General features: G+C 46.2%; 1 protein-coding gene and 1 long non-coding RNA gene across 2 annotated transcripts in view; both read right to left on the reverse strand.

The window, feature by feature from the left end:
* Positions 1–10,992: 10,992 nt before the first annotated feature.
* On the reverse strand, positions 10,993–35,872 carry LOC135530233 (semaphorin-3D-like). Its single transcript, XM_064958595.1, has 10 exons — positions 35,867–35,872; positions 35,679–35,798; positions 34,605–34,698; positions 33,375–33,503; positions 32,827–32,969; positions 26,686–26,800; positions 26,289–26,358; positions 25,066–25,210; positions 22,672–22,894; positions 10,993–11,127 (listed from the first exon to the last, which is right to left on the reverse strand). Exons 1-10 carry the CDS (start codon positions 35,870–35,872, stop codon positions 10,994–10,996), a joined length of 1,179 nt encoding a protein of 392 aa, XP_064814667.1. The 3' UTR covers position 10,993.
* A 6,487-nt stretch (positions 35,873–42,359) lies between these two features.
* The window catches only part of LOC135528130 (uncharacterized), a 214,066-nt gene continuing 184,336 nt past the window's right edge, over positions 42,360–72,089 (reverse strand). Inside the window, exons 3-4 of the long non-coding RNA XR_010453508.1 lie at positions 43,913–44,073; positions 42,360–42,419 (exon numbers count right to left, since the gene is read on the reverse strand). This is a non-coding gene — a long non-coding RNA (uncharacterized LOC135528130). The remainder of the gene's footprint in view (positions 42,420–43,912; positions 44,074–72,089) is intronic.

Raw genomic sequence — 72,089 nt, forward strand, 5'->3', positions numbered from 1 at the left:
CCTCCCCTCTCCTCCCCTCTCCTCTCTCTTCTCCTCCCTCCCTCTCCTCTCCTCTCTTCTCCTCTCCCCTCCTCCTCTCTCTCCTTCTCCCCCCTCTCCTCTCCCTCTTCTCCTCCCCTCTCCTCTCTCTTCTCCCTTCTCCTCTCTCTTCTCCTCCCCTCTCTCTCTCTCTTCTCCTCCCCTCTCCTCTCTCTTCTCCTCCCCCTCTCCCTCTCTTCTCCTCCCCTCTCCTCTCTCTTCTCCTCCCCTCTCCTCTCTCTTCTCCTCCCCTCTCCTCTCTCTTCTCCTACCCTCCCTCTCTCTTCTCCTCCCCTCTCCTCTTCTCTCTTCTCCTCCCTCTCCTCTCTTCTCCTCCCCTCTCCTCTCTCTTCCCTCTCCTCTCCTCTCTTCTCCTCCCCCTCCTCTCTCTCTCCCTCCCCTCTCTCCTCTCTCTTCTCCCCTCCCCTCCTCCTCTCTTCTCCTCCCCTCCTCCCCTCCTCCCCTCTCCTCTTCTCTCCTCCCTCTCCTCTCTTCTCCTCCCCTCTCCTCTCTCTTCTCCTCCCCCCTCTCCTCTCTTCTCCTCCCCTCCTCTCTCTTCTCCTCCCTCTCCTCTCTCCTTCTCCTCCCCTCTCCTCCCCTCTCCTCTCTCTCTTCTCCTCCCCTCTCCTCTCTCTTCTCCTCCCCTCTCCTCTCTTCTCCCCCTCCCCTCTCCTCTCTCTTCTCCTCCCCTCTCTCTCCTCTCTTCTCCTCCCCTCTCCTCTCTCTTCTCCTCCCTCTCCTCTCTTCTCCCTCCCCTCTCCTCTCTCTTCTCCCCTCCCCTCTCCTCTCTCTCTCTCCCCTCTCCTCTCTCTTCTCCTCCCCTCTCCTCCCCTCTCCCTCTCTTCTCCTCCCCTCTCCTCTCTCTCTCCTCCCCCTCTCCTCTCTCTTCTCCTCCCTCTCCTCTCTCTCTCCTCCCCTCTCCTCTCTCTTCTCCTCCCCTCTCCTCTCTTCTCCTCCCTCTCCTCTCTTCTCCTCCCCTCTCCTCTCTCTTCTCCTCCTCTCCTTCTCTTCTCCTCCCCTCTCCTCTCTCTTCTCCTCCCCCCTCTCCTCTCTCTTCTCCTCCCCTCTCCCTCTCTTCTCCTCCCCCTCTCCTCCTCTTCTCCTCCTCCTCTCCTCTCTTCTCCTTCTCCTCCCTCTCCTCTCTCTTCTCTCCCCCTCCTCTCTCCTCTCCTCTCCTCTCCTCTCTCTTCTCCTCCCCCTCTCCTCTCTCTTCGCCTCCCCTCCCTCTCTCTTCTTCTCCTCCCTCTCCTCCCTCTCCTCTCTCTTCTCCTACCCCTCCTCTCTCTTCTCCTCCCCTCTCCTCTCTCTTCTCCTCCCCTTTCTTCTCTCTTCTCCTCCCCTCTCCTCCCCTCTCTCTCTCTTCTCCTCCCTCTCCTCCCCTCTCTTCTCCTCCCCTCCTCTCTCTTCTCCTACCCTCTCCTCTCTCTTCTCCTCCCCTCTCCTCTCTTCTCCTCCCCTCTCCTCTCTCTTCTCCTACCCCTCTCCTCTCTCTTCTCCTACCCTCTCTCTCTCTCTCTTCTCCTCCCTCTCCTCTCTCTTCTCCTCCCCTCTCCTCCTCCTCTCCTCCCCTCTCCTCTCTCTTCGCCTCCCCTCTCCTCTCTCTTCGCCTCCCCTTTCTTCTCTCTTCTCCTCCCCTCCTCTCTCTTCTCCTACCCTCTCCTCTCTCTTCTCCTCCCCTCTCCTCTCTCTTCTCCTCCCCTCTCTTCTCTCTCTTCTCCTCCCTCTCCCCTCTCTCTTCTTCTCCTCCCCCTCTCCCTCTCTTCTCCTCCCCTCTCTTCTCTCTTCTCCTCTACCCTCTCCTCTCTTCTCCTACCCTCTCCTCTCTCTTCTCCTCCCCTCTCCTCTCTCTTCTCCTCCCCTCTCCTCTCTCTTCTCCTCCCCTCTCCTCTCTCTTCTCCTCCCCTCTCCTCTCTCTTCACCTCCCCTCTCCCTCTCTCTTCTCCTCCCTCTCCTCTCTCGCCTCCTCCCCTCTCCTCTCTCTTCTCCTCTCCTCTCTCTTCTCCCTCCCTCTCCCCCTCTCTCTTCTCCTCCCCTCTCCTCTCTCTTCTCCTCCCCTCCTCCTCTCTTCTCCTCCCCTCTCCCTCTCTCTTCTCCTCCCCCTCTCCTCTCTTCTCCTCCCCTCTCCCTCTCTCTTCTCCTCTCCCTCTCTTCTCCTCTCTTCTCCTCCCCTCTCCTCTCTCTTCTCCTCCCCTCTCTTCTCTCTTCTCCTCCCCTCTCCTCTCTCTTCTCCCCTCTCTCTCCTCTTCTCCTACCCTCTCCTCTCTCTTCCTCCCCCTCCCCTCTCTCTCTCTTCTCCTCCCCTCTCCTCCCCTCTCTTCTCCTCCCCTCTCCTCTCTCTTCTCCTACCCTCTCCTCTCTCTTCTCCTCCCCTCTCTTCTCTCTTCTCCTCCCCTCTCCTCTCTCTTCTCCTCCCCTCTCCTCTCTCTTCTCCTCCCCCTCTCCTCTCTCTTCTCCTCCCCTCTTCCTCCTCTCCCTTCTCCTCCCCTCCCCTCTCTCTTCTCCCTCTCCTCTCTCTTCTCCTCCCCTCTCTTTCTCTCTTCTCCTCCCCTCTCCTCTCTTCTCCTCTCCTCTCTCTTCTCCTCCCCTCTCCTCTCTCTTCGCCTCTCCCTCTCTCTCTCTCTTCGCCTCCCCTTTCCTCTCTCTTCTCCTCCCCTCTCCTCTCTTCTTCTCCTCCCTTCTCCTCTCACTTCTCCTCCCCTCTCCTCTCTCTTCTCCTCCCCCTCTCCTCTCTCTTCTCCTCCTTTTTCCTCTCTCTTCTCCTCCCCTCTCTCCTCTCTCACTTCTCCCTCCTTTTCCCTCTCTCCTCCTACCCTCTCCCTCTCTTCTCCCCCCCTCTCTCTCTCTTCTCCTCCCCTCTCCTCTCTCTTCGCCTCCCCTCCTCTCTCTTCTCCTACCCTCTCCTCTCTCTTCTCCTCCCCTCTCCTCTCTCTTCTCCTCCCCTCTCCTCTATCTTCTCCTACCCTCTCCTCTCTCTCTTCTCCCTCCCCTCTCCTCTCTCTTCTCCTCCCCTCTCCCTCTCTCTTCTCCTCCCCTCTCCTCTCTCTTCTCCTCCCTCTCCTCTCTCTTCTCCTCCCCTCTCCTCTCTCTTCTCCTCCCCTCTCCTCTCTCTTCTCCTCCCCTCTCCTCTCTCTTCGCCTCCCCTCTCCTCTCTCTTCGCCTCCCCTTTCTTCTCTCTTCGCCTCCCCTCTCCTCTCTCTTCTCCTACCCTCTCCTCTCTCTTCTCCTCCCCTCTCCTCTCTCTTCTCCTCCCCTTTCTTCTCTCTTCTCCTCCCCTCTCCTCTCCCTCTCTTCTCTCTCTCTTCTCCTCCCCTCTCCTCTCTCTTCTCCTCCCCTCTCCTCTCTCTTCTCCTACACTCTCCTCTCTCTTCTCCTACCCTCTCCTCTCTTCTCCTCCCCTCTCCTCTCTCTTCTCCTACCCTCTCCTCTCTCTTCTCCTACCCTCTCCTCTCTCTTCTCCTCCCCTCTCCTCTCTCTTCTCCTCCCCTCTCCTCTCTCGTCTCCTCCCCTCTCCTCTCTCTTCGCCTCCCCTCTCCTCTCTCTTCGCCTCCCCTTTCTTCTCTCTTCTCCTCCCCTCTCCTCTCTCTTCTCCTACCCTCTCCTCTCTCTTCTCCTCCCCTCTCCTCTCTCTTCTCCTCCCCTCTCCTCTCTCTTCTCCTCCCCTCTCCTCTCTCTTCTCCTCCCCTCTCCTCTCTCTTCTCCTCCCCTCTCTTCTCTCTTCTCCTCCCCTCTCCTCTCTCTTCTCCTCTCCTCTCTCTTCTCCTCCCCTCTCCTCTCTCTTCTCCTCCCCTCTCCTCTCTCTTCTCCTCCCCCTCTCCTCTCTCTTCTCCTCTCTCCCTCCCTCTCCCTCTCTCTTCCTCCCCCTCCTCCTCTCTCTTCTCCTCCCCTCTCCTCTCTCTTCTCCTCCCCTCTCCTCTCTCTTCTCCTCCCCTCTCCTCTCTCTTCTCCCTCCCCTCTCCTCTCCTTCTCCTCTCTCCTCTCTTCTCCTCCCTCTCCTCTCTCTTCTCCTCCCCCTCTCCTCTCTCTTCTCCTCCCCTCTCCTCTCTCTTCTCCTCCCTCTCCTCTTCTCCTCCCCTCTCCTCTCTCTCTTCTCCTCCCTCTCCCTCTCTTCTCCCTCCCCCTCTCCTCTCTCTTCTCCTCCCCTCTCCTCTCTCTTCTCCTCTCCTCTCCTCTTCTCCTCCCCTCTCCTCTCTCTTCTTCTCCCCCTCTCCCTCTCTCTTCTCCTCCCCCTCTCTCTCTTCTCCTCCCCTCCTCCCTCTCTCTTCTCCTCCCCTCTCCTCTCTCTTCTCCTACCCTCTCCTCTCTCTTCTCCTCCCCTCTCTTCTCTCTTCTCCTCCCCTCTCCTCTCTCTTCTCCTCCCCTCTCCTCTCTATTCTCCTCCCTCTCCTCTCTCTTCTCCTCCCCTCTCCTCTCCCTTCTCCTCCCCTCTCCTCTCTCTTCTCCTCTCCTCTCTCTTCTCCTCCCCTCTCTTCTCTCTTCTCCTCCCCTCTCCTCTCTCTTCTCCTCTCCTCTCTCTTCTCCTCCCCTCTCCTCTCTCTTCGCCTCCCCTCTCCTCTCTTCGCCTCCCCTTTCCTCTCTCTTCTCCTCCCCTCTCCTCTCACTTCTCCTCCCTTCTCCTCTCACTTCTCCTCCCCTCTCCTCTCTCTTCTCCTCCCCTCTCCTCTCTCTTCTCCTCCTTTTTCCTCTCTCTTCTCCTCCCCTCTCCTCTCACTTCTCCTCCTTTTCCCTCTCTCCTCCTACCCTCTCTCTCTCTTCTCCCTCCCCTCTCCTCTCTCTCTTCTCCTCCCCTCTCCTCTCTCTTCGCCTCCCCTCTCCTCTCTCTTCGCCTCCCCTCTCCTCTCTCTTCTCCTCCCCTCTCCTCCCCTCTCTTCTCTCTTCTCCTCCCCTCTCCTCTCTCTTCTCCTCCCCTCTCTCTCTCTCTTCTCCTCCCCTCTCTCTCTCTTCTCCTCCCCTCTCCTCTCTCTTCTCCTCCCCCTCTCCTCTCACTTCTCCTCCTTTCCCTCTCTCCTCCTACCCTCTCCTCTCTCTTCTCCTCCCCCTCTCCTCTCTCTTCTCCTCCCCTCTCCTCTCTCTTCTCCTCCCCTCTCCTCTCTCTTCTCCTCCCCTCTCCTCTCTTCTCCTCCCCTCTCCTCTCTCTTCTCCTCCCCTCTCCTCTCTCTTCTCCTCCCCTCTCCTCTCACTTCTCCTCCTTTTCCCTCTCTCCTCCTACCCTCTCCTCTCTCTTCTCCTCCCCTCTCCTCTCTCTTCTCCTCCCCTTTCTTCTCTCTCTTCTCCTCCCCTTTCTTCTCTCTTCTCCTCCCCTCTCCTCCCCTCTCTTCTCTCTTCTCCTCCCCTCTCCTCCTCTCTCTTCTCCTCCCCTCTCCCTCTCTCTTCTCCTACCCTCTCCCTCTCTCTTCTCCTCCCCTCTCCTCTCTCTCTTCTCCTCCCCTCTCCTCTCTCTTCTCCTACCCTCTCCTCTCTTCTCCTCCCCTCTCCCTCTCTTCTCCTCCCCCTCTCCTCTCTCTTCGCCTCCCCTTTCCTCTCTCTTCTCCTCCCCTCTCCTCTCACTTCTCCTCCCTTCTCCTCTCACTTCTCCTCCCTCTCCTCTCTCTTCTCCTCCCCTCTCCCTCTCTTCTCCTCCTTTTCCTCTCTTCTCCTCTCCCTCTCCTCTCACTTCTCCTCCTTTTCCCTCTCTCCTCCTACCCTCTCCTCTCTCTTCTCCCTCCCCTCTCCTCTCTTCTTCTCCCCTCCCCTCTCCTCTCTCTTCTCCTCCCCTCTCCTCTCTCTTCTCCTCCCTCTCCTCTCTCTTCGCCTCCCCTCTCTCTCTCTCTTCGCCTCCCCTTTCTTCTCTCTTCTCCTCCCCTCTCCTCTCTCTTCTCCTACCCTCACCTCTCTCTCTCCTCCCCTCTCTCTCTCTTCTCCTCCCCTCTCCTCTCTCTTCTCCTCCCCTCTCTCCTCTCTCTTCTCCTCCCCCTCTCCTCTCTCTTCTCCTCCCCTCTCTTCTCTCTTCTCCTCCCCTCTCCTCTCTCTTCTCCTCTCCTCTCTCTTCTCCTACCCTCTCCTCTCTCTTCTCCTCCCCTCTCCTCTCTCTTCTCCTCCCCTCTCCTCTCTCTTCTCCTCCCCTCTCCTCTCTCTTCTCCTCCCCTCTCCTCTCTCTTCTCCTCCCCTCTCCTCTCTCTTCTCCTCCCCTCTCCACTCTCTTCTCCTCCCCTCTCCTCTCTTTTCTCCTCCCCTCTCCTCTCTCCTCTCCTCTCCTCTCTCTTCTCCTCCCCTCTCCTCTCTCTTCTCCTCCCCTCTCCTCTCTCTTCTCCTCCCCTCTCCTCTCTCTTCTCCTCCCCTCTCCTCTCTCTTCTCCTCCCCTCTCTTCTCTCTTCTCCTCCCCTCTCCTCTCTCTTCTCCTCTCCTCTCTCTTCTCCTACCCTCTCCTCTCTCTTCTCCTCCCCTCTCCTCTCTCTTCTCCTCCCCTCTCCTCTCTCTTCTCCTCCCCTCTCCTCTCTCTTCTCCTACCCTCTCCTCTCTTCTCCTTCCTCTCTCTCTCTCTTCTCCTCCCCTCTCTCTCTCTCTTCTCCTCCCCTCTCCTCTCTCTCTTCTCCTCCCCTCTCCTCTCTCTTCTCCTCCCTCTCCTCTCCCTTCTCCTCCCCCTCCCCCTCTCTTCTCCTCTCCTCTCTCTTCTCCTCCCCTCTCTTCTCTCTTCTCCTCCCCTCTCCTCTCTCTTCTCCTCTCCTCTCTCTTCTCCTCCCCTCTCCTCTCTCTTCTCCTCCCCTCTCCTCTCTCTTCTCCTCCCCTCTCCTCTCTCTTCTCCTCCCCTCTCCACTCTCTTCTCCTCCCCTCTCCCTCTCTTTTCTCCTCCCCTCTCCTCTCTCTTCTCCTCTCCCTCTCTCTTCTCCTCCCTCTCCTCTCTCTTCTCCTCCCCTCTCCTCTCTCTTCTCCTCCCCTCTCCTCTCTCTTCTCCTCCCCTCTCCTCTCTCTTCTCCTCCCTCTCTTCTCTCTTCTCCTCCCCTCTCCTCTCTCTTCTCCTCTCCTCTCTCTTCTCCTACCCTCTCCCTCTCTTCTCCTCCCCTCTCCTCTCTCTTCTCCTCCCCTCTCCTCTCTCTTCTCCTCCCCTCTCCTCTCTCTTCTCCTACCCTCTCCTCTCTCTTCTCCTTCCCTCTCTTCTCTCTTCTCCTCCCCTCTCCTCTCTCTTCTCCTCCCCTCCTCTCTCCTCTCCTCCCCTCTCCTCTCTCTTCTCCTCCCCTCTCCTCTCTCTTCTCCTCCCCTCTCCACTCTCTTCTCCTCCCCTCTCCTCTCTTTTCTCCTCCCCTCTCCTCTCTCTTCTCCTCTCTCTCTCTCCTCCCTCTCCTCTCCTCTCTTCTCCTCCCTCTCCTCTCTCTTCTCCTCCCCCTCTCCTCTCTCTTCTCCTCCCCTCTCCTCTCTCTTCTCCTCCCCTCTCTTCTCTCTTCTCCTCCCCTCTCCTCTCTCTTCTCTCCTCTCCTCTCTCTTCTCCTACCCTCTCCTCTCTCTCCTCCTCCCTCTCCTCTCTCTTCTCCTCCCTCTCTCTCTCTTCTCCTCCCCTCTCCTCTCTCTTCTCCTACCCTCTCCTCTCTCTTCTCCTTCCCTCTCTTCTCTCTTCTCCTCCCCTCTCCTCTCTCTTCTCCTCCCCTCTCCTCTCTCTTCTCCTCCCCTCTCCTCTCTCTTCTCCTCCCCTCTCCTCTCCCTTCTCCTCCCCTCCCCTCTCTCTTCTCCTCTCCTCTCTCTTCTCCTCCCCTCTCTTCTCTCTTCTCCTCCCCTCTCCTCTCTCTTCTCCTCTACTCTCTCTTCTCCTCCCCTCTCCTCTCTCTTCGCCTCCCCTCTCCTCTCTCTTCGCCTCCCCTTTCCTCTCTCTTCTCCTCCCCTCTCCTCTCACTTCTCCTCCCTTCTCCTCTCACTTCTCCTCCCCTCTCCTCTCTCTTCTCCTCCCCTCTCCTCTCTCTTCTCCTCCTTTTTCCTCTCTCTTCTCCTCCCCTCTCCTCTCACTTCTCCTCCTTTTCCCTCTCTCCTCCTACCCTCTCCTCTCTCTTCTCCTCCCCTCTCCTCTCTCTTCTCCTCCCCTCTCCTCTCTCTTCGCCTCCCCTCTCCTCTCTCTTCTCCTACCCTCTCCTCTCTCTTCTCCTCCCCTCTCCTCTATCTTCTCCTACCCTCTCCCTCTCTCTTCTCCTCCCCCTCTCCCTCTCTTCTCCTCCCCTCTCCTCTCTCTTCTCCTCCCCTCTCCTCTCTCTTCTCCTACCCTCTCCTCTCTTCTCCTCCCTCTCCTCTCTCTTCTCCTCCCCCTCTCCCTCTCTCTTCTCCTCCCCTCTCCTCCTCTCTCTTCGCCTCCCCTCTCCTCTCTCTTCGCCTCCCCTTTCTTCTCTCTTCGCCTCCCCTCTCCTCTCTCTTCTCCTACCCTCTCCTCTCTCTTCTCCTCCCCTCTCCTCTCTCTTCTCCTCCCCTTTCTTCTCTCTTCTCCTCCCTCTCCTCCCCTCTCTTCTCTCTTCTCCTCCCCTCTCCTCTCTCTTCTCCTCCCCTCTCCTCTCTCTTCTCCTACCCTCTCCTCTCTCTTCTCCTACCCTCTCCTCTCTCTTCTCCTCCCCTCTCCTCTCTCTTCTCCTACCCTCTCCTCTCTCTTCTCCTACCCTCTCCTCTCTCTTCTCCTCCCCTCTCCTCTCTCTTCTCCTCCCCTCTCCTCTCTCTTCTCCTCCCCTCTCCTCTCTCTTCGCCTCCCCTCTCCTCTCTCTTCGCCTCCCCTTTCTTCTCTCTTCTCCTCCCCTCTCCTCTCTCTTCTCCTACCCTCTCCCCTCTCTTCTCCTCTCCCTCTCCCTCTCTCTTCTCCTCCCCTCTCCTCTCTCTTCTCCTCCCCTCTCCTCTCTCTTCTCCTCCCCTCTCTTCTCTCTTCTCCTCCCCTCTCCTCTCTCTTCTCCTCTCCTCTCTCTTCTCCTACCCTCTCCTCCTCTCTCTTCTCCCTCCTCCTCCCTCTCCTCCCCTCTCCCTCTCTCTTCTCTCCCCTCTCCTCTCCTCTCTCCCCTCTCCCTCTCTTCTCCTCCCTCTCCTCTCTCTTCTCCTCCCCTCTCCTCTCTCTTCTCCTCCCCCTCTCCTCTCTTCTTCCCCCTCCTCTCTTCTCCTCTCTCTCTCTTCTCCTCCCTCTCCTCTCTCTTCTCCTCCCCTCTCCTCTCTCTTCTCCTCCCTCTCTCCTCTCTCTTCTCCTCCCTCTCCTCTCTCTTCTCCTCCCCCTCTCCTCTCTCTTCTCCTCCCCTCTCCTCTCTCTTCTCCTCCCCCTCTCCTCTCTCTTCTCCTCCCCTCTCCTCTCTCTTCTCCTCCCCCTCTCCTCTCTCTTCTCCTCCCCTCTCCTCTCTTCTCCTCCCCTCTCCTCTCTCTTCTCCTCCCCTCTCCCCTCTCTTCTCCTCCCCTCTCTTCTCTCTTCTCCTCCCCTCTCCTCTCTCTTCTCCTCCCCTCTCCCCTCTCTTCTCCTCCCCTCTCCTCTCTCTTCTCCTCCCCTCTCTCTTCCGTCTGTCTGTCTGTCTATGTAGGAAGCATCTGTATCTGTTTTTCCTCTTAGGGGGTTAGTTGGTTAATTACATTGTAGTTAATTAGTTGGTTAGTTCGTTAGGTAAAGTATGTGATTGCCCCAATGGAAACAACAGCTAGTGCTGATGTCAGAAACACCTAGCTCACATTACATGGCAGACAGACAGGTCAACAGATGGTATGGCAGACAGACAGGTCAACAGATGGTATGGCAGACAGACAGGTCAACAGATGGTATGGCAGACAGGCAGGTCAACAGATGGTATGGCAGACAGACAGGTCAACAGATGGTATGGCAGAGAGACAGGTCAACATATGGTATGGCAGACAGGCGGGTATACAGATGGTAAGGCAGACAGGCAGGTCAACAGATGGTATGGCAGACAGGCGGGTCAACAGATGGTATGGCAGACAGGCAGGTCAACAGATGGTATGGCAGACAGGCGGGTATACAGATGGTAAGGCAGACAGACGGGTCAACAGATGGTATGGCAGACAGACAGGTCAACAGTTGGTATGGCAGACAGACAGGTCAACAGATGGTATGGCAGACAGACAGGTCAACAGATGGTATGGCAGACAGGCAGGTCAACAGTTGGTATGGCAGACAGGCAGGTATACAGATGGTAAGGCAGACAGGCGGGTCAACAGATGGTATGGCAGACAGACAGGTATACAGATGGTAAGGCAGACAGGCAGGTCAACAGTTGGTATGGCAGACAGACAGGTATACAGATGGTATGGCATACAGGCGGGTCAACAGATGGTATGGCAGACAGACGGGTATACAGATGGTATGGCAGACAGACAGGTCAACAGTTGGTATGGCAGACAGACGGGTATACAGATGGTATGGCAGACAGACAGGTCAACAGTTGGTATGGCATACAGACAGGTCAACAGATGGTATGGCAGACAGGCGGGTATACAGATGGTAAGGCAGACAGGCAGGTCAACAGATGGTATGGCAGACAGGCGGGTCAACAGTTGGTATGGCAGACAGGCAGGTATACAGATGGTAAGGCAGACAGACGGGTATACAGATGGTAAGGCAGACAGACGGGTATACAGATGGTAAGGCAGACAGGCGGGTCAACAGATGGTAAGGCAGACAGGCGGGTCAACAGATGGTATGGCAGACAGACAGGTATACAGATGGTAAGGCAGACAGGCAGGTATACAGATGGTAAGGCAGACAGGCAGGTATACAGATGGTAAGGCAGACAGACGGGTCAACAGATGGTATGGCAGACAGACGGGTCAACAGATGGTATGGCAGACAGGCGGGTCAACAGATGGTATGGCAGACAGACAGGTCAACAGATGGTATGGCAGACAGGCATTTCCAAGAGAGACCTGGTCTAATTTTCAGATCAGTGAAGTATATAGGCCGTTGGGTATAAACGTTTCTACACTGGGCCCCATTCAGATGAAGTTCTCTTTGCTCCTGAAGCTAAAACTCTTGACTCGGTAGTAGGACACTTTAAGAGAAGACGTAATGGTGAAGCTGAAGCAGGCTCCTTCTCACCTGAAACACAGTCAGCTGCTCCAGGATGATCTCCTCAGGTTCCCTGTTCTCTTTAGGAATAGACACCACTTTCAGCACCTGGCCATCATCTAATGAGCAGGGAGAAATAGAGAGAGGGGGAGGGGGAATGGAGAGAGGGGAGGGGGTAATAGAGAGAGGGGGAGGGGGGGAATGGAGAGAGGGGAGGGGGAATGGAGAGAGAGGGGAGGGGGAAAGAGAGAGGGAGGGGGAATGGAGAGAGGGAAGGGGGTAATAGAGAGAGGGGGAGGGGGAATGGACAGAGGGGGAGGGGGAATAGAGAGAGGGGAGGGGGGGGGGAATGGAGAGAGGGGAGGGGGAATGGAGAGAGGGGAGGGGGGGAAAGAGAGAGGGGAGGGGGAATAGAGAGAGGGGAGGGGGTAATAGAGAGAGGGTATGGGGAATAGAGAGAGTGGAGGGGGAATGGAGAGAGGGGGAGGGGGGGAATGGAGAGAGGGAGGGGGAATGGAGAGAGGGAAGGGGGTAATAGAGAGAGGGGGAGGGGGGAATGGACAGAGGGGAGGGGGAATAGAGAGAGGGGAGGGGGGAATGGAGAGAGGGGAGGGGGGGAATGGAGAGAGGGGGGGGGGAAAGAGAGAGGGGAGGGGGAATAGAGAGAGGGGAGGGGGTAATAGAGAGAGGGTATGGGGAATAGAGAGAGTGGAGGGGGAATGGAGAGAGGGGAGGGGGAATGGAGAGAGGGGGAGGGGGAATGGAGAGAGGGGAGGGGGAATGGAGAGAGGGGAGGGGGAATGGAGAGAGGGGAGGGGGAATGGAGAGAGGGGAGGGGGAATAGAGAGAGGGGGAGGGGGTAATAGAGAGAGGGTATGGGGAATAGAGAGAGTGGAGGGGGAATGTAGAGAGGGGAGGGGGAATGGAGAGAGGGGAGGGGGGAAGAGAGAGGGGGAGGGGGGAATGGAGAGAGGGGGAGGGGGAATGGAGAGAGGGGGAGGGGGAATGGAGAGGGGAGGGGGGAATGGAGAGAGGGGGAGGGGGAATGAGAGAGGGGAGGGGGAATGGAGAGGGGGAGGGGGAATGAGAGAGGGGGGGGGGAATGGAGAGAGGGGAGGGGGAATGGAGAGAGGGGGAGGGGGGAATGGGGAGGGGGAATGGAGAGAGGGGAGGGGGGAATGGAGAGAGGGGGAATGGAGAGAGGGGAGGGGGAATGGAGAGAGGGGAGGGGGAATGGAGAGAGGGGAGGGGGGGGAATGGAGAGAGGGGAGGGGGAATGGAGAGAGGGGAGGGGGAAATAGAGAGAGGGGAGGGGGGGAAAGAGAGAGGAGAGGGGGTAATAGAGAGTTAACGAGTGATATATTCCCACATAGGTAATAACAATCGATTGCAGTTGATGTCTCTAATATACAGCTGGTGATCTTAACGGAACAGTGAGTTAAAAGTCCCAAGGTCACACCAACCAACCACCCTTCCTGGCTGTGTGCTTCATGCATTGATCGATTGATGCTGTGGTGTCATTGTTACATACTGGCTTTGTATTTGCATTTCGTTCCTGCCAAGGCAGCAAATACTCTTCCTGGTGTCCAACAAAATTAAGGAAGTTTATGATAATTTTTAAAACATTACAATACATTCACAACAGATTTCACAACACATTAAGTGTTGTGCCCTCAGGCCACTACTCTGCTACCACATATCTACAAAACAACATCCATGTGTGTATAGTGTGTTTGTATTCATGTTTCTCTTGCCTATGTTTGCGTTGCTTCACAGTCCCCTCCTTTGCATGCATGTGTGTGTGTGTGTGTGTGTGTGTGTGTGTATGTGTGTGTGTGTGTGTGTGTGTGTATGTGTGTGTGCGTGTGTGTGTATGTGTGTGTATGTGCGTGCGTGCGTGTGTGTGTTCTTCTTATTATCAAGAAGAGTCAACCCTTCCAGTCGTGTGTGTGTGTGTGTGTGTGTGTGTGTGTGTGTGTGTGTGTGTGTGTGTGTGTGTGTGTGTGTGTGTGGTGTGTGTACTGTACACTCACACACACAAACGCAAGGACGAGGGAGCAAGCACAAACACTCACCACACAAACGTGCGCTTGCTCCCTCGTCCATGCGTTTGTGTGTGTGAGTGTGTGTGTGGTGAGTGTTTGTGCATGCTCCCTTGTCCATGCTTGCGTTTGTGTGTGTGAGTGCGCTTGCCCCTTGAACTCTACCCTTTTGAAGTGAATCATTTTAAGACCGACACCCCTCGGCAAACACATTTCTCTCTACTCTGTGCTGAGGACATAGCTATCTGCTCTTAGAGGTGACCAAGCCTGGGTGAAGGGGCCTGGCAGTGTCAGGGTATTATATATATACAGTTGAAGTCAGAAGTTTACATACACTTAGATTGGAGTCATTAAAACTTGTTTTTCAACCACTCCACAAATTCGGACATTTCACATTCTTAAAATAAAGTGGTGATCTTAACTGACCTAAAACAGGGAATTTTTACTAGGATTAAAATGTCATGAATTGTGAAACACTGAGTTTAAATGTACGTAAATAAAGTGTATGTAAACTTCTGACTTCAACTGTATATACACTTAGGTTGGAGTCATTAAAACTTGTTTTTCAACCACTCCACAAATGTCTTGTTAACAAACTATAGTTTTGGCAAGTCGGTTCTTTGTGCAGGACACAATGTCAGGATTTGGCCAGGGTTGTTCCGGTTTTTGGTCACTAGATGCCCCCATTGTGCTTTTTGACCTTTTGCTTTCCCTTGATCCCCATTATTATTTGCACCTGTGCCTCGTTTTCCCCTGATTGTATTTAAACCCTTAGTTTCCCTCAGTTCTTTGCTCTGTGTTTGTATGTTAGCACCCAGCCCTAGTATTCTGTGTACTCTTGTTGATCCCGGTGGACGCTCTTGTGGAATTCTGTTTTTTGTTCTTGTTTATTTATTTTTGAGTATCTTTTGAGGCTTTTTATGCTATACCTACCACCTTGTGGATTTACCTTTTTGTCTTGGAGGATTACCTTGTGGATTACCTTGTTCTTGTGGAATTCCTTTTGAGCTTGTGGAGTTACATGTTTTCCTGAAGGACTTCACTTTTTACTTTATTAAATACACCGTCTCAAGTACTGCTGTGTCTGCCTCATCTTCTGGGTTCTGCTGACTATTCGTGGCTCAGTTGGTTAAGTGACTGTTTCTCACTCCGGAGACCCAGGTTTGTAACCGGGTCCTGACACACAAGTCATTTTTCCAACAATTGTTTACAGACAGATTATTTCACTTATAATTCACTGTATCACATGATGTCAAGCTAAGAGGCACTGAGTTTGAAGGTTGGCCTTGAAATACATCCACAGGTACACCTCCAATCGACTCAAATGATGTCAATTAGCCTATCAGAAGCTTCTAAAGCCATGACATCATTTTCTGGAATTTTCCAAGCTGTTTAAAGGCACAACTTAGTGAATGCAAACTTCTGCCTCACAGGAATTGTGATACAGTGAATTATAAGTGAAATAATCTGTAAACAATTGTTGGAAAAATGATTTGTGTCGTGCACAAAGTAGATGTCCTAACCGACTTGACAGAACGACGAGTTTGTTAACAATAAATGTGTGGAGTGGTTAAAAAAAAAGAGTTTTAATGACTCCAACCTATGTGTATGTAAACTTCCGGCTTAAACTGCAGACAGACTGTGTGTGTGTGTGTGTGTGTGTGTGTGTGTGTGTGTGTGTGTGAGAGAGACAGTAGAACAGCTACTCGTACCCCTCAGGGTGCCTCTATATATCCTTATTAAATTTCCCTACTGACATAAGAGCTGTTTAATAGGCTTCTCAATAGATTCCTTCAACTATTACACAGCAGGGTCTGTTTAAGAGGTTTTTCATTAGATTCCTCTTACTTCTTATTACCAGTGGCTCTGGCTGATCCAGGGTTACCCAGTAACAGGGATACCCAGTAACAGGGATACCCAGTAACAGGGATACCCAGTAACAGGGATACCCAGTAACAGGGATACCCAGTAACAGGGTTACCCAGTAACAGGGTTACCCAGTAACAGGGATACCCAGTAACAGGGTTACCCAGTAACAGGGTTACCCAGTAACAGGGATACCTAGTAACAGGGATACCCAGTAACAGGGTTAACCAGTAACAGGGATACCCAGTAACAGGGATACCCAGTAACAGGGATACCTAGTAACAGGGTTACCCAGTAAAAGGGATACCCAATAACAGGGATACCCAGTAACAGGGATACCCAGTAACAGGGATACCCAGTAACAGGGATACCCAGTAACAGGGATACCCAGTAACAGGGATACCCAGTAACAGGGATACCCAGTAACAGGGATACCTAGTAACAGGGATACCCAGTAACAGGGATACCTAGTAACAGGGATACCCAGTAACAGGGATACCCAGTAACAGGGATACCTAGTAACAGGGACACCTAGTAACAGGGATACCCAGTAACAGGGATACCCAGTAACAGGGATACCCAGTAACAGGGATACCCAGTAACAGGGATACCCAGTAACAGGGATACCCAGTAACAGGGATACCTAGTAACAGGGATACCCAGTAACAGGGTTACCCAGTAACAGGGTTACCCAGTAACAGGGATACCTAGTAACTGCGGTATAATGTAGCCTGAAGAGTCTGAGTCTCTCTTGTAGTGAAGTTGTGTTGTTAGGTAACAAGGCAACCCATGAACAACTCAACAAGACATTCTCTTACACGTTGGTATGTGTTCCTAGATAGAGGACATCATACTGTAATGGTACCTGTTCCTAGATAGAGGAGATCATACTGTAATGGTATCTGCTCCTAGATAGAGGACATCATACTGTAGTGGTATGTGTTCCTAGATAGAGGACATCATACTGTAATGGTATCTGCTCCTAGATAGAGGACATCATACTGTAATGGTATCTGTTCCTAGATAGAGGACATCATACTGTAGTGGTACCTGGTATCTGTTCCTAGATAGAGGACATCATACTGTAATGGTATCTGGTACCTGTTCCTAGATAGAGGACATCATACTGTAATGGTACCTGTTCCTAGATAGAGGACATCATACTGTAATGGTGCCTGTTCCTAGATAGAGGACATCATACTGTAATGGTACCTGGTACCTGTTCCTAGATAGAGGACATCATACTGTAATGGTACCTGTTCCTAGATAGAGGACATCATACTGTAATGGTACCTGGTATCTGTTCCTAGATAGAGGACATCATACTGTAATGGTATCTGTTCCTAGATAGAGGACATCATACTGTAATGGTACCTGTTCCTGGATAGAGGACATCATTCTGTAATGGTGCCTGTTCCTAGATAGAGGACATCATACTGTAATGGTACCTGTTCCTGGATAGAGGACATCATTCTGTAATGGTGCCTGTTCCTAGATAGAGGACATCATACTGTAATGGTACCTGTTCCTAGATAGAGGACATCATTCTGTAATGGTATCTGTTCCTAGATAGAGGACATCATTCTGTAATGGTATCTGTTCCTAGATAGAGGACATCATACTGTAATGGTGCCTGTTCCTAGATAGAGGACATCATACTGTAATGGTACCTGTTCCTAGATAGAGGACATCATACTGTTGTGGTATCTGTTCCTAGATAGAGGACATCATACTGTAATGGTACCTGTTATCTGTTCCTAGATAGAGGACATCATACTGTAATGGTACCTGTTATCTGTTCCTAGATAGAGGACATCATACTGTAGTGGTACCTGTTCCTAGATAGAGGACATCATACTGTAATGGTATCTGTTCCTAGATAGAGGACATCATACTGTAGTGGTGTCTGTTCCTAGATAGAGGACATCATACTGTAATGGTACCTGGTATCTGTTCCTAGATAGAGGACATCATACTGTAATGGTACCTGTTCCTAGATAGAGGACATCATACTGTAATGGTACCTGTTCCTAGATAGAGGACATCATACTGTAATGGTATCTGGTATCTGTTCCTAGATAGAGGACATCATACTGTAATGGTACCTGTTCCTAGATAGAGGACATCATACTGTAATGGTGCCTGTTCCTAGATAGAGGACATCATTCTGTAATGGTACCTGTTCCTAGATAGAGGACATCATACTGTAATGGTGCCTGTTCCTAGATAGAGGACATCATACTGTAATGGTACCTGTTCCTAGATAGAGGACATCATACTGTTGTGGTATCTGTTCCTAGATAGAGGACATCATACTGTAGTGGTATCTGGTATCTGTTCCTAGATAGAGGACATCATACTGTAATGGTACCTGTTATCTGTTCCTAGATAGAGGACATCATACTGTAATGGTACCTGTTATCTGTTCCTAGATAGAGGACATCATACTGTAGTGGTACCTGTTCCTAGATAGAGGACATCATACTGTAATGTTATCTGTTCCTAGATAGAGGACATCATACTGTAGTGGTGTCTGTTCCTAGATAGAGGACATCATACTGTAATGGTACCTGGTATCTGTTCCTAGATAGAGGACATCATACTGTAATGGTACCTGTTCCTAGATAGAGGACATCATACTGTAATGGTACCTGTTCCTAGATAGAAGACATCATACTGTAATGGTATCTGGTATCTGTTCCTAGATAGAGGACATCATACTGTAATGGTACCTGTTCCTAGATAGAGGACATCATACTGTAATGGTACCTGTTCCTAGATAGAGGACATCATACTGTAATGGTACCTGGTATCTGTTCCTAGATAGAGGACATCATAATGTAATGGTACCTGGTATCTGTTCCTAGATAGAGGACATCATACTGTAATGGTACCTGTTCCTAGATAGACATCATATAATGGTACCTGGTACCTGAAAAAACCTACATATCCCTCCGATGTCAACAACTACAGACCAGTGGTCCAAAACTCTTGAACGTGCCGTCCTGGCCAGATCTCTCTCAGAATGACCTTCTTGATCCAAATCAGTCAGGTTTCAAGACTAGTCATTCAACTGAGACTGCTCTTCTCTGTATCACGGAGGCGCTCCGCACTGCTAAAGCTAACTCTCTCCTCTGCTCTCATCCTTCTAGACCTATCGGCTGCCTTCGACACTGTGAACCATCAGATCCTCCTCTCCACCCTCTCCGAGTTGGGCATCTCCGGCGCGGCCCACGCTTGGATTGCGTCCTACCTGACAGGTCGCTCCTACCAGGTGGCGTGGCGAGAATCTGTCTCCCACGCGCTCTCACCACTGGTGTAGGGCTCTGTTCTAGGATTCTCGCTATACACCAAGTCACTTGGCTCTGTCATAACCTCACATGGTCTCTCCTATCATTGCTATGCAGACGACACACAATTAATCTTCTCCTTTCCCCCTTCTGATGACCTCGCATCTCTGCATGTCTAGATAGAGGATCACCACCTCAAGCTGAACCTACTGCTCTTCCTCCCGGGGAAGGACTGGTTCCATGATCTCGCCATCACGGTTGACAACTCCATTGTTTCCTCCTCCCAGAGCGCTAAGATAGTGATCCTGGACAACACCCTGTCGTTCTCAACTAACATAGGCGGTGGTAGGTTCATGCTCTACAACATAGAGTACGCCCCTGCCTCACACAGGAAGCGGCGCAGGTCCTAATCCAGACACTCACTAAACTCGCTGTTGGCTGGGCTCCCTGCCTGTGCCATCAAACCCCTACAACTCATCCAGAACGCCGCAGCCCGTCTGGTGACATCACCCCGCTCCTCCGCTCTCTCCACTGGCTTCCAGTTGGTCGCATCCGCTACAAGACCATGGTGCTTGCCTACGGAGCTGTAGATCCAGAGGCCCTACACCCAAACAAGGGCATCATCCACCTCTGGCCTGCTCGCCTCCCTACCACTGAGGGTAGTTCCCGCTCAGCCCAGTCAAAACTGTTCGCTGTCTCCCCCAATGGTGGAACAAATAGAGGACATCATCACCACCTCCGGAGACACCTGAAACCCCACCTCTTCAAGGAATACCTAGGATAGGATAAGTAATCCTTCTCACCCCCCTTAATGATTTAGATGCACTATTGTAAAGTGGCTGTTCCACTGGATAGAGTGAATCCACAGTCGCTCATAGCGTCTGCTAAATGACTTAAATGTAATGTAAATGTAAATGTACCTGTTCCTAGATAGAGGACATCATACTGATAGATAGAGGACATCATACTGTAGTGGTACCTGTTATCTGTTCCTAGATAGAGGACATCATACTGTAGTGGTACCTGTTCCTAGATAGAGGACATCATACTGTAATGTTATCTGTTCCTAGATAGAGGACATCATACTGTAGTGGTGTCTGTTCCTAGATAGAGGACATCATACTGTAATGGTACCTGGTATCTGTTCCTAGATAGAGGACATCATACTGTAATGGTACCTGTTCCCAGATAGAGGACATCATACTGTAATGGTACCTGTTCCTAGATAGAAGACATCATACTGTAATGGTATCTGGTATCTGTTCCTAGATAGAGGACATCATACTGTAATGGTACCTGTTCCTAGATAGAGGACATCATACTGTAATGGTACCTGTTCCTAGATAGAGGACATCATACTGTAATGGTACCTGGTATCTGTTCCTAGATAGAGGACATCATAATGTAATGGTACCTGGTATCTGTTCCTAGATAGAGGACATCATACTGTAATGGTACCTGTTCCTAGATAGAGGACATCATACTGTAATGGTACCTGGTACCTGAAAAAACCTACACTCGATCCCTCCGATGTCAACAACTACAGACCAGTATCCCTTCTTTCTTTTCTCTCCAAAACTCTTGAACGTGCCGTCCTTGGCCAGCTCTCCCGCTATCTCTCTCAGAATGACCTTCTTGATCCAAATCAGTCAGGTTTCAAGACTAGTCATTCAACTGAGACTGCTCTTCTCTGTATCACGGAGGCGCTCCGCACTGCTAAAGCTAACTCTCTCTCCTCTGCTCTCATCCTTCTAGACCTATCGGCTGCCTTCGACACTGTGAACCATCAGATCCTCCTCTCCACCCTCTCCGAGTTGGGCATCTCCGGCGCGGCCCACGCTTGGATTGCGTCCTACCTGACAGGTCGCTCCTACCAGGTGGCGTGGCGAGAATCTGTCTCCTCGCCACGCGCTCTCACCACTGGTGTCCCCCAGGGCTCTGTTCTAGGCCCTCTCCTATTCTCGCTATACACCAAGTCACTTGGCTCTGTCATAACCTCACATGGTCTCTCCTATCATTGCTATGCAGACGACACACAATTAATCTTCTCCTTTCCCCCTTCTGATGACCAGGTGGCGAATCGCATCTCTGCATGTCTGGCAGACATATCAGTGTGGATGACGGATCACCACCTCAAGCTGAACCTCGGCAAGACGGAGCTGCTCTTCCTCCCGGGGAAGGACTGCCCGTTCCATGATCTCGCCATCACGGTTGACAACTCCATTGTTTCCTCCTCCCAGAGCGCTAAGAACCTTGGCGTGATCCTGGACAACACCCTGTCGTTCTCAACTAACATCAAGGCGGTGGCCCGTTCCTGTAGGTTCATGCTCTACAACATCCGCAGAGTACGCCCCTGCCTCACACAGGAAGCGGCGCAGGTCCTAATCCAGACACTCACTAAACTCGCTGTTGGCTGGGCTCCCTGCCTGTGCCATCAAACCCCTACAACTCATCCAGAACGCCGCAGCCCGTCTGGTGTTCAACCTTCCCAAGTTCTCTCACGTCACCCCGCTCCTCCGCTCTCTCCACTGGCTTCCAGTTGAAGCTCGCATCCGCTACAAGACCATGGTGCTTGCCTACGGAGCTGTGAGGGGAACGGCACCGCAGTACCTCCAGGCTCTGATCAGGCCCTACACCCAAACAAGGGCACTGCGTTCATCCACCTCTGGCCTGCTCGCCTCCCTACCACTGAGGAAGTACAGTTCCCGCTCAGCCCAGTCAAAACTGTTCGCTGCTCTGGCCCCCAATGGTGGAACAAACTCCCTCACGACGCCAGGACAGCGGAGTCAATCACCACCTTCCGGAGACACCTGAAACCCCACCTCTTCAAGGAATACCTAGGATAGGATAAGTAATCCTTCTCACCCCCCCTTAATGATTTAGATGCACTATTGTAAAGTGGCTGTTCCACTGGATGTCAGAAGGTGAATCCACCAATTTGTAAGTCGCTCTGGATAAGAGCGTCTGCTAAATGACTTAAATGTAATGTAAATGTAAATGTACCTGTTCCTAGATAGAGGACATCATACTGTAGTGGTACCTGTTCCTAGATAGAGGACATCATACTGTAGTGGTACCTGTTCCTAGATAGAGGACATCATACTGTAGTGGTATCTGTTCCTAGATAGAGGACATCATACTGTAGTGGTACCTGTTCCTAGATAGAGGACATCATACTGTAATGGTATCTGGTATCTGTTCCTAGATAGAGGAAATCATACTGTAGTGGTACCTGTTCCTAGATAGAGGACATCATACTGTAGTGGTATCTGTTCCTAGATAGAGGACATCATACTGTAATGGTATCTGTTCCTAGATAGAGGACATCATACAGTAGTGGTACATGTTCCTAGATAGAGGACATCATACTGTAATGGTATCTGGTATCTGTTCCTAGATAGAGGACATCATACTGTAATGGTACCTGGTATCTGTTCCTAGATAGAGGACATCATACTGTAATGGTACCTGTTCCTAGATAGAGGACATCATACTGTAGTGGTACCTGTTCCTAGATAGAGGACATCATACTGTAATGGTACCTGTTCCTGGATAGAGGACATCATACTGTAATGGTACCTGGTATCTGTTCTTAGATAGAGGACATCATACTGTAATGGTATCTGTTCCTAGATAGAGGACATCATACTGTAATGGTACCTGTTCCTAGATAGAGGACATCATACTGTAGTGGTGCCTGGTATATGTTCCTAGATAGAGGACATCATACTGTCCATCCTCGGCATCCACTCTTTCCACTACCTTGCTGCATAGGGTGTAGGGCACGTTTACTACCCTGCGTAGGGTGCAGGGCACATTGACCCATTCTCTTACCGATAATTATTACATTATCTCACTGATAGATTTAGATATGTACTATAATTATTACATTATCTCACTGATATATATATATATACTATAATTATTACATTATCTTACTGATAGATGTATATACTATAATTATTGCATTATATCACTATATCACTATCATATACAGTGGGGCAAAAACGTATTTAGTCAGCCACCAATTGTGCAAGCTCTCCCACTTAAAAAGATGAGAGAGGCCTGTAATTTTCATCATAAGTACACTTCAACTATGACAGACAAAATGAGAAAAAAAATATAGAAAATCACATTGTAGGATTTTTAATGAATTTATTTGCAAATTATGGTGGAAAATAAATATTTGGTCACCATAATTTGCAAATAAATTCATTAAAATTCCTACAATGTGAATTTCTTGATTTTTCTTTCTAATTTTGTCTGTCATAGTTGAGTACCTATGATGAAAATTACATGCCTTTCTCATATTTTTAAGTGGGAGAACTTGCACAATTGGTGGCTGACTAAATACTTTTTTGCCCCACTGTATATATATACTATAATTATTGCATTATCTTACTGATATATATATATATATATTACAGTATATATATACTATATACTATAAGGTTTACTCTCTTACCTGTGCCCAGGTGTAGTACATCATACTGTCCATCCGCAGCGTCCACCCTATCCACCACTAACTTTCTCAGGGTGTAGGATACGTTGACCAGGGTAAAGACCGGGCGGCGGCTGACCGGTAGGATGGGTTCCCACATCAGATGATGACCCCTCATGAAACTCACTACGTCATCAGGGAAGTCACGGGTAGACTTGTGGAGGGGGTCGTAGGTCACACTGGGACACTGGGGAGGAGGATATACAGAACACAACAAGTTGTTATATTATTTAGACCATGTGATATAATTTATTACAGGGGCAAATTGCAGTTTCTACATCAATTTTTTAAAACTTAGTAGTTAATGATACACTATATATACAAAAATATGTGGACACCCCTTCAAATTAGTGGATTCGGCTATTTCAGCAACACCCGTTGCTGACAGGTAGTATAGAAATCGAGCACACAGCCGTGCAATCTCCACAGACAAACATTAGCATTGGTTCGCAAAACTACCTCTGACTTCCTTCATACTGGATGTAGAGACATACAAATTGGATCCTTGAGTTCATCTGACTCTGGGGAAGAAGATACATGGACAGGGTATGGTAGTAGGTGACAGGTGCACCGTTTTTAAAATTGTACCTTTATTTAACTCGGCAAGTCAGTTAAGAACAAATTCTTATTTTCAATGACGGCCTAGGAACAGTGGATTAACTGCCTGTTCATGGGCAGCACGACAGATTTGTACCTTGTCAGCTCGGGGGTTTGAACTTGCAACCTTCCAGTTACTAGTCCAACGCTCTAACCACTAGGCTACCTTGCCACCCCTGCTGTTTGTGTCAAGAACTGCAACGCTGCTGGGTTTTCCCCGTGTGTATCAAAAATGGTCCCCCCCCACCCAAAGGACATCCAGCAAACTCAACACAACTGTGGGAAGCATTGGAGTCAACATGGGCCAGCATCCCTGTGGAACGCGTTCCTAATGTTTTGTTCACTCAGTCTACGTGTATTAAAAAACAGAAAAATATAGTTTTTGACAGCATTGGGTCTTTAAGTTATCAGAGATTATGTAATTTCCCACCTATCATACTGAAAGCATTATACTGATGTAGAGAGTGTAGGCCTTAGTGCTGGATATGACAAGCGTGAGTACCATTGTGGAAGTATGGGCAGTAGGTAGCCTAGTGGTCAGAGTGTTGGGCCAGTAACCAGCAGGTAGCCTAGTGGTTAGAGTGTTGGGCCAGTAACCAGCAGGTAGCCTAGTGGTCAGAGTGTTGGGTCAGTAACCAGCAGGTAGCCTAGTGGTTAGAGCGTTGGGCCAGTAACCAGCAGGTAGCCTAGTGGTCAGAGTGTTGGGTCAGTAACCAGCAGGTAGCCTAGTGGTCAGAGTGTTGGGCCAGTAACCAGCAGGTAGCCTAGTGGTTAGAGCGTTGGGCCAGTAACCAGCAGGTAGCCTAGTGGTCAGAGTGTTGGGCCAGTAACCAGCAGGTAGCCTAGTGGTCAGAGTGTTGGGCCAGTAACTGAAAGGTTGCTGGATTGCATCTCTGAGCTGACAAGGTAAAAATCATTTGAACAAGGCACTGTTTCCCGGTAGGCCGTCATTGTAAATAATAATTTGTTCTTAACTGACTTGCGTAGTTAAATAAAGAAAAAATGCTGTTTATCTCCTTTTAAATGTGGCTGCTATTACTCCATATCTCTGTGGGCTGTTCAGTGACTAATCAGGGGTTTTAACGAAACCAGACGATGTGATGCCGTTCAGTGACTCTAATCAGGGGTTGTAACTAAACCGGGTTTCACTTCAGTTTTAATCATGTAACCACAAAACACTGACATCCCTGACCCTAACGATAATCAACCACATTCAAGGAGCTATATGTGTGTGTGGTAATCTAGCACATTCAAGGAGCCGCTCCCCTGCCTATAGTGTTCTCTAACGGGGACAGACAGAGCACTACAACATCATAAACATTCCCCTGAAGTCTTTGGCTGACAAGGTCCAGCTTTCCCAGGAGAACTCATAGCCAAGGTGTTACGACAACCAGCAAGCAGTTAGCTCCCAACAGCTCTATCATCTTATTTTAATCAACACATGTTGTCTGTCTTTCTGACTGCCTGCCTGGCTTGCAATCTGTCTGTTTATCTTTTTTAATAAATACTGTACATAAGCTGTTTACATTTTTTATTCAAAACAACTTAGGTGCATACATGTTTGGTGACACCAGTGAGAATCAAATCCATGATCCTGCTGTTGCAAACGCCATACTCTACCAACTGAGCCACACAGGACTTTCTGCATGTCCGTCTGTCTGTCTTCCTGTCTGTTTGACACTGCTTCCCTATCTTTCCGTCCGTCCGTCTGTCTGTCACTTCCTTAAACAAACCCTCAGACAGTCCCTACTGAGAACTCACAGTGCCAGGTCGTGGATATGGGATCCTCCCCTTGTACTCCACCCAGCGGTAGTCGGGCCCTTCCTTGTGGGCGAACGGACCGTTGAAGGCTGCCCTGATAGAGGCCATGGAGTAGACACACACTGCTGAGCCTCTGAAGACAGAACTAGGGGAGAGAACAGAGAGGGGGAGAAGAGAGAGAGTAGAGAGGAAGGAGAGGAGAGGAGAGAGGAGGGTGGAGAAGAGAAAGAGGAGAGAGGAGGGTGGAGGAGAGGAGGGTGGAGAAGAGAGGAGGGTGGAGAAGAGAGGGAGAGAGGAGGGTGGAGAAGAGAGATAGAGGAGGGTGGAGAAGAGAGGAGAGGAGGGTGGAGAAGAGAGGAGGAGGGTGGAGAAGAGAGAGAGAAAGAGGAGGGTGGAGAAGAGAGAGAGAGAGAGAGAGGAGGGTGGAGAAGAAAGAGAGGAGAGAGGAGGGTGGAGAGAGAGAGGAGGGTGGAGAAGAGAGAGGAGAGAGGAGGGTGGAGAGAGAGAGGGACAGAGTTGAAAGAGAGGAGGGCGGAGAAGAGACAGAGTTGAAAGAGGATGGTGGAGAAGAGAGAGGAGAGAGGAGGGTGGAGAAAAGAGAGGAGAGAGGAGAAGAGAGGAGGGTGGAGAAGAGACAGAGTTGAAAGAGAGGAGGGCGGAGAAGAGAGAGAGGAGGGTGGAGAAGAGAGAGAGAGGAGAGAGGAGGGTGGAGAAGAGAGAGAGGAGAGAGGAGGGTGGAGAAGAGAGGAGGGTGGAGAAGAGAGGAGAGAGGAGGGTGGTGAAGAGAGAGAGGAGAGAGGAGGGTGGAGAAGAGGGTGGAGAAGAAAGAGAGAGGAGGGTGTAGGGTGGAGAAGGGAAGTGAGTGTTAACGTGGATCCGTTGGGCTACAATAGCACAACCAGCCGAGTCTCTACAACCGTGACCCCTGTATAACCCCTGACCCCTGGGGGTCACTGCAGCACTGGGAAGGCGTGTGCACATACTGGTGGTGGGAGTGTACACGTGAAGGAAGAGGAAAACATCCATTTAACATCCTCTCAACTTTCTATTATCTTTTCTGGTGTTTCTCACCGAGAAGATGAAAAGCTGGTTCTGAATGTACTTTTCTACTCAGACCAAATATTCAGTTATCAAATCATTTAACACATTTGTCTAATTCAACCATACTCTGTAATTTTGAATCATAATCTCGTGTTTTGTTGAGTTAAAAAACCCAAACTCACCTGGAGGTGGAGAACACTCCATAGATGATGGGGTTCTGGGAGTCTTTGGTCTCCAGCATGAAGACGTCCTCTGAAACACACACACACAGTGGGGAAACACAAATCATTGAAACGGAGATCGTCGAAACGGAGATCGTCGAAACGGAGATTGTCAAAACGCAGATCGTCGAAACGGAGATCATGGAAACAGAGATCATTGAAAAAACTAAGACCTTATTAGGCAAACATAACGATGTATACTCCTTTCAAGGTTATGGTACCAGTAGGCATGGTTAATTATACTGAAATGTTGGCAATCAAAATTAGAAAGTGAAACGTTGCAGCCTAACAGAGTGCACTCATTTGTTGGTACATTAAACATCAACTCAGCCGGGCAGTGTGTAAATTAAAAACATACCTAGCTCGTCAAATTGTGTGTCCAGTCCAGCTGGTCCTGGTACAGAACACACCAGACGGGCCTTGAGGAAGGTACTCCAACGGTTGATCAGACTCCTCTTTCCTCCTACGTCATTCTAACGGGACACACAGAGGAGATCGGACATGAAACCAACATCTACATCACTTTCAATTAGGTGCTTTTAGTCTCGCTAATATCAGTCAAGTCAGTCACTGTAGGCTCTGTTACTGTAGGATCTATTACTGTAGGATCTATTACTGTAGGATCTATTACTGTAGGATCTGCTGTTACTGTAGGATCCATTACTGTTGGATCCATTACTGTAGGATCTATTGCTGTAGGCTCTGCTGTTACTGTTGGATCTATTACCGTAGGATCTATTACTGTAGGATCTGCTGTTACTGTAGGATATATTACTGTTGGATCTATGACTGTTGGATATATGACTGTAGGATCTATTACTGTCAGATCTATTACTGTAGGATCTATTACTGTTGGATCTATTACTGTAGGATCTATTACTGTAGGATCTATTACTGTAGGATCTATTACTGTTGGATCTATTACTGTCAGGATTTGGACAGGGTTGTTCCGGGTTTTTGTCAGTAGATGTCCCCATTGTGCTTTTTGTCCCTGTGTTTTTCCCTTGATCCCCATTATTGTTTGCACCTGTGTCTCGTTTCCCCTGATTGTATTTAAACCCTTTGTTTCCCTCAGTTCTGTGCTCTGTGTTTGTATGTTAGCACCCTGCCCTAGTGTTCTGTGTGCTCTTGTCGATTCCGGGTGAAGTTCTTGTGGTATTCTGTTTTTTGTTTTTGTTTATTTTTTGGTGAGTTTCTTTTGAGGTCTTTTTGTGTTTTTCCTACCACCTTTTGGATTTGCCATTTTTTGTATTTTAGGATTTTTTCTTTATTAAATACACCGTCTTAAGTACTGCTGTGTCTGCCTCATCTTCTGGGTTCTGCTGACTATTCGTGGCTCAGTTGGTTAAGTGACTGTTTCTCACTCCGGAGACCCAGGTTCGAAAACCGGGTCCTGACAGAAACACAGAGCCAAAATGAACCCAGAGGCAGCCAGTTCCCAGGACCTTTTGCCACGCTGTCCCACCACCAGGAGACTGTCCAACGCCACGAAGCCGCCCTGGTTCAGCAAGAGGCCTTAATGGCTAGACATTCTCATCTTCTGTCGGAGATGCTGACTTCCATAAAGCAGATATCTGATCGACTTACCCGGCAACGGTTCCCGTCCCAGTACCTCAGGTTCACGTACCCATGGCAGTTAACCCCCTGGCTGAACCTCGTCTTCCACCTCCCCAACGGTTCTCAGGTGATCCAAGTGCTTGTAAAGGCTTTCTCACTCAATGTTCTCTCTCCTTTGAGCTGCAACCTTTCGTTTCCCACCGACCGGTCTAAGATCGCATATCATTACCCTGCTGTCGGAAAAGCCCTGGCCTGGGCTACTGCTGTGTGGGATGCCCATAGTTCCTGCTGTGCCAGCTACTCTGCCTTTGCTGAGGAATTCAAACGAGTGTTTCAAGGCCCAAGCAGTGGTTCTGACTCAGCCAAACAGCTCCTGACTCTCCATCAAGGTTGGCGCAGCGTGACGGACTATGCCATCCAGTTCCGCACGGTGGCAGCAGCGAGTGGCTGGAACAACGAGGCGCTCACGGTGTGCTTTCTGAAAGGCCTTTCCGACACTATCCAAGATGAACTGGCCACTCGGGAACCACCGGACAATCTCGAGTCCCTGATCAAGTTGGCCTCACGCATTGACCAGCGTCTGAGAGAGAGAGAACTCAACCGTAGACCTCTAGCCCCTATCAGTCCCAGCTCCGAGTCCCCACCTTTATCATCGCTGGCTCCACCGGAGCCCATGCAGATTTGACGATCTCCCAGGCTGAGAGAGACCGCCGGATGAGGGAGCGACGCTGTCTATATTGCGGCAAACCGGGCCATTTCCGTTCCACGTGTCCCGGACTCCAGGAAACGCTCTGTCCCGTACAGACCGGGGGAACTGTAACGGGAAACATAACCTCCTCCCATCCGTCCAACTCCCGTCTGCTCATTCCAGTCACCCTCTCCTGGGACAACCACAAGCTTCACCTTCAAGCCTTGGTAGACTCTGGAGCCGCAGGTAACTTCATGGATGGTGTCTGGGCGAAGGAGAATGGCGTTCCCTCTGAACCTCTAAGTGACCCCATGAGGGTTACTACATTGGATGGAAGCCCTTTGGGAACTGGACTTGTCACTCATGTCACTACCTCCTTGAGACTTTCAGTTTCACAACACCAGGAATTGATGAACTTTCATTTGATCTCCTGTTCCGAGTTCCCTCTCGTCCTTGGATACCCATGGCTTCACAGCCATAACCCTCACATCGACTGGTCTGTGGGCACTATCAAGCAGTGGGGTCCTACGTGCCAAGCTACTTTTATTTTCCAGAATTCCCCGAGTTCTACTCCCGAGTCTTTAGAATCCATCGACCTGACCCGAGTTCCCGAGTGTTACCATGACCTCAAACTGGTGTTTAGCAACAGAGGGCCACCATGCTACCACCCCATAGATCTTACGATTGCCCCATCGACCTGTTTCCGGGCACTTGCCCCCCAGGGGTCGGATCTTTTCCCTATCTCCACCCGAACGAGCTGCTATGGATACCTACATCAAGGACTCTCTGGAAGCAGGCCTCATGCGTCCATCAACCTCCCGGCGGGAGCAGGGTTTTTCTTTGTGGCCAAGAAAGATGGTGGATTACGTCCTTGCATCGACTACCGGGGACTCAATGACATAACCGTCCGTAACCGTACCCGCTACCCCTTATGGCCACAGCCTTCGAGCTGCTCCAGGAAGCAGTTGTTTTCACTAAGCTTGACCTGCGGAACGCATACCATCTTGTGCGGATCAGACCTGGTGACGAGTGGAAGACCTTTCAACACGCCTACTGGTCACTATGAATACTTGGTGATGCCCTTCGGCCTGACCAACGCCCCAGCGGTGTTCCAAGCGCTCATAAACGATGTGCTTAGGGATATGCTTAACATATTTGTGTTCGTTTACTTGGATGACATCCTCATCTTTTCGAGCTCCCTTCAAGAACACACTAAGCATGTCAGACAAGTACTCAAACGCCTCCTGGACAGCCATCTGTACGTTAAGCCGGAAAAATGTGAATTCCATTCATCCCTGAGTACAATTCCTGGGATTTGTAGTGGAACCCGGTCGAGTCCAAATGGACCCTGGCAAGGTAGGGGCGGTAGCAGATTGGCCCACCCCCAAATCCGTTAAGGATGTTCAGCGTTTCCTGGGCTTCACAAACTTTTACCGCAAGTTCATCAAGAACTTCAGTTTGGTGGCAGCTCCTCTCTCAGCTTTAACCAAAGGTGGCAATGCAAGGTTTGTGTGGGGAAGAGAAGCTGAGACGGCCTTCCAAGGACTCAAGCAGCGCGTCCTCTCTGCTCCCATCCTGATACTACCGACTACGGATGAACCATTTGTGGTGGAGGTAGACGCATCAGAGGTTGGTGTTGGAGCTGTCCTGTCTCAGAGGGGTGAAGACAAGAAGCTTCATCCGTGCGCTTTCTTCTCACACCGGCTTACCCCGACTGAGAGGAACTACGATGTGGGGGATCGTGAACTCCTAGCGGTTAAGATGGCATTGAAGGAATGGAGACACTGGCTCGAGGGGGCTTCTCACCCGTTTCAAGTGCTTACGGACCACAAAAATCTGGAGTATATCCAGCAGGCGAAGCGATTGAACTCTAGACAAGCTAGATGGTCTCTTTTCTTCAATCGATTCCAGTTTATCCTCACCTATCGACCCGGGTCGAAGAATCTCAAACCGGATGCCCTGTCCCGAGTCTACGCTCCTGCCATTCGAGATGACACGGACATGCCTGTCCTTCCTGCTGCTAAGATTGTGGCTCCGATCTCGTGGCAAGTTGAGGATACTGTGAGACGTGCTCAAGCTAGCGAACCGGACCCTAAAGGAGGCCCTGCCAATCGGTTGTTTGTCCCCAAGGCAGTGAGGACTCAGGTCCTTCTGTGGGGGCACTCCTCTCGCCTCACCTGTCATCCGGGCGTAGGTCGCACCTTGGAGTTCATCCAGCGTAAGTTCTGGTGGCCTACCATAAGAGAAGACGTTGCCACTTTCGTCAATGCCTGCCCCGTGTGCTGCCAGGGCAAATCTTCTCACCTCCGCCCTCAAGGACTCCTTCACCCTTTACCTGTTCCCCACAGACCCTGGTCCCATATCTCATTGGACTTTATTACTGGACTTCCTCCATCCCATGGCAATACTACTATCCTAGTCATAATCGACAGGTTTTCAAAGGCGGCCAGGTTCGTCCCTCTGACTAAGTTACCTTCTGCCAAGGAAACGGCTGAGTTGGTAATTAATCATGTGTTCCGAGTCTTCGGCATTCCTCAAGATGTGGTTTCTGACAGAGGTCCCCAGTTCGCCTCAAGGTTTTGGAAGGCCTTCTGCCAACTCATGGGGGCTTCTGCCAGTCTATCTTCAGGGTACCATCCGGAGTCCAACGGCCAAACAGAGAGGATGAATCAAGAGCTGGAAACCACCCTCCGATGTATGACTCGTGACAACCCGTCCACATGGTCATCCTTTATTGTTTGGGCCGAATACGCGCACACCTTGCGCTCCTCCTCCACTGGTATGTCCCCGCACGAGTGTCAGTTTGGCTATGCTCCTCCATTGTTCCCGGACCAGGAGGCAGAAGTCAGAGTGCCTTCAGCCTTGAGGTTCGTCAGACGCTGTCGGCTTATGTGGAGGAAGACCCGTCTTAATCTGATGCGTTCCTCACAGAGGTATCAACAACAAGCCAACAGACGTCGCCGTCCCGGGCCTACCCTGCGCCCCGGCCAGAGAGTCTGGCTTTCCACAAGAGACTTACCTCTACGGGTGGAGTCTCGCAAGCTGTCCCAAAAATACATCGGTCCCTTCAAGGTTGCCAGGAGAGTTAACCCAGTTTCTTATCGCCTACACTTACCCAGATCCCTTAAGATTAATCCCACATTTCATGTGTCATTGTTAAAACCTGTTGTTTTTTCTCCCTTGTCCCGGCAGACAGACCTCCCCCTCCGCCTCGTGTCATTGGAGGCCAGCCGGCTTATACCGTCCACCGGATACTGGATTCCCGCCGGGTGCAGCGGTCCTGGCAGTATCTGGTGGACTGGGAAGGCTACGGTCCTGAGGAGCGCTCCTGGGTTCCTGCCAAAGACATCCTGGACCCTGACCTCATTCGTCAGTTCAGGGTCCTCCACCCTGAGAGAGCTGGTAGGAACGTCAGAGCCGTTCCTAGGGGGATTCTGTCAGGATTTGGCCAGGGTTGTTCCGGGTTTTTGTCAGTAGATGTCCCCATTGTGCTTTTTGTCCCTGTGTTTTTCCCTTGATCCCCATTATTGTTTGCACCTGTGTCTCGTTTCCCCTGATTGTATTTAAACCCTTTGTTTTCAGTTCTGTGCTCTGTGTTTGTATGTTAGCACCCTGCCCTAGTGTTCTGTGTGCTCTTGTCGATTCCGGGTGAAGTTCTTGTGGTATTCTGTTTTTTGTTCTTGTTTATTTTTTGGTGAGTTTCTTTTGAGGTCTTTTTGTGTTTTTCCTACCACCTTTTGGATTTGCCATTTTTTGTATTTTAGGATTTTTTCTTTATTAAATACACTGTCTTAAGTACTGCTGTGTCTGCCTCATCTTCTGGGTTCTGCTGACTATTCGTGGCTCAGTTGGTTAAGTGACTGTTTCTCACTCCGGAGACCCAGGTTCGAAACCGGGTCCTGACAATTACTGTAGGATCTATTACTGTCGGATCTATTACTGTTGGATCCTCTGTTAAGCCCTTTGTGATAATATTGTAGTGAATTCGGGGGGGTAGCCCCAACCGTTACGCCAAGAGGTCTGAGAACTCAAGGTGAGGTGGTTAGGTGTTGGGACAAATTCCCTACGGTATATATCTGTTCTCCATATCCGGGATATGTACAGTAGTCCCAACAGGGACTTAAACCTGCGACTGTCAAGCCAACACCTTAACCGTTATGCCAAGAGGTCTGAGAACTCAAGGTGAGGTCGCTAGGTGTTGGGCTAAAGTTGCTACAGTATCTCTCCTCCATATGGTCATATCATCGCCCTCACCTTGCAGACGCGTGCCACTCTGTTGTAAACCCTCTTGTCCCACTGGCTGGACTCTACAGCTGTCTCCTTGAAGAAGATATAGACTTTGTCATCGTCCACACTGTGTGTGTCTGGGATAGAGAAGGAACCCACAAACTCTGGCTCTGCGTGGACGGAAACAAATTATATCACGATGAGGACGTAAACTTCTACTCATTAGCTCACTGCAGTCTTGGAGGTTTGTTTTCTCAGTGTGTATATAGTGCTGGTTGCTGCTGTACACAGAGGTACGGATATAGCTGTCTCACCATTGAGCCAGTGGTCCTAGTAGGCCTCAGTGCGTATATAGTGTTGTTTGCTGCTGTGCACAGAGGTACGGAATATAGCTGTCTCACCATTGAGCCAGTGGTCCTGGTAGGCCTCAGTGCGTATATAGTGTTGTTTGCTGCTGTGCACAGAGGTACAGAATATAGCTGTCTCACCATTGAGCCAGTGGTCCTGGTAGGCCTCAGTGCGTATATAGTGTTGTTTGCTGCTGTACACAGAGGTACAGAATATAGCTGTCTCACCATTGAGCCAGTGGTCCTGGTAGGCCTCAGTGCGTATATAGTGTTGTTTGCTGCTGTGCACAGAGGTACGGAATATAGCTGTGTTGGTGCCCATAAAATCCACTGATGTCCCAGCATACAAATCTCCATCTAGAGGTGAAATAGGGAAGGGGTCGACGTAGGAAAACACAAATACATAAACTCATTAAAAAAAAAAAAACGTCCTCTGACTGTCAACTGGTGGTTGTCGGACACGTGAATGAACAAATCACATGAAATAAAATTGAATCACATGAAAGAAAAATAAGAAACATCTGTCACATGACTCAGACACATGGTTTCTCAACATTTGACATGTGATATTCTAAGTTTCACGCTTTAGTAAACGGGCAGGACTAGAACCTGGGTGTTACGGATACAGTTATCCTGTGTGTGTATCCTGTGTGTGTGTTTCTTTTCTCTCCTTCTCCCTCACAGGTGAAAATCATCACTCCCCAATCAGTCAACAATCAATCATCAATCAGAAGACACACCTCCTCATATTTCCTAAACCTATCACAGTCAACACTTGTTGATGTCCTTCCCCATGGTTTAAAAACCCCATCATTTGTTTGTTCTAGAGCTCAGCTCAATCTCTCTGTAAATGCTTGGCTACACTATATATATATATGGGAAAAATCTCACCAGTTTTTCCACAATTCATCTATACCTCAAAATGAGCAGAATACTTAACACAGTTTAATTAAACATGTTATCTCTAGGCTTTTGAAAATTTCACGGACCAACGTAGGAAACATAGAGACTTAGTAAACTTATTACAGACGGGCAATACAGACATTGCTACTGAAACATGTTTACTCCACATGTTCACATGTGAAAAACACTATTTCATCCCCACGTGTGAACTTACAATTACATATGTCAACGCGAAAGTTACACCTGTGAAGTTTTCTTACATGTGAAACTGCAAATGGGGTTTTCACATGTGAAGTGAAAACATGTTATTCTCCTCACATGTGAAAAGGTGGTGTTAACATGTGAACGCTAAATTAAATACTGTTCATGATAAAACAGGGTCTCACGTGTGAAATGTAAGATCAACATGTGAAACTGCAAATGTCATGTTTTTTTTGTTTTTTTGTTGTTAAAGGTACAGCATGTGTCACAGTCAGCGTTGACAGTTGTGGAAGTCATTTTGGATTTAAGGGGTCTCTATTTCATGGCCATATGTTACTATATCACATGACTTACCGGTGAGCCTGGCGGTGAAGGGCTCCCGTGGACTAAAGGGACATTTCCCCCGGCCAGACTCCACAGCATGGCTCAGCAGGCGGAACGCTGGCTCCTAGGACACACAGAGAACCACCTCAACCTCCACAGTAACATTTATTAAGCTTCCTCAACATCAGAGAACCATCTCGACCTCCACAGTAACATTTATCAAGCCTCCTCAACATCAGAGAACCACCTCGACCTCCACAGTAACATTTATTAAGCTTCCTCAACATCAGAGAACCGTCTCGACCTACACAGTAACATTTATTAAGCTTCCTCAACATCAGAGAACCACCTCGACCTCCACAGTAACATTTATTAAGCTTCCTCAACATCAGAGAACCACCTCGACCTCCACAGTAACATTTATTAAGCTTCCTCAACATCAGAGAACCATCTCGACCTCCACAGTAACATTTATCAAGCTTCCTCAACATCAGAGAACCACCTCGACCTCCACAGTAACATTTATTAAGCTTCCTCAACATCAGAGAACCGTCTCGACCTCCACAGTAACATTTATTAAGCCTCCTCAACATCAGAGAACCGCCCCTCCCCCCAGAAGAGAAAACTGTGAGGGGAATGGATGCCTTGTGGAGGACAAGAGGAGCAAGTCAAAGGGGCAACTGATCTTTTGAGATCACACAGCAGTGGGTTGATATCTGTAAAATAGTAGCTGTGTCGTGTGTTGACCGCTGGATTTTTATCATGTGGACTTTCATCAAGTGTTGAGTCAACTCTTCACCAACCACCTGTGGATCCATCAGAGCCAACAACAAACAAACAAAAGAGAGAGAGAGTTGACAAGTCAAGAGTTTCTGTCGGAAGGGTGAATGGACAGATTCTTTAAGTGTTATCGTTTTACAACGACCGTCACAAACAATAAAACCCGTTGACAGTAAACCTCAATAAAGCTTTTATGGTATTTTAGGAAAAAGAAAGGCGGATTGAGTCTCTCTCTCTGGGATCCGTCAAAGGCAACAAACGACAGATGACAAGTCAGTAAGAGAGAGTGGAACACAGCCTCTCTCCATCCTTCCACCTTCTCACCTCAATACTGCGTCCCAGGTCTATGTAGGTGCATTGTGGGTGGTAGGCCCCGGTGCCACAGACGTACACATGAGTCTTATTGAAGGGCTGGATGAGACGCACGTAGTTGGCACAGTCAGTCTGAAACAATACACAATATTAGGATTTACACTCACTGTAAAGATGACAAATATATGCATATACATTACAGCCATAGTTAACAGAGTTAAAACATGATCATTCTAAAACCTGTACTGGTTCTTCAACCCACCAACCTCATTAACACTTTGCTATCTTTCCAAAGAATTGGCCTTAAAGGCCAATTATTTATGAAGAAATCAACTAAGAACATATTGAACATTGTCAGAGTGGAAACACCTCTGGTTGTAGGTTGAATCATGGCCTAAAATATAACACAGTATCATCTGGCCTAAAATATAACACAGCATCATGGCCTAAAATATAACACAGCATCATCTGGCCTAAAATATAACACAGCATCACCTGGCCTAAAATATAACACAGCATCATATGGCCTAAAATATAACACAGCATCATGGCCTAAAATATAACACAGCATCATCTGGCCTAAAATATAACACAGCATCATGGCCTAAAATATAACACAGCATCATGGCCTAAAATATAACACAGCATCATATGGCCTAAAATATAACACAGCATCATGGCCTAAAATATAACACAGCATCATGGCCTAAAATATAACACAGCATCATGGGCCTAAAATATAACACAGCATCATGGGCCTAAAATATAACACAGCATCATGGGCCTAAAATATAACACAGCATCACCTGGCCTAAAATATAACACAGCATCATCTGGCCTAAAATATAACACAGCATCATCTGGCCTAAAATGTAACACAGCATCATCTGGCCTAAAATATAAGACAGCATCATCATGGCCTAAAATATAACACAGCATCATGGTGTAAAATATAACACAGCATCATGGCCTAAAATATAACGGCGCATCATGGCCTAAAATATAACACAGCATCATGGTGTAAAATATAACGGAGCATCATGGCCTAAAATATAACACAGCATCATGGCCTAAAATATAACACAGCATCATGGCCTAAAATATAGCACAGCATCATGGCCTAAAATATAACACAGCATCATCTGGCCTAAAATATAACACAGCATCGTGGCCTAAAATATAACACAGCATCATGGCCTAAAATATAACACAGCATCATCTGGCCTAAAATATAACACAGCATCATCTGGCCTAAAATATAACACAGCATCATGGCCTAAAATATAATGGAGCATCATGACCTAAAATATAACGCAGCATCATCTGGACTAGAATGGTCCAAACACATCAAGACAGTCGTGAAGAGGGCACGACAAAGCCTATTCCCCCTCAGGAAACTAAAAAGATTTGGCATGGGTCCCCAGATCCTCAAAAGTTCTACAGCTGCACCATCGAGAGCATCCTGACGGGTTGCATCACTGCCTGGTACGGCAACTGCTCTAAAATATTCCGACCGCAAGGCACGACAGAGGGTAAAACGGCCCACACATCACTGGGGCAAAGCTCCCTGCCATCCAGGACCTCTACACCAGGCGGTGTCAGAGGAAGGCCCTAAAAATTGTAAAAGACCCCAGCCACCCCAGTCTATAGACTGTTCTCTCTACTACCGCATGGCAAGCGGTAACCGGAGTGCCAAGTCTAGGACCAAAAGGCTTCTCAACAGTTTTTATCCCCAAGCCAGAAGACTCCTGAACAGGTAATCAAATGGTTACCTGGACTATTTGCGTTGTGTACCCCCCTCCCCCACCCCTCTTTTTACACTGCTGCTACTCTCTGTTCATCATATATGCATAGTCACTTTAACCATATCTACATGTACATACTACCTCAATCAGCCTGACTAACCGGTGCCTGTATGTAGCCTCGCACTCTTATTTTCAAATGTCTTTTAACTGTTGTTTTATTTCTTTACTTACCCACGCACACACACACACACACACACACACACACACACACACACACACACACACACTCTATTGGTTAGAGCCTGTAAGTAAGCATTTCACTGTTGTATTCGGAGAACGTGACAAATAAACTTGGATTTGATGTGTACACAACAACAGTTCAACATTCACCTTCTGCTACCATTTCTGTCAAGCCGTCTACAGCCTACAGTTTGACTCAGCGTTCTGTAAATCCAACGCATCATGGCACCACACCCAGGACGCACTGCAACTGCCTCCGCAACGCAATGCCGCAAGGGCAAACTCAGCGTTTCATTTTGGAAATGAATGTACTCCTGGGGTGTCCCTAAAAATGCAAACGACGCTGTAATTAGGGTCGTTAATGCAAATGAGATGCCAGTCAGGTCGTATTTTTATTTATTTATTTATTTCACCTTTATGTAACCAGGTAGGCTAGTTGAGAACACCTGTATTTAACCAGGGAGGCTAGTTGAGAACACATCTTTATTTAACCAGGTAGGCAAGTTGAGAACACCTTTATTTAACCAGGTAGGCTAGTTGAGAACACCTTTATTTAACCAGGTGGGCTAGTTGAGAACACCTGTATTTAACTAGGTAGGCTAGTTGAGAACACCTGTATTTAACCAGGTAGGCTAGTTGAGAACACCTTTATTTAACCAGGGAGGCTAGTTGAGAACACCTTTATTGAACCAGGTAGGCTAGTTGAGAACACCTGTATTTAACCAGGTAAGCTAGTTGGGAACACCTTTATTTAACCAGGTAGGCTAGTTGAGAACACCTGTACGGCGGCCATCCAGGATTTAACCAGGTAGAATAGTTGAGAACACCTTAATTTAACCAGGGAGGCTAGTTGAGAACACCTTAATTTAACCAGGGAGGCTAGTTGAGAACACCTGTATTTAACCAGGTAGGCTAGTTGAGAACACCTTTATTTAGCCAGGTAGGCTAGTTGAGAACACCTGTATTTAACCAGGTAGGCTAGTTGAGAACACCTGTATTTAACCAGGTAGGCTAGTTGAGAACACCTTTATTTAACCAGGGAGGCTAGTTGAGAACACCTTTATTGAACCAGGTAGGCTAGTTGAGAACACCTGTATTTAACCAGGTAGGCTAGTTGAGAACACCTGTATTTAACCAGGTAGGCTAGTTGAGAACACCTTTATTTAACCAGGGAGGCTAGTTGAGAACACCTTTATTGAACCAGGTAGGCTAGTTGAGAACACCTGTATTTAACCAGGTAGGCTAGTTGAGAACACCTTATTTAACCAGGGAGGCTAGTTGAGAACACCTTTATTGAACCAGGTAGGCTAGTTGAGAACACCTGTATTTAACCAGGTAGGCTAGTTGAGAACACCTGTATTTAACCAGGGAGGCTAGTTGAGAACACCTTTATTTAACCAGGTAGACTAGTTGAGAACACCTGTATTTAACCAGGTAGGCTAGTTGAGAACACCTGTATTTAACCAGGTAGGCTAGTTGAGAACACCTGTATTTAACCAGGTAGGCTAGTTGAGAACACCTGTATTTAACCAGGGAGGCTAGTTGAGAACACCTTTATTGAACCAGGGAGGCTAGTTGAGAACACCTTTATTGAACCAGGTAGGCTAGTTGAGAACACCTGTATTTAACCAGGTAGGCTAGTTGAGAACACCTGTATTTAACCAGGTAGGCAAGTTGAGAACACCTGTATTTAACTAGGTAGGCAAGTTGAGAACAAGTTCTCATTTACAATTGCGACCTGGCCAAGATAAAGCAAAGCAGTTCGACACATACAACGACACAGAGTTACACATGGAATAAAACAAACATACAGTCAATAATACAGTATAAACTAGTCTATATATGATGTGAGTAAATGAGGTGAGATAAGGGAGGTAAAGGCAAAAAAAGGCCATGGTGGCAAAATAAATACAATATAGCAAGTAAAACACTGGAATGGTAGATTTGCAATGGAAGAATGTGGACAGTAGAAATAAAAATAATGGGGTGCAAAGGAGCAAAATAAATAAATTAAATTAAATACAGTAGGGAAAGAGGTAGTTGTTTGGGCTAAAATATAATGGGCTATGTACAGGTGCAGTAATCTGTGAGCTGCTCTGACAGTTGGTGCTTAAAGCTAGTGAGGGAGATAAGTGTTTCCAGTTTCAGAGATTTTTGTAGTTCGTTCCAGTCATTGGCAGCAGAGAACTGGAAGGAGAGGTGGCCAAAGAAAGAATTGGTTTTGGGGGTGACTAGAGAGATATACCTGCTGGAGCGTGTGCTACAGGTGGGAGATGCTATGGTGACCAGCGAGCTGAGATAAGGGGGACTTTACCTAGCAGGGTCTTGTAGATGACATGGAGCCAGTGGGTTTGGCAACGAGTATGAAGCAAGGGCCAGCCAACGAGAGCGTACAGGTCGCAATGGTGGTTAGTATATGGGGCTTTGGTGACAAAACGGATTGCACTATGATAGACTGCATCCAATTTGTTGAGTAGGGTATTGGAGGCTATTTTGTAAATGACATCGCCACAGTCGAGGATTGGTAGGATGGTCAGTTTTACAAGGGTATGTTTGGCAGCATGAGTGAAGGATGCTTTGTTGCGAAATAGGAAGCCGATTCTAGATTTAACTTTGGATTGGAGATGTTTGATATGGGTCTGGAAGGAGAGTTTACAGTCTAACCAGACACCTAAGTATACACGGAGTCGTTGACAACCCACCCGTCTCCCAAGAGTCTCATAAACCTAAAAACAAATCCACAAATAGAACAAAAAACAAAGTAGACTTTTCTCAAACTTTAGGCCTTTTGTTTCAATGACACACTATGAGTGTGCTTGGCCTTGTCCAAAATGACACACTATGAGTGTGCTTGGCCTTGTCCAAAATGACACACTATGAGTGTGCTTGGCCTTGTCCAAAATGACACACTATGAGTGTGCTTGGCCTTGTCCAAAATGACACACTATGAGTGTGCTTGGCCTTGTCCAAAATGACACACTATAAGTGTGCTTGGCCTTGTCCAAAATGACACACTATGAGTGTGCTTGGCCTTGTCCAAAATGACACACTATGAGTGTGCTTGGCCTTGTCCAAAATGACACACTATGAGTGTGCTTGGCCTTGTCCAAAATGACACACTATGAGTGTGCTTGGCCTTGTCCAAAATGACACACTATAAGTGTGCTTGGCCTTGTCCAAAATGACACACTATGAGTGTGCTTGGCCTTGTCCAAAATGACACACTATGAGTGTGCTTGGCCTTGTCCAAAATGACACACTATGAGTGTGCTTGGCCTTGTCCAAAATGACACACTATGTCCAAATGACACACTAGTGTGCTTGGCCTTGTCCAAAATGACACACTATGAGTGTGCTTGGCCTTGTCCAAAATGACACACTATGAGTGTGCTTGGCCTTGTCCAAAATGACACACTATGAGTGTGCTTGGCCTTGTCCAAAATGACACACTATGAGTGTGCTTGGCCTTGTCCAAAATGACACACTATGAGTGTGCTTGGCCTTGTCCAAAATGACACACTATGAGTGTGCTTGGCCTTGTCCAAAATGACACACTATGAGTGTGCTTGGCCTTGTCCAAAATGACACACTATGAGTGTGCTTGGCCTTGTCCAAAATGACACACTATGAGTGTGCTTGGCCTTGTCCAAAATGACACACTATGATAGGTGCTTGGCCTTGTCCAAAATGACACACTATGATAGGTGCTTGGCCTTGTCCAAAATGACACACTATGAGTGTGCTTGGCCTTGTCCAAAATGACACACTATGAGTGTGCTTGGCCTTGTCCAAAATGACACACTATGAGTGTGCTTGGCCTTGTCCAAAATGACACACTATGAGTGTGCTTGGCCTTGTCCAAAATGACACACTATAAGTGTGCTTGGCCTTGTCCAAAATGACACATTATGAGTGTGCTTGGCCTTGTCCAAAATGACACACTATGATTGTGCTGATCAGGCCTTGTCCAAAATGACACACTATGAGTGTTAGGCCTTCATCCAAAATGACACACCAAATGGTTGGCCTTGTCCAAAATGACACACTATGAGTGTGCTTGGCCTTGTCCAAAATGACACACTATGAGTGTGCTTGGCCTTTCCAAAATGACACACTGAGTTGCTTGCCTTGTCCAAAATGACACACTATGAGTGTGCCAGCCTTGTCCAAATGCACACTATGAGTGTTCTTGGCCTTGTCCAAATAGATCTAAAAGTGTGCTTGGCCTTGTCCAAAATGACACACTATGAGTGTGCTTGGATTGTCAAAATGACACTATGAGTGTGCTTGGCCTTGTCCAAAATGACACACTATGAGTGTGCTTGGCCTTGTCCAAAATGACACACTATGAGTGTGCTTGGCCTTGTCCAAAATGACACACTATGAGTGTGCTTGGCCTTGTCCAAAATGACACACTATAAGTGCTTGGCCTTGTCCAAAATGACACACTATACCAGTGTGCTTGGCCTTGTCCAAAATGACACACATGAGTGTGCTTGGCCTTGTCCAAAATGACACACTATGAGTGTGCCTGTGTTCTCCATTCTAGAGGATTACTAAATAAGGAATACGGCCTCTGATCACTGAAACAGGAAAACACATCACGTTGTTCATGCATGGATGAGTCCCAAATGGTTCCCTTTTAATACCGCCCTAGGGGGGCTTTAAAAAAAAGGTGCTCTGGCTTTGAAAGCTGTTGTTGCTTAGTAAGGTTCTTTCCTGCCAGCCTGCAGTGTTCAACGTGTTCTGTCGCAGCTGGCCAGTAGATCTAAAAGAGGGAGGGAGGTTTTTTTGACTTGGCTTAGAGATGGATGTCATCAGGGAAATTCCTTCTGCTTTTGGTTGGGAGATAAAAAAACAACAACACAGTTAATTAAGGAGGATTTTATTTTTTAAAGGGTGAAAGAGACCTTGTAAGGTAATGACCAGGTAGGTAGTAAGGTAATGACCAGGTAGGTAGTAAGGTACTGACCAGGTAGGTAGTAAGGTACTGACCAGGTAGGTAGTAAGGTACTGACCAGGTAGGTAGTAAGGTACTGACCAGGTAGGTAGTAAGGTACTGACCAGGTAGGTAGTAAGGTACTGACCAGGTAGGTAGTAAGGTACTGACCAGGTAGACAGTAAGGTAATGTACAGGTAGGTAGTAAGGTAATGTACAGGTAGGTAGTAAGGTAATGTACAGGTAGGTAGTAAGGTACTGACCAGGTAGACAGTAAGGTACTGACCAGGTAGACAGTAAGGTACTGACCAGGTAGACAGTAAGGTACTGACCAGGTAGACAGTAAGGTACTGACCAGGTAGGTAGTAAGGTAATGTACAGGTAGGTAGTAAGGTACTGACCAGGTAGGTAGTAAGGTACTGACCAGGTAGGTAGTAAGGTACTGACCAGGTAGGTAGTAAGGTACTGACCAGGTAGGTAGTAAGGTAATGTACAGGTAGGTAGTAAGGTACTGACCAGGTAGGTAGTAAGGTACTGACCAGGTAGGTAGTAAGGTAATGTACAGGTAGGTAGTAAGGTACTGACCAGGTAGGTAGTAAGTTACTGACCAGGTAGGTAGTAAGGTAATGTGCAGGTAGGTAGTAAGGTACTGACCAGGTAGACAGTAAGGTACTGACCAGGTAGGTAGTAAGGTAATGTACAGGTAGGTAGTAAGGTAATGTACAGGTAGGTAGTAAGGTACTGACCAGGTAGACAGTAAGGCAATGTACAGGTAGGTAGTAAGGTACTGACCAGGTAGGTAGTAAGGTACTGTACAGGTAGGTAGTAATGTAATGTACAGGTAGGTAGTAAGGTACTGACCAGGTAGACAGTAAGGTAATGTACAGGTAGGTAGTAAGGTACTGACCAGGTAGGTAGTAAGGTACTGACCAGGTAGGCAGTAAGGTACTGACCAGGTAGGTAGTAAGGTAATGTACAGGTAGGTAGTAAGGTACTGACCAGATAGACAGTAAGGTACTGACCAGGTAGGTAGTAAGGTACTGACCAGGTAGACAGTAAGGTACTGACCAGGTAGACAGTAAGGTACTGACCAGGTAGGTAGTAAGGTAATGTACAGGTAGGTAGTAAGGTACTGACCAGGTAGGTAGTAAGGTAATGTACCAGGTAGGTAGTAAGGTACTGACCAGGTAGACAGTAAGGTACTGACCAGGTAGGTAGTAAGGTACTGACCAGGTAGGTAGTAAGGTAATGTACAGGTAGGTAGTAAGGTACTGACCAGGTAGGTAGTAAGGTACTGACCAGGTAGGTAGTAAGGTACTGACCGTGCGTGTAGGAAGATCCAGACTGTTAGAGTGCAGCAGGTAGACGTGGTCTCTTCCTCCCACCAGCAGCCAGCCACGGTCCTCATCCAGCAGCAGGGCCTGGTAACCCCCACTCACACCTCTGTCCCAGAACACACTGGAACTGTTCCTCCAATGCAACTCTGAGAGAGAGAGAGAGAGAGAGAGAGAGAGAGAGAGAGAGAGAGAGAGAGAGAGAGAGAAGAGAGAGATGAACCTGGATAAGAGCCCCATAGACAAGCTGATCCTGGGGCTCTGTTCACAAACAGACCCACAGATCATTGTCTAATCAGTCTAATCAATGTCTAATCCGTCTAATTAATTTCTAATCATTTGAATAAATGTCTAATCATTGTCTAATCAGTCTAATCAATGTCTAATCAGTCTAATCATTGTCTAATCAATGGCTAATCATTTGAATAAATGTCTAATCATTGTCTAATCATTTTAATCAGTGTCTAATCAGTCTAATCAGTTAATCAATGTCCAATCAGTCTAATCAATGTCTAATCAGTCTAATCAATGTCTAATCAGTCTAATCAATGTCCAATCAGTCTAATCAATGTCTAATCAGTCTAATCAATGTCTAATCATGTCTAATCAATGTATAATCCATGTATAATCAATGTCTAATCAGTCTAATCAATGTCCAATCAGTCTCATCAATGTCTAATCAGTCTAATCAATGTCTAATCAGTCTAATCAATGTCTAATCCGTCTAATCAATGTCTAATCAATGTCTAATCTGTCTAATTAATGTCTAATCATTTGAATAAATGTCTAATCATTGTCTAATCAATGTTGTCTAATCAATGTCCAATCAGTCTAATCAATGTCTAATCAGTCTAATCAATGTCTAATCAGTGTCCAATCAGTCTAATCATTGTCCAATCAGTCTAATCAATGTCTAATCAGTCTAATCAATGTCTAATCAGTCTAATTAATGTCTAATCATTTGAATAAATGTCTAATCATTGTCTAATCAAAGTCTAATCAGTCTAATCAATGTCTAATCAGTCTAATCAATGTCCAATCAGTCTAATCAATGTCCAATCAGTCTAATCAATGTCTAATCAGTCGAATCAGTGTCCAATCAGTCTCATCAATGTCTAATCAGTCTCATCAATGTCTAATCAGTCTAATCAATGTCCAATCAGTCTAATCAATGTCCAATCAGTCTAATCAATGTCCAATCAGTCTAATCAATGTCCAATCAGTCTAATCAATGTCTAATCAGTCTAATCAATGTCTAATCAATGTCCAATCAGTCTAATCAATGTCCAATCAGTCTAATAAATGTCCAATCAGTCTAATCAATGTCTAATCAGTCAAATCAATGTCTAATCAGTCTAATCAGTCTAATCAATGTCTAATCAGTCTAATCAATGTATAATCAGTCTAATCAGTGTCTAATCAATGGCTAATCAGTCAAATCAATGTCTAATCAGTCTAATCAATGTCCAATCAGTCTAATCAATGTCCAATCAGTCTAATCAATGTTTAATCCATGTCTAATCAATGTCTAATCAGTCTAATCAATGTCTAATCAGTCTAATCAATGTCCAATCAGTCTAATCAATGTCCAATCAGTCTCATCAATGTCTAATCAGTCTCATCAATGTCTAATCAGTCTAATCAGTCTCATCAATGTCTAATCAGTCTAATCAATGTCTAATCAGTCTAATCAGTCTAATCAATGTCTAATCAGTCTAATCAATGTCTAATCAGTCTAATCAATGTCTAATCAGTCTAATCAATGTCTAATCAGTCTAATCAATGTCTAATCAGTCTAATCAATGTCTAATCTGTCTAATTAATGTCTAATCATTTGAATAAATGTCTAATCATTGTCTAATCAATGTCCAATCAGTCTAATCAATGTCCAATCAGTCTAATCAATGTCTAATCAGTCTAATCAATGTCTAATCAGTGTCCAATCAGTCTAATCATTGTCCAATCAGTCTAATCAATGTCTAATCAGTCTAATCAATGTCTAATCAGTCTAATTAATGTCTAATCATTTGAATAAATGTCTAATCATTGTCTAATCAATGTCTAATCAGTCTAATCAATGTCTAATCAGTCTAATCAATGTCCAATCAGTCTAATCAATGTCCAATCAGTCTAATCAATGTCTAATCAGTCGAATCAGTGTCAATCAGTCTCATCAATGTCTAATCAGTCTCATCAATGTCTAATCAGTCTAATCAATGTCTAATCAGTCTAATCAATGTCTAATCAGTCTAATCAATGTCTAATCAATGTCCAATCAGTCTAATCAATGTCCAATCAGTCTAATAAATGTCCAATCAGTCTAATCAATGTCTAATCAGTCAAATCAATGTCTAATCAGTCTAATCAGTCTAATCAATGTATAATCAGTCTAATCATTGTCTAATCAATGGCTAATCAGTCAAATCCATGTCTAATCAGTCTAATCAATGTCCAATCAGTCTAATCAATGTCCAATCAGTCTAATCAATGTTTAATCCATGTCTAATCAATGTCTAATCAGTCTAATCAATGTCTAATCAGTCTAATCAATGTCCAATCAGTCTAATCAATGTCCAATCAGTCTCATCAATGTCTAATCAGTCTCATCAATGTCTAATCAGTCTCATCAATGTCTAATCAGTCTAATCAGTCTCATCAATGTCTAATCAGTCTAATCAATGTCTAATCAGTCTAATCAGTCTAATCAATGTCTAATCAGTCTAATCAATGTCTAATCAGTCTAATCAATGTCTAATCAGTCTAATCAATGTCTAATCAGTCTAATCAATGTCTAATCAGTCTAATCAATGTCCAATCAGTCTCATCAATGTCCAATCAGTCTCATCAATGTCCAATCAGTCTAATCAATGTCCAATCAGTCTCATCAATGTCCAATCAGTCTAATCAATGTCTAATCAGTCTAATCAATGTCTAATCTGTCTAATCAATGTCTAATCAGTCTAATCAATATCCAATCAGTCTAATCAATGTCCAATCAGTCTAATCAATGTCTAATCAGTCTCATCAATGTCTAATCAGTCTAATCAATGTCTAATCAGTCTAATCAATGTCTAATCAGTCTAATCAATGTCTAATCAGTCTAATCAATGTCTAATCAGTCTAATCAATGTCTAATCAGTCTAATCAATGTCCAATCAGTCTAATCAATGTCCAATCAGTCTAATCAATGTCTAATCAGTCTAATCAATGTCTAATCAGTCTAATCAATGTCTAATCAGTCTAATCAATGTCTAATCAGTCTCATCAATGTCTAATCAGTCTCATCAATGTCTAATCAGTCTCATCAATGTCTAATCAGTCTCATCAATGTCTAATCAGTCTCATCAATGTCTAATCAGTCTCATCAATGTCTAATCAGTCTAATCAATGTCTAATCAGTCTAATCAATGTCTAATCAGTCTAATCAGTCTAATCAATGTCTAATCAGTCTAATCAATGTCTAATCAGTCTAATCAATGTCTAATCAGTCTAATCAATGTCTAATCAGTCTAATCAGTCTCATCAATGTCTAATCAGTCTCATCAATGTCTAATCAGTCTCATCAATGTCTAATCAGTCTAATCAATGTCTAATCAGTCTAATCAATGTCCAATCAGTCTAATCAATGTCCAATCAGTCTAATCAATGTCTAATCAATGTCTAATCAGTCTAATCAGTCTAATCAGTCTAATCAATGTCTAATCAGTCTAATCAATGTCTAATCAGTCTAATCAATGTCTAATCAGTCTCATCAATGTCTAATCAGTCTCATCAATGTCTAATCAGTCTCATCAATGTCTAATCAGTCTAATCAATGTCTAATCAGTCTAATCAATGTCTAATCAGTCTCATCAATGTCTAATCAGTCTCATCAATGTCTAATCAGTCTCATCAATGTCTAATCAGTCTAATCAACGTCCAATCAGTCTCATCAACGTCCAATCAGTCTCATCAATGTCCAATCAGTCTAATCAATGTCCAATCAGTCTCATCAATGTCCAATCAGTCTCATCAATGTCCAATCAGTCTAATCAATGTCCAATCAGTCTCATCATTGTCCAATCAGTCTCATCAATGTCTAATCAGTCTAATCAATGTCTAATCAGCCTAATCAATGTCTAATCAGTCTAATCAATGTCTAATCTGTCTAATCAATGTCTAATCCGTCTAATCAATGTCCAATCAGTCTCATCATTGTCCAATCAGTCTCATCAATGTCTAATCAGTCTAATCAGTCTCATCAATGTCTAATCAGTCTAATCAATGTCTAATCAGTCTAATCAGTCTAATCAATGTCTAATCAGTCTAATCAATGTCTAATCAGTCTAATCAATGTCTAATCAGTCTAATCAATGTCTAATCAGTCTAATCAATGTCCAATCAGTCTCATCAACGTCCAATCAGTCTCATCAACGTCTAAACAGTCTAATCAATGTCTAATCAGTCTAATCAATGTCCAATCAGTCTCATCAATGTCCAATCAGTCTAATCAATGTCCAATCAGTCTCATCAATGTCCAATCAGTCTAATCAATGTCTAATCAATGTCTAATCAGTCTCATCAATGTCTAATCAGTCTCATCAATGTCTAATCAGTCTAATCAGTCTCATCAATGTCTAATCAGTCTCATCAATGTCTAATCAGTCTAATCAATGTCTAATCAGTCTAATCAATGTCTAATCAGTCTAATCAATGTCTAATCAGTCTAATCAGTCTAATCAATGTCTAATCAGTCTAATCAATGTCTAATCAGTCTAATCAATGTCTAATCAGTCTAATCAATGTCTAATCAGTCTCATCAATGTCTAATCAGTCTCATCAATGTCTAATCAGTCTAATCAATGTCTAATCAGTCTAATCAATGGAGTCTAATCAATGTCCAATCAGTCTAATCAATGTCTAATCAGTCTAATCAATGTCTAATCAGTCTAATCAGTCTAATCAGTCTAATCAATGTCTAATCAGTCTAATCAATGTCTAATCAGTCTAATCAATGTCTAATCAGTCTAATCAATGTCTAATCAGTCTAATCAATGTCTAATCAGTCTCATCAATGTCTAATCAGTCTCATCAATGTCTAATCAGTCTCATCAATGTCTAATCAGTCTAATCAACGTCCAATCAGTCTCATCAACGTCCAATCAGTCTCATCAATGTCCAATCAGTCTAATCAATGTCCAATCAGTCTCATCAATGTCCAATCAGTCTCATCATTGTCCAATCAGTCTCATCAATGTCTAATCAGTCTAATCAATGTCTAATCAGTCTAATCAATGTCTAATCAGTCTAATCAATGTCTAATCCGTCTAATCAATGTCTAATCCGTCTAATCAATGTCCAATCAGTCTAATCAATGTCCAATCAGTCTAATCAATGTCCAATCAGTCTAATCAATGTCTAATCAGTCTCATCAATGTCTAATCAGTCTCATCAATGTCTAATCAGTCTAATCAATGTCCAATCAGTCTAATCAATGTCTAATCAGTCTAATCAATGTCTAATCAGTCTAATCAATGTCGAATCAGTCAAATCAATGTCCAATCAGTCTAATCAATGTCCAATCAGTCTAATCAATGTCCAATCAGTCTAATCAATGTCTAATCCATGTCTAATCAATGTCTAATCAGTCTAATCAATGTCCAATCAGTCTCATCAACGTCCAATCAGTCTCATCAATGTCTAATCAGTCTAATCAATGTCTAATCAGTCTAATCAATGTCTAATCCGTCTAATCAATGTCTAATCCGTCTAATCAGTCTAATCAATGTCCAATCAGTCTAATCAATGTCTAATCAGTCTAATCAATATCCAATCTGTCTAATCAATATCCAATCTGTCTAATCAATGTCTAATCAGTCTAATCAATGTCTAATCAGTCTAATCAATGTCTAATCAGTCTAATCAATGTCCAATCAGCCTAATCAATGTCTAATCAGTCTAATCAATGTCTAATCAGTCTAATCAATGTCTAATCAGTCTAATCAATGTCTAATCCGTCAAATCAATGTATAATCAGTCTAATCAATGTCTAATCAGTCTAATCAATGTCTAATCAGTCTAATCAATGTCCAATCAGTCTCATCAATGTCTAATCAGTCTAATCAATGTCTAATCAGTCTAATCAGTCTAATCAATGTCTAATCAGTCTACTCAATGTCTAATCAGTCTAATCAATGTCTAATCAGTTGTCTTCCTCGAATGAAGGGGATGATGATGCAAGAGTCTAGAAGATTTCAATGGCCCTTAACTCGGAGCTCAGACACTTCATGCAAAACAATATATATATTTCTTTAAAAAATATATAAGAAAGAAATTCCATACATTTTGAAGGATACAAATTCAAATGTATTACAACAATCTATACATCCTTCTTAAAAACTGTAACACAAAACATCACAAACAAACACTTAATGCAGGATAAACAGAGTTATCCCAGAGTTAGCCTGCCCAGCAGCAGGTTAGTTCTGAAGTATTTGTTGCCATAGAAATGTACCTGAGCTACTTTCGTGGTGCCAGTTATCCCAAGTTGAACTCAGAGTTGACCAAAGTTACCTCGCAAACTCCCCAAACCACTTACCCTCCTGAGCCAACTCTACACCCTGTCTACCTGTGTCCTCCGTCCCCTGACTGTCCCCTCTCCCCTCTTCCCCCCCACCAGAGAAAACTCCCCCAAAATCCTATAAAGTGGATGGATACAGTACTATAACCCTAAACTATGTCATTGTGGGATCATTAAAAAGGGAGGAAGCGAATGCAGAGATGATGTATGCAAAGTAAGCAACTTCAGTTAATTATACTTAGCCAGCACAAAGACCAAACATTTTGTCTACAGACAAGAGTCTAGAGACAGGAGTCTAGAGGCAGGAGACAAGAGTCTAGAGATGGGAGTCTAGAGGCAGGAGACAAGAGTCTAGAGACAGGAGACAAGAGTCTAGAGACAGGAGACAAGAGACAGGAGACAAGAGTCTAGAGACAGGAGACAAGAGTCTAGAGACAGGAGACAAGAGTCTAGAGACAGGAGACAAGAGTCTAGAGACAGGAGACAAGAGTCTAGAGACGGGAGTCTAGAGGCAGGAGACAAGAGTCTAGAGACAGGAGTCTAGAGGCAGGAGACAAGAGTCTAGAGACGGGAGTCTAGAGGCAGGAGACAAGAGTCTAGAGACGGGAGTCTAGAGGCAGGAGACAAGAGTCTAGAGACAGGAGACAAGAGTCTAGAGACAGGAGACAAGAGTCTAGAGACAGGAGTCTAGAGACAGGAGTCTAGAGACAGGAGACAAGAGTCTAGAGACAGGAGACAAGAGTCTAGAGGCAGGAGACAAGAGTCTAGAGACAGGAGTCTCGAAACAGGAGACAAGAGTCTAGAGACAGGAGTCTAAAGACAGGAGTCTAGAGACAGGAGACAAGAGTCTAGAGACAGGAGACAAGAGTCTAGAGGCAGGAGACAAGAGTCTAGAGGCAGGAGACAAGAGTCTAGAGACAGGAGACAAGAGTCTAGAGACAGGAGACAAGAGTCTAGAGGCAGGAGACAAGAGTCTAGAGACAGGAGTCTAGAGACAGGAGACAAGAGTCTAGAGACAGGAGTCTCGAAACAGGAGACACGAGTCTAGAGACAGGAGTCTAGAGTCTAGAGACAGGAGTCTAGAGACAGGAGTCTAGAGACAGGAGTCTAGAGACAGGAGTCTAGAGACAGGAGACAAGAGTCTAGAGACAGGAGTCTCGAGGCAGGAGACAAGAGTCTAGAGACAGGAGACAAGAGTCTAGAGACAGGAGACAAGAGTCTAGAGACAGGAGACAAGAGTCTAGAGACAGGAGTCTAGAGACAGGAGACAAGAGTCTAGAGACAGGAGACAAGAGTCTAGAGGCAGGAGACAAGAGTCTAGAGACAGGAGTCTAGAGACAGGAGACAAGAGTCTAGAGACAGGAGTCTAGAGACAGGAGACAAGAGTCTAGAGACAGGAGACAAGAGTCTAGAGACAGGAGTCTAGAGACAGGAGACAAGAGTCTAGAGACAGGAGTCTCGAGGCAGGAGACAAGAGTCTAGAGACAGGAGACAAGAGTCTAGAGACAGGAGACAAGAGTCTAGAGACAGGAGACAAGAGTCTAGAGACAGGAGTCTAGAGACAGGAGACAAGAGTCTAGAGACAGGAGACAAGAGTCTAGAGACAGGAGTCAGAGTCTAGAGACAGGAGTCTAGAGACAGGAGACAAGAGTCGAGAGACAGGAGACAAGAGTCTAGAGACAGGAGACAAGAGACAGGAGACCAGAGTCTAGAGACAGGAGACAAGAGTCTAGAGACAGGAGACAAGAGTCTAGAGACAGGAGACAAGAGTCTAGAGACAGGAGACAAGAGTCTAGAGACAGGAGTCTAGAGACAGGAGACAAGAGTCTAAAGACAGGAGTCTAGAGACAGGAGACAAGAGTAGAGACAGGAGTCGAGAGACAGGAGGAGTCTAGAGACAGGAGACAAGAGTCTAGAGTCTAGAGACAGGAGACAAGAGTCTAGAGACAGGGTCAAGAGTCTAGAGACAGGAGACAAGAGTCTAGAGACAGGAGTCTAGAGACAGGAGACAAGAGTCTAGAGACAGGAGTCTAGAGACAGGAGTCTAGAGACAGGAGTCTAGAGACAGGAGACAAGAGTCGAGAGACAGGTGTCTAGAGACAGGAGTCTAGAGACAGGAGTCTAGAGACAGGTGTCTAGGGTGTGCAGCAACACAGAACGAGTGACAGGTCTTCCTGAATCCTGAGCATAACCAGGATATATCTCTAACATCTTACCGTATAAGATGGCTTTGGAAGAAAGAGGAGGAGGAAGAGGAGAAGGGGAAAAGTGGTAAGGAGAAAGAGGAGGATGAGGAGGAGGATGAGGAAGAGGAGATAGATAAGGATAATATTTGCATACAATTCTCCTTGTCTTTTCCCATGTTTTGTTATGTTACAGCTTTATTCTAAAATTGATTAAATAAAACATTTTCCTCAGCGATCTACACACAAGTGACTATGCATAGATGATAACAGAGAGTAGCAGCAGTGTAGAGGGGGGGGGGGGTCCTCTTTGATCTAGACTTGGCGCTCCGGTACTGCTTGCCGCACGGTAAAAGTCTATGACTAGGGAGGCTGGAGTCTTTGACAATTTTTAGGGCCTTTTCTAACAATGCCTGGTATAGAGGTCCTGGATGGCAAGCTTGGCCCCAGTGATGTACTGGGTTGTATGCACTACCCTCTGTAGTGAGGTCGGATGCTGAGCAGTTGCCGTACCAGGCAGTGATGAAACCAGTGTGGAGTAAAAACAGAGATTGCATCATCTGTGGACTAGGGGAGTTGGGCTCCCGAGGGCGCAGCGGTCTAAGGCACTGCATCTCAGTGCTAGAGGTGTCACTACAGACCCTGGTTCGGTCCCGGGCTGTATCATAACCGGCCGTGATTGGCAGTCCCATAGGGCGGCGCACAATTGACCCTGCGTCTTCCAGGTTAGGGGAGAGTTTGGCCTGGGTAGGCCATCATTGTAAAATAAGAATTTGTTCTGCAGACTGAGAAATGTGTGTCTCTAGGTCTAGACTAGCCTGTCAGCACGGTTCACTGTCTGCTGAAGGAGATGGACGAGAAGAGGAGGAAGAGGAACGGCCTAGCTCAAAGTGCCCGTGATCAAGTATCCTCTTCAGCCATCTCATAGGACTTCAATGACCAGACATGTACATTACACAGCATTCCCAGAACCTTCTAACCACATTCCAGAACTCTGCTCTCTGCTCTCATTCCAGAACTCTGCTCTCTGCTCTCATTCCAGAACTCTGCTCTCTGCTCTCATTCCAGAACTCTCATTCCAGAACTCTCTCTGCTCTCATTCCAGAACTCTGCTCTCGGATAAACAAAGATTCCGGAGCTCAGTGGATACAGAGTCATGCTCCCTTCAGAAGGAAGGAAGCAAGGCATTCTTCACCTCTCCTGGAAGTGTTACAGTCCATTTGTACCCCCCAAACATCTTGTCTAGCAGTAGACAGTACCCAAGGTGAGTCAGCCACACTACAGTACTGTGTATAGTCTAACAAAAAACAGGCTGTTGAGTTAATAACTAGGAATAACTTTGCAAAATGAAAGCCATGCCAGATGTATTAATAATTTTCACATACACAGAAGAAGCAAACTAGCTCACACACACACGCACGCACACACACACACACACACACGCACACGCACACGCACACGCACACACACGCACACACACACACACACACACACACACACACACAATGAATTTAATCTCACCTGCTATATAATTTCCCTTCACCTAAATCCACCCTGTGTCAAGTTGTCCTGAAAATAGGAGAAACTTGGGATTTATAAAGCATTGAGATTCATATCTCCATGTAGGAAGGTTTTAAAGACCGACGGACCCATTCATTGTATATGATTTCCTCATACGAACTGTAATCTGAAAACAGTTCTGATCTGGATCAACAGGTGAAAAACAACCCAGATATCACCTCAGTTACCTCACAATGTAACAGCTACAGTAACATCAAGGACATTCCCATGGCTGGGAAATAGTGCTGTTATGGTTATAGTATTATGTGTTATGTTATAGTATATATTATAGTATTATGTGTTATGGTTATATATATATATATATATATATATGAATAAGTATTATGTGTTATGGTTATATATATATATATATATATATATATATATATATATTATAGTGCCGAGTAAGTATTATGTGTTATGGTTATATATATATATATATATTATGTGTTATATATATATATATATATATATATATAGGTGCTGAATAAGTATTATGTGTTATGGTTATAGTATATATATATATATATATGTGTTATATATATATATATATATATATATAGTGCTGAGTAAGTATTATGTGTTATGGTTTATATATATATATAGTATTATGTGTTATGGTTATAGTATATATTATGTATTATGGTTATTATAGTATATATATATAGTATTATGTGTTATGGTTATAGTATATATATATATATATATTATAGTGCCGAGTAAGTATTATGTGTTATGGTTATAGTATATATATATATATATATTATAGTGCCGAGTAAGTATTATGTGTTATGGTTATAGTATATATATATATATATATTATAGGGCTGAGTAAGTATTATGTGTTATGGTTATAGTATGTATATATAGTATTATGTGTTATGGTTATAGTATATATATATATATATATATTATAGTGCCGAGTAAGTATTATGTGTTATGGTTATAGTATATATATATATATATTATAGGGCTGAGTAAGTATTATGTGTTATGGTTATAGTATATATATATATATATATTATAGTGCCGAGTAAGTATTATGTGTTATGGTTATAGTATATATATATATATATATATATTATATATATTATAGTGCCGAGTAAGTATTATGTGTTATGGTTATAGTATATATATATATATATATTATAGGGCTGAGTAAGTATTATGTGTTATGGTTATAGTATATATATATATATATATATTATAGGGCTGAGTAAGTATTATGTGTTATGGTTATAGTATATATATATATATATATATATATATATATATATATTATAGTGCCGAGTAAGTATTATGTGTTATGGTTATAGTATATATATATATATATATATATTATAGGGCTGAGTAAGTATTATGTGTTATGGTTATAGTATATATATATATATATATAGGGCTGAGTAAGTATTATGTGTTATGGTTATAGTATATTTGTTAGTTAGTTTAATATTTAGACTATATAATCTTTCTCGTTAATATGTACGTTGTATTCTTCTCTGTTTCCTCTCGCAGAAATAGTTCAGAGCACCAAGAAATGTCATCTTGTGAAACACACACACACACACACGCACGCACACACGCACACACACTTCCTGACAGCTGTTTGCTGTTTTCACAGGCAGAATGGTAGGACAGTGTGTTCTGACCAAGCAAAACATTGTATGTGTGTGTGTGTGTTTGTATATGTGTGTGTGTGTGTGTGTGTGTGTGTGTATGTGTGTGTGTGAGAGTGTGTGGGTGTGTGTGAGAGTGTGTGTGTGTGTGTACGTGTGATGAGTTATGGTTAGAGTTAAGATGGTGTTTAACTTCCTATAAAATAAACATTACTCTTCTTCTTGAACTGATACAGCCCATGGGCAGGATCCTAAATTACTCCCTATTCCAGATATAGTGCACTACTTCTGACCCGGGTCCATAGGACTTTGTTCAAAAGTAGTGCACTATATATGGAGCAGGGTGCTATTTGGGATACACATCCACAGTCATCGTCCTTCGGCTCCGGAACTGTCGACCGCAGAGTAAGAATAGGATGAGGTATATGACCAAATACAGGAATCCCCCTGGGGGGGAAGAAGATGAGTTCATCATTGGTTAACCTCTACACTCTAACCACTAGGCTACCTGCCACCTCTACACTCTAACCACTAGGCTACCTGCCACCTCTACACTCTAACCACTAGGCTACCCTGCCACCTCTACACTCTAACCACTAGGCTACCTGCCACCTCTACACTCTAACCACTAGGCTACCTGCCACCTCTACACTCTAACCACTAGGCTACCTGCCACCTCTACACTCTAACCACTAGGCTACCCTGCCACCTCTACACTCTAACCACTAGGCTACCCTGCCACCCTACACCTCTACACCCTGCCACCTCTACACTCTAACCACTAGGCTACCCTGCCTCCTCTACACTCTAACCACTAGGCTACCTGCCTCCTCTACACTCTAACCACTAGGCTACCCTGCCACCTCTACACTCTAACCACTAGGCTACCCTGCCACCTCTACACTCTAACCACTAGGCTACCCTGCCACCTCTACACTCTAACCACTAGGCTACCCTGCCACCTCTACACTCTAACCACTAGGCTACCTGCCACCCCTACACTCTAACCACTAGGCTACCCTGCCACCTCTACACTCTAACCACTAGGCTACCCTGCCCCCTCTACACTCTAACCACTAGGCCTCTACACTCTAACCACTAGGCTACCCTGCCCCTCTACACTCTAACCACTAGGCTACCCTGCCGCCTCTACACTCTAACCACTAGACTACCCTGCCACCTCTACACTCTAACCACTAGGCTACCCTGCCCCCTCTACACTCTAACCACTAGGCTACCCTGCCCCCTCTACACTCTAACCACTAGGCTACCCTGCCCCCTCTACACTCTAACCACTAGGCTACCCTGCCCCCTCTACACTCTAACCACTAGGCTACCCTGCCCCCTCTACACTCTAACCACTAGACTACCCTGCCACCTCTACACTCTAACCACTAGGCTACCCTGCCACCTCTACACTCTAACCACTAGGCTACCCTGCCACCTCTACACTCTAACCACTAGGCTACCCTGCCACCTCTACACTCTAACCACTAGGCTACCCTGCCACCTCTACACTCTAACCACTAGACTACCTGCCACCTCTACACTCTAACCACTAGGCTACCCTGCCACCTCTACACTCTAACCACTAGGCTACCCTGCCACCTCTACACTCTAACCACTAGGCTACCCTGCCACCTCTACACTCTAACCACTAGGCTACCCTGCCACCTCTACACTCTAACCACTAGGCTACCTGCCGCCCCTGGAATCCCCCTGGGGGGGAAGAAGATGAGTCCCAAAACTCATAATGAGGCATTAGTTTGATGCGTCTCTTCTCGGACTATTAAAAACGGTGTTTGGTTTTTGCGCCTGTTTTTGTCCTCTACGTGGCAATCAATAGGTTTGTTGAATGATTAACCAATGATTAACCAATGATGGACCAATGATGAACCTGTCAGGACCCGGTTACAAACCTGGGTCTCCGGAGTGAGAAACAGTCACTTAACCAACTGAGCCACGAATAGTCAGCAGAACCCAGAAGATGAGGCAGACACAGCAGTACTTAAGACGGTGTATTTAATAAAGTAAAAAGGAGAAGTCCTTCAATACAAAAAATGGCAAATCCAAAAGGTGGTAGGAATAGCACAAAAAAGCCTCAAGAGATACTCGAAAACAAAAACAGAATTCCACAAGAGCATCCACCGGAAACGACAAGAATACACAGAACACTAGGGCTGGGTGCTAACATACAAACACAGAGCACAGAACTGAGGGAAACTAAGGGTTTAAATACAATCAGGGGAAAAACGAGGCACAGGTGCAAATAATAATGGGGAACAAGGGAAAAAACATAAGGTCAAAAAGCACAATGGGGGCATCTAGTGACCAAAACCCGGAACAACCCTGGCCAAATCCTGACAAAACCAATGATTATACAATGATTAACCGATTATTAACCAATGATGAACCAATGATGAACCAATGATTATACAATGATGAACCAATGATGAACCAATGATGAACCAATGATTATACAATGATGAACCAATGATGAACCAATGATGAACCAATGATGAACCAATGATGCACCAATGATTAACCAATGATGAACCAATGATTAACCAATGATTAACCAATGATGAATCAATGATGAACCAATGATGAACCAATGATTAACCAATGATTAACCAATGATGAACCAATGATGAACCAATGATAAACCAATGATAAACCAATGATTAACCAACGATTAACCAATGATTAACCAACGATTAACCAACGATTATCCAATGATTAAACAATGATTAACCAATGATGAACCAATGATGAACCAATGATGGACCAATGATGAACCGATCAGTATGATAAACCAATCAGTATGGCCATCATTCACTTATTCTACGTGAGCCAAATGTGCTCCTACGCAGTGAGCAGGCTTAACATATTCTCTGATTACATCTGATTGGTCAGCCCCCTGGGCCACAGGTTTGATTTTGTTTAAACTTTTAGTTTCAAATGTCAAGTCACTAAGAGGCTGAGGATTTAAAGGGTCAGGGGTCATTTGGTCAAGGGAATTTGATTACTGCTCTCTATACATGGTTGGGGAAGGTTGTGGAGGTTGGAGAGGGTTGAGGAGGGTTGGAGAGGGTTGTGGAGGGTTGGAGAGGACTGTGGAGGGTTGTGGAGGGTTGGAGAGGATTGTGGAGGGTTGTGGAGGGTTGGAGAGGGTTGTGGAGGGTTGTGGAGGGTTGTGGAGGGTTGGAGAGGGTTGTGGAGGGTTGGAGAGGGTTGGAGAGGACTGTGGAGGGTTGTGGAGGGTTGGAGAGGGTTGGAGAGGATTGTGGAGGGTTGGAGAGGGTTGTGGAGGGCTGGACAGGGTTGTGGAGGGTTGTTGGTCTGCCTTGACCATCTGAAAACATTTCATTCCTTCCAGGGACTTTAAGGCTACAGGTTAATGGGACAGACACACAGAGCCTTGTGTCAGCGACAAGAAGGTGGGAGTGATTGGGACACACACACACACACACACACACACACACACACACACACACACACACACACACACACACACACACACACACACGCGAAACAGCAACAGACCTCTCCGTTCTAGTGGGATAGCAGTGGTTAGATAAAAGGGTAGCAGTTGTATTTGTAAGTAGATGAATGAGTATGATTTTTTTAGTCCAGCTGATCTGTGTAATCAAGGAAACCCACCTTTGTGTCCATTTGTGGTTAGACTCCTGGCTTCTGTATCAGTGCAGAACATTACAGTGTAATAATATGACTGTTAGTAACATGGGCGTCGTCATGACACTGAACACAGGTCTGACACACTCCACTAGGAATGAGTTGGCAGGCCAGGCGGTCTCTAACCTCACACACACACACACACACACACACACGCACGCACACGCACACGCACACACGTTCGGCGGGCGATCTCCAACCTAATCAGCTCAAAGACTTTCTGAGCCACTGCACGCTATCGCCATAGAGTTCCAAACACCTGGTAGCCACCTGACTGACTGACTCTCCCTCTTGGTACTGTGGAAAGTTTCAGAAGGGGTTCAGCAAATTATTGACTGGAAATGACATGTCAAAGTTGAGGCAAACGTTGGTGCTCCTGAATGCCTACTCAAGGGGCAGTACATCCTCTTTAAAACTCTAACAAAACCACAGGAAGCAAAGATCAACTTTAAAGTCTCTAGTGTTCTCTACTGATTCTTACCATGCTAGCAGGAGTAACCATGAGTTGACACATCAGTACTGAGGATCTCTATAAGACATAAACCAGAACAACCATGAAATGGACCTGAAGCGTCATGCGTGCCCACACTCTAAATCACACTCCATAACACTCCTTAATCTTAAGTGGGAATAACATTTTACAGTTTATATATAGTTTTTTCTCCCAAGGTTAGACTGAAATCTAAAACACAGCCGTATATATATCCACAAGGTAGTAAAACAACAACCGTAGGCGTTGTTCATGTTACACCTTAGAGGAGATGGGAGTTTTACATTTACATTACATTTAAGTCATTTAAACGCTCTTATCCAGAGCGACTTACAAATTGGGTTTTCTATACTTCTTATTTAAAATCCTTTTTCACCTTTATTTAACCAGGTAAACCAGTTGAGAACAAGTTCTCATTTACAACTGCGACCTGGCCAAGATAAAGTCAAGCAGTGCGACAAAAGCAGCACAAAGTTACGCAAGAAATAAACAATTGTACAGTCAATAACACAACAGAAAAATCTGTATACAGTGTGTGCAAATGGAGTAAGGAGGTAAAGGCAATAAATAGGCCAATAGTGGTGAAGTAATTACAATTTAGACATTTACACTGGAGTGAGAGATGAACAGACGAGGATGTTAGAAATACTGCTGTTCAAAAGAGCAGGAAAAAATTATATATATTGTCATGAGGTAGGTAGGTAGTTGTTTGGATGGGCTATTTACAGATGGGCTGTGTACAGCTGCAGTGATCGGTTAGCTGCTCTGACAGCTGACGCTTAAAGTTAGTGATGGAGATATGGGTCTCAAGCTTCAGTGATTTTTTTGCAATTCATTCCAGTCATTGGCAGCAGAGAACTGGAAAGAGAGGCGGCCAAAGGAGGAATTGGCTTTGGGGATGACCAGTGAAATATACCTGCTGGAGCACATGCTACGGATGGGTGTTGCTATGGTGACCAGTGAACTGAGATAAGGCGGGGCTTTACCTAGCAAAGACTTATAGATGACCTGGAGCCAGAGGGTTTGGCGACAAATATGAAGCGAGGACCACAGCTCACAGTGGTGGGTAGTATATGGGGCTTTGGTGACAAAATGAATGGCACTGTGACAGACTGCATCCAATTTGCTGAGTAGAGTGTTGGAGGCTATTTTGAAATTGACATCACCGATGTTGAGGATCGGTAGGATAGTCAGTTTTACGAGGGTATGTTTGGCAGCATGAGTGAAGGAGGCTTTGTTGCGAAATAGGAAGCTGATTCTAGATTTAACTTTGGATTGTAGATGTTTAATGTGAGTCTGGAAGGAGAGTTTACAGTCTAACCAGACACCTAGGTATTTGTAGTTGTCCCCATATTCTAAGTCAGAACCGTCCAGAGTAGTGATGTTGGACGGGCAGCGATCGGTTGAAGAGAATGCATTTTGTTTAACTAGCATTTAAGAGCAGTTGGAGGCCACGGAAGGAGTGTTGTATGGTGTTGAATCTCATTTGGAGGTTTGTTTACACAGTGTCCAAAGAAGGGCAGAAGTATACAGAATGGTGTTGTCTGCATAGAGGTAAACACACCAGTCACGTTGCCATCAGAGGTCATGGGTTATAGTAAACCTCACGAACAGGTATAACCAGTTAGGTCACCCATGAGTCAATATTTGACATGTCTGAGGATTTTTTTATTTTATTTTTTTTTAACTGGGCAAGTCAGTTAAGAACAAATTCTTATTTTCAATAAAGCCTCAGAACAGTGGGTTAAAGGGGCATGACAGATTTGTACCTTGTCAGCTTGGGGATTTGAACTTTCAACCTTTCGGTTACTAGTCCAACACTCTAGGCTAACCACTCTAACCACTAGTCTACCCTGTCGCCTCTACCTCTAACCACTAGGCTACCCGCCTCTACACTCTAACCACAGGAGACTAGGCTACTTGCCACCCCTACACTCTAACCACTAGGCTACCTGCCGCCTAGGGGGCTAACCACTAGGCTACCTGCTGCCTCTACCTCTAACCAAGCTAGGCCTCTACACTCTTTGGGTTTCTAACCACTAGACTACCTGCCACCTCTACACTCTAACCACTAGCAGCCTCTACACTCTAACCACTAGACTACCCTGCCACCCCTGACAACATCAGGAGATGACTTTTCGATAGCGGCCTTATAATAACCGTGAGCGCTGTTACCTTCAAGTAGGTTTGGGTTTTGTTTGGGCCCTGGACTTTTCAATAGCAGCCTTATAATAACCACTGAGACACTTCAAGGTTCTGGACTTTTCAAAAGCAGCCGAGACGAGAAGACTTGCCTAGGTGTTTGTTCAGCCTGTTCACACAGTCTTGTGAATCACAGGAGACATGTCAATTCCTTAGTTAAAGAGGAATTCAAGTCTTGATTTGATTGGGATTTATAGGTGGAATTGACCCTAATTTGGAGCTCTGATGTTTTCCTGGTGCAGTGGAAAGAAGGATAGATTAACGCAACCATCCAATCTGGTTTCTACTCGAGCTGTTTTCATAGTGGTAGCCAAGTCTTCCATTTCCATTTATTTTACAGTCAAAGATAGATCCAAGGTTAATAAAGTCACAATGTGTTCCATGTTAGAAAAGGCAGGATCTTAATTTGACCAATTTCTCACAGCAGGAAAATAATCCTGCAGCAACAGAACATGTGAATTATTTTGTGGATTATAATGAATTGATTTTTTTTGTTGTTGTAGGGGTTGACATTTTTTTGTTAGGGCAAATGAAGTCTGACATTTTAAAGTGGAAATTAAAAGCCTTTATAAACCTCAAATTCACCAGCAGGGAAATTTCCTGCACCAGCAGGGTATCAAATTAAGATCCTACACCTGTAACCAGCTCCAGAGGGAATTAAACGTGTTATTCAGAATGTAAGGCAGGCTGATATAGTTCAAGGACAATTCTAACAAGCCAAGAGGACAGTATAGTATAGACAACTGACTTCAGCTACGAACTCAAGCCAACCAAAGACAGAGCCAAAGAACCATAGAATCCACAAAAGGAACCACACGAGTAACAAAGCAACAGAAAAAAACAACAACAACAACAAAAACATGTATGTTTATGTTCTCTGCTAATTTTCCTCTGTGTCCGCTGTGTAGAGCTGAGTTCCCCCTGACTCCTAGACGACACTTGACAGGAGTGGAACTTGGAGGAGTGTAGGGAGGAAAGAAGAGGTTACCCTCAATACCCCCTCCTTCATTCTGTTTCATTCTGTTTCCTGAAGGTATCCAAATAGAGGCTTTGAAGTAAAACGGACCTCCACAGACAGACTCCATTTTACTCTGTATCTGTCTCTCTGTATGGGAAACTCTCACCCCAGCTTCTTAGAACTCTCTCTCTCTTCTCTGTCTCTTCTCTGTCTCTCTCTGTCTCCTTCTCTCTCTCTCTCTGTCTGTCTGTCTCCTCTCTCTCTCTCTCTGTCTGTCTGTCTGTCTCTCTCTCTGTCTGTCTCTCTCTCTCTGTCTCTCTGTCTGTCTCTCTCTCTTTCTCTCCCTCTGTCTGTCTGTCTTCTCTCTCTCCTTCTGTCTCTCTGTCTGTCTCTCTCTCCTTCTGTCTCTCCTTCTGTCTCTCCTCTCTCTCCCCCTCTCTCCTCTTCTCTCTCTCTCTCCCCTCTCTCTCTCTCTCTCTCCCTCTCTCTCCTTCTCTCTCTCCTTCTGTCTCTCCTTTCTCTCTCCTTCTGTCTCTCCTTCTGTCTCTCCTCTCTCTGTCTCCCTCTCTCTCCTTCTGTCTCTCTCTCTCTCTCTCCTCCTCTCTCTCTCTCCTACTCTCTCTCTCTCTTTCTCTCTCTCTCTCTCTCTCTGTCTCCTTCTCTCTCTCTCTGTCTCTCTCCTCTCTCTGTCTCTCTCTCCTCTCTCTCTCCCCCTCTCTCTCTCTCTCTCTCCTTCTGTCTCTCTTCTCTCTCTCCTCTCTCTCTCGTAAAGGAAGAGAAGAGTGAGTACCTCGGATGAACTGAACATTCTGTACTACATCATTTTCCTTTTCACCACAGGTTGCCACGACAACCATTAATCAAAATGGAAGACCACACAACGTTGGTGAAGACTGTTTGGTGCATTCATAGAATTAAATAGAACCTTGAGTTGAATCTCTATGGTAACGTTCACCTTGTCAATCTAAACTGTAGTTAGGAAATGGTGTGAGAAGAACGGTAACACATGCAAAAAGAATCTCAAATAATCACGCGCTGTTTACGCACAGTATTCAGTATTTCAGCTGTAAATAGACTGAAGTAACCAGGTCTTTCTGCGCATCAAATGAATGATGTTCTATGTGCCCAACAGGGGAAAAGGCTCGGTTCCCACACATAGAATGTAGGGCAGGGGTGGCAAGTAGCCTAGTGGTTAGAGTGTAGGGGCGGCAAGTAGCCTAGTGGTTAGAGTGTAGAGGTGACAGGTAGCCTAGTGGTTAGAGTGTAGAGGTGACAGGTAGCCTAGTGGTTAGAGTGTAGGGGTGGCAGGTAGCCTAGTGGTTAGAGTGTAGAGGTGGCAAGTAGCCTAGTGGTTAGAGTGTAGGGGTGGCAAGTAGCCTAGTGGTTAGAGTGTAGGGGTGGCAAGTAGCCTAGTGGTTAGAGTGTGGAGGTGGCAAGTAGCCTAGTGGTTAGAGTGTAGGGGTGGCAAGTAGCCTAGTGGTTAGAGTGTAGAGGTGACAGGTAGCCTAGTGGTTAGAGTGTAGGGGTGGCAGGTAGCCTAGTGGTTAGAGTGTAGGGGTGGCAGGTAGCCTAGTGGTTAGAGTGTAGGGCGGCAGGTAGCCTAGTGGTTAGAGTGTAGGGGTGGCAGGTAGCCTAGTGGTTAGAGTGTAGGGGTGGCAGGTAGCCTAGTGGTTAGAGTGTAGGGGTGGCAGGTAGCCTAGTGGTTAGAGTGTAGGGGTGGCAGGTAGCCTAGTGGTTAGAGTGTAGGGGCGGCAGGTAGCCTAGTGGTTAGAGTGTAGGGGTGGCAGGTAGCCTAGTGGTTAGAGTGTAGGGGTGCAGGTAGCCTAGTGGTTAGAGTGTAGGGGTGGCAGGTAGCCTAGTGGTTAGAGTGTAGGGGTGGCAGGGTAGCCTAGTGGTTAGAGTGTAGGGTGGCAGGTAGCCTAGTGGTTAGAGTGTAGGGGCGGCAGGGTAGCCTAGTGGTTAGAGTGTAGGGGTGGCAAGTAGCCTAGTGGTTAGAGTGTAGAGGTGACAGGTAGCCTAGTGGTTAGAGTGTAGGGGTGGCAGGTAGCCTAGTGGTTAGAGTGTAGGGGTGGCAGGTAGCCTAGTGGTTAGAGTGTAGAGGTGGCAAGTAGCCTAGTGGTTAGAGTGTAGGGGTGGCAAGTAGCCTAGTGGTTAGAGTGTAGGGGTGGCAGGTAGCCTAGTGGTTAGAGTATTGGGGTGGCAAGTAGCCTAGTGGTTAGAGTGTAGGGGTGGCAGGTAGCCTAGTGGTTAGAGTGTAGGGGTGGCAGGTAGCCCAGTGGTTAGAGTGTAGGGGTGGCAGGTAGCCTAGTGGTTCGAGTGTAGGGGTGGCAGGGTATCCTAGTGGTTAGAGTGTAGGGGTGGCAGGTAGCCTAGTGGTTAGAGTGTAGGGGTGGCAGGTAGCCTAGTGGTTAGAGTGTAGGGGCGGCAGGTAGCCTAGTGGTTAGAGTGTAGGGGTGGCAGGTAGCCTAGTGGTTACAAAGTGTAGGGGTGGCAGGGTAGCCTAGTGGTTAGAGTGTAGGGGTGGCAGGTAGCCTAGTGGTTAGAGTGTAGGGGCGGCAGGGTAGCCTAGTGGTTAAAGTGTAGGGGTGGCAGGTAGCCTAGTGGTTAGAGTGTAGGGGTGGCAGGTAGCCTAGTGGTTAGAGTGTAGGGGTGGCAGGTAGCCTAGTGGTTAAAGTGTAGGGGTGGCAGGTAGCCTAGTGGTTAGAGTGTAGGGGCGGCAGGGAAGCCTAGTGGTTAGAGTTAGGGGCGGCAATACAAACACACCCTAACAACAAAAAAGGAACAGCACATTAGAAATCAGCTGGATGGAATTGAGGAATCCATAGAAACCAATTCTGGGAGAAATGGAATAAATGAAACAAACCTCATCAGGAGGAATTGGCTCTAAAAAAATGGGGATATGTGGAGAAATCCCCTCAACAGCATTTATTATAGCTGGGGATTTTAACAAGGCTAATCTGAAAACAAGACTCCCTAAATTTTATCAGCATATCGATTGCGCAACCAGGGGTGGAAAAACCTTGGATCACTGTTACTCTAACTTCGCGACGCATATAAGGCCCTGCCCCGCCCCCTTTCGGAAAAGCTGACCACGACTCCATTTTGCTGATACCTGCCTACAGACAAAAACTTAAAAAAGAAGCTCCCACGCTGAGGTCTGTCCAACGCTGGTCCGACCAAGCTGACTCCACACTCCAAGACTGCTTCCATCACGTGGACTGGGACATGTTTCGTATTGCGTCAGATAACAACATTGACGAGTACGCTGATTCGGTGTGCGAGTTCATCAGAACGTGCGTTAAGGATGTCGTTCCCATAGCAACGATTAAAACATTCCCTAACCAGAAACCGTGGATTGATGGCAGCATTCGCGTGAAACTGAAAGCACGAACCAATGCTTTCAATCAGGGCAAGGTGTCTGGTAACATGACTGAATACAAACAGTGCAGCTATTCCCTCCGTAAGGCTATCCAACAAGCTAGCGTCAGTACAGAGACAAAGTAGAATCTCAATTCAACAGCTCAGACACAAGAGGCATGTGGCAGGGTCTACAGTCAATCACGGACTACAGGAAGAAATCCAGCCCAGTCACGGACCAGGATGACTTGCTCCCAGGCAGACTAAATAACTTTTTTGCCCACTTTGAGGACAGTACAGTGCCACTGACACGACCTGCAAAGAAAACATGCGGTCTCTCCTTCACTGCAGCCGAGGTGAGTAAAACATTTAAATGTGTTAACCCTCGCAAGGCTGCAGGCCCAGACGGCATCCCCAGCCGCGCCCTCAGAGCATGCGCAGACCAGCTGGCTGGTGTGTTTACGGACATATTCAATCAATCCCTATACCAGTCTGCTGTTCCCACATGCTTCAAGAGGGCCACCATTGTTCCTGTTCCCAAGAAAGCTAAGGTAACTGAGCTAAACGACTACCGCCCCGTAGCACTCACTTCCGCCATCATGAAGTGCTTTGAGAGACTAGTCAAGGACCATATCACCTCCACCCTACCTGACACCCTAGACCCACTCCAATTTGCTTACCGCCCAAATAGGTCCACAGACGATGCAATCTCAACCACACTGCACACTGCCCTAACCCATCTGGACAAGAGGAATACCTATGTGAGAATGCTGTTCATCGACTACAGCTCGGCATTCAACACCATAGTACCCTCCAAGCTCGTCATCAAGCTCGTGACCCTGGGTCTCGACCCCGCCCTGTGCAACTGGGTACTGGACTTCCTGACGGGCCGCCCCCAGGTGGTGAGGGTAGGTAACAACATCTCCTCCCCGCTGATCCTAAACACTGGGGCCCCACAAGGGTGCGTTCTGAGCCCTCTCCTGTACTCCCTGTTCACCCACGACTGCGTGGCCACGCACGCCTCCAACTCAATCATCAAGTTTGCGGACGACACAACAGTGGTAGGCTTGATTACCAACAACGACGAGACGGCCTACAGGGAGGAGGTGAGGGCCCTCGGAGTGTGGTGTCAGGAAAATAACCTCACACTCAACGTCAACAAAACTAAGGAGATGATTGTGGACTTCAGGAAACAGCAGAGGGAACACCCCTATCCACATCGATGGAACAGTAGTGGAGAGAGTAGCAAGTTTTAAGTTCCTCGGCATACACATTACAGACAAACTGAATTGGTCCACTCACACAGACAGCATCGTGAAGAAGGCGCAGCAGCACCTCTTCAACCTCAGGAGGCTGAAGAAATTCGGCTTGCCACCAAAAGCACTCACAAACTTCTACAGATGCACAATCGAGAGCATCCTGGCGGGCTGTATCACCGCCTGGTATGGCAACTGCTCCGCCCTCAACCGTAAGGCTCTCCAGAGGGTAGTGAGGTCTGCACAACGCATCACCGGGGCAAACTACCTGCCCTCCAGGACACCTACACCACCCGATGTTACAGGAAGGCCATAAAGATCATCAAGGACATCAACCACCCGAGCCACTGCCTGTTCACCCCGCTATCATCCAGAAGGCGAGGTCAGTACAGGTGCATCAAAGCTGGGACCGAGAGACTGAAAAACACCTTCTATCTCAAGGCCATCAGACTGTTAAACAGCCACCACTAACATTGAGTGGCTGCTGCCAACACACTGACACTGACTCAACTCCAGCCACTTTAATAATGGGAATTGATGGGAAATGATGTAAATATATCACTAGCCACTTTAAACAATGCTACCTTATATAATGTTACTTACCCTACATTATTTATCTCATATGCATACGTATATACTGTACTCTATATCATCGACTGCATCCTTATGTAATACATGTATCACTAGCCACTTTAACTATGCCACTTTGTTTACATACTCATCTCATATGTATATACTGTACTCGATACCATCTACTGTATCTTGCCTATGCTGCTCTGTACCATCACTCATTCATATATCCTTATGTACATATTCTTTATCCCCTTACACTGTGTATAAGACAGTAGTTTAGGAATTGTTAGTTAGATTACTTGTTGGTTATTACTGCATTGTCGGAACTATAAGCACAAGCATTTCGCTACACTCGCATTAACATCTGCTAACCATGTGTATGTGACAAATAAAATTTGATTTGATTTGATTCTCCAACCCAAAAAGGCCTGTGTTGCTGATGGTATTTTAAATTAAATGAATACAGACCACAAATTCAAATTCAAACTCTTCAACATTATCCTCACTGCAGGTATTTTCCCCGATATCTGGAACCAGGGATTGATCACACCAATCTATAAAAATGGAGACTAACTTGACCCAAATAATTACAGAGGAATTTGCGTTAACAGCAACTTGGGGAAAATTCTCTGCTGTTTTATAAATAGCCTTGATGAACACAACGTCCTGAGCAGAAGCCAGATTGGATTTCCAAAAAATGATCGTACAACAGACCACATTTACACCCTCCACACTCTGACAAACACATAACCAAAACAAAGGCAAAAATCTACTCGTGTTTTGTAGATTTCAAGAAAGCATTTGTTTCAATTTGGCACGAAGGCCTTTTTTATAAACTAATAGAAAGTGGTATTGGAGGGAAAACACATGATGTTATTGAATCAATCAATGTACACTAAAAACAAATGTGCGATTAAAATTGGCAACAAGCAAACAGGGCTGTCCAATAAGTCCAACACTATTTAACATCTACATTAATGAATTTGCAAAAACATTAGAAGAATCGGCAGCACCTGGTATCACCCTACACAACACTGAAATCAAGTGTCTGCTGTATGCAGATGACCTGGTGCTGCTGTCTCCCACTAAAGAGGGGTTAGAGCAGCACCTAGATCATATTCACAGGTTCTGTCAGACCTGGGCTCTGACCGTGAACCACAGGTTCTGTCAGACCTGGGCTCTGACCGTGAACCACAGGTTCTGTCAGACCTGGGCTCTGACCGTTAACCACAGGTTCTGTCAGACCTGGGCTCTGACCATTAAAACTGACCATTAAAAAAAAAACAAATATAATGATATTCAAAAAAATGTCCGGAAATCAGGATGACAAATCTAAATTCTATATGGACACAGTTCTATTAGAACACACCAAAAACTAGACATATCTAGGACTAAATATCAGCAACACAGGTAGCTTTCACATGGCTGTGAATGAGCTGAGAGACAAAGCAAGAAGAGCATTAGAAAAAAGAGCCATCAAATTTTACAACCATCTAAAAACAAGTGACCCCAAAACATTCCATCACACAGCTCTACAATGTCAAGAGATGAAACAAGAGAAGAGTCCCCTCAGCTAGCTGGTTCTGAGGCTCAATTCACCAACCCAAACCAACCCCATAGAGCCTCAGAACAGCACTCTGGCCCAACCAAATCATCACAAAACAAAAACAAAAATATGTCACATATTGGAAAGACACCACAAAAAATCTAAGTAAACTTCAATGCTATTTGTCTCTAAACAGACAGTACTGACTATCTGACCACTGTGACTGATAGAAAGCTGAGGAAAACATTGACTAGGTACAGACTCAGTGATCACAGTCTGGCTATAGAGACCGGTCGTCACAGACAAACCTGGCTGCCCAGAGAGGACAGTCTGGCTATAGAGACCGGTCGTCAGAGGCAAACCTGGCTGCCCAGAGAGGACAGGCTGTGCTCACTCTGCTCAGGGGAGAGGTAGAGACAGAGCTGCATTTCCTATTACACTGTGACAAATACTCAGACCTAAGAGAACATTTCTTTCCCAAAATGATAATTCAATAGAAAGAATTTGAAACTATAAAAGATTAAGAAAAATAAAATATTTATTGGGTGAAAAGCCAAAATGTGCAGTTTTTGCAGCCAAATATGTGTCCTCCTGCCACAAGGGACAGCCAGTGAAAAGTGCAATGTAACGTGGACAATATTTCCCATCTTGTTTTGTTTTGACTTTCATACCACGTCATGTGTCTTCTCAGTAATGTTGACACTGGTCTACTACCAGGCCATGTGTCTTCTCAGTAATGTTGACACTGGTCTACTACCAGGTCATGTGTCTTCTCAGTAATGTTGACACTGGTCTACTACCAGGTCATGTGTCTTTTCAGTCATGTTGACACTGGTCTACTACCAGGTCATGTGTCTTCTCAGTCATGTTGACACTGGTCTACTACCAGGTCATGTGTCTTCTCAGTCATGTTGACACTGGTCTACTACCAGGTCATGTGTCTTCTCAGTCATGTTGACACTGGTCTACTACCAGGTCATGTGTCTTCTCAGTCATGTTGACACTGGTCTACTACCAGGTCATGTGTCTTCTCAGTCAGGTTGACACTGGTCTACTACCATTGCTTTAATGTATTGTTGTTCTCATTAATATTGTTGTTGTAGTTGTTATAAATGGTAATCCCATGTCCACTACTACTATTATTATTGCTGTCCACCATTTATTTATATATAAATATATATACTGTATATATTATATGTATATATATATAAATATATATTTATTTTTTATATTTATACTTTGACAATGTAGTAATAAGTAATAATGAACTTGCCATGTCAATGAAGTCAATTGAATTTAATTGACTTGTATTGAGAGAGAGAGAGAGAGAGAGAGAGAGAGAGAGAGAGAGAGAGAGAGAGAGAGACAGAGAGACAGAGAGAGAGAGAGAGAGAGAGGAGAGAGGGGGGGGGGAGGAGAGAGAGAGAGAGAGAGAGAGAGAGAGGAAAATGGAGTCTGTCTGCAGATAGTAGGATCATCTCCCCAGTGTTAGCTCCTAGCATCATGTCTCTCTCCCTAGTGTTAGCCCCTAGCATCATGTCTCTCTCCCCAGTGTTAGTCCCTAGCATCATGTCTCTCTCCCCAGTGTTAGCTCCTAGCATCATGTCTCTCTCCCCAGTGTTAGCTCCTAGCATCATGTCTCTCTCCCCAGTGTTAGGCCCTAGCATCATGTCTCTCTCCCCAGTGTTAGTCCCTAGCATCATGTCTCTCTCCCCAGTGTTAGTCCCTAGCATCATGTCTCTCTCCCAGTGTTAGTCCCTAGCATCATGTCTCTCTCCCCAGTGTTAGCCCCTAGCATCATGTCTCTCTCCCCAGTGTTAGCTCCTAGCATCATGTCTCTCTCCCCAGTGTTAGCCCCTAGCATCATGTCTCTCTCCCCAGTGTTAGCCCCTAGCATCATGTCTCTCTCCCCAGTGTTAGCCCCTAGCATCATGTCTCTCTCCCAGTGTTAGCCCCTAGCATCATGTCTCTCTCCCCAGTGTTAGGCCCTAGCATCATGTCTCTCTCCCCAGTGTTAGCCCCTAGCATCATGTCTCTCTGCAGCTGAGACCCATTGTTGGCCCCTAGCATCATGTCTCTCTCCCAGTGTTAGCCCCTAGCATCAAGTCTCTCTCCCAGTGTTAGCCCCTAGCATCATGTCTCTCTCCCCAGTGTTAGCCCCTAGCATCA

Source organism: Oncorhynchus masou, chromosome 5, assembly GCF_036934945.1.
Source record: "Oncorhynchus masou masou isolate Uvic2021 chromosome 5, UVic_Omas_1.1, whole genome shotgun sequence".
NCBI lineage: Eukaryota > Metazoa > Chordata > Actinopteri > Salmoniformes > Salmonidae > Oncorhynchus > Oncorhynchus masou.

Bases quoted from the DNA above. Each gene is read 5' to 3' on its own strand.
- LOC135530233 (XM_064958595.1), bottom strand. The intron at 34,699-35,678 runs GTGAGAAGGTGG...TGTGTGTCCTAG, and splicing joins ACCTGGGACGCAGTATTGAG to GAGCCAGCGTTCCGCCTGCT. The intron at 25,211-26,288 runs GTGAGTTTGGGT...TCTCTCCCCTAG, and splicing joins GGAGTGTTCTCCACCTCCAG to TTCTGTCTTCAGAGGCTCAG.